The sequence below is a fragment of the Pan troglodytes genome, chromosome 11, assembly GCF_028858775.2.
Source record: "Pan troglodytes isolate AG18354 chromosome 11, NHGRI_mPanTro3-v2.0_pri, whole genome shotgun sequence".
Lineage (NCBI taxonomy): Eukaryota > Metazoa > Chordata > Mammalia > Primates > Hominidae > Pan > Pan troglodytes.
In genome coordinates, this window is record NC_072409.2 from 31,719,569 (window position 1) to 31,791,657 (window position 72,089).

The window sequence follows — 72,089 nt, forward strand, 5'->3', positions numbered from 1 at the left end:
AGAATGTGCAAAGTTCTCTAAGAGGGCATCATGGAATGTTTCGAGGAGGATCTTTTGTTCTGGGCTTTAACTATTGAATGGGGTATTGATGTTAGAAATGGGCCAACAGTATTCCATGCAGAGTGTACACTGTAAATGTGACAGGAATAAGACAAACTAAAATAATTTATGTTTTCAATTTTTTTTCCCTTACCCTATGTCCTAGCCTGGAAGAATTTTTTTTGTTTATTGAGTTAGCTCCAGGGCTCTTACAGGAAAGTTCTAAGAAGTCAGGGAGGCTGAAATGATATAGATATGAAGAGCTTAGGAAGGGAGACAAAAGAACCTGAATGTGGGCTTGAAGAATGTCTTGGAGTGGGAGCTTAGAGTTGGGGAGAAGAGAGACTTTAGGTGAGCCTAGGCATATCGGGGGAAAGGAAGGAAAGAAATGGGAGAAGAGAGGTTTTAGGAAGTTTTTCTATGTTCTCACTTTGGGTATGTTTATGAAAGACTGCAGTAAAGATTAAATTATTTGTATGTCTATTTGGGTCAGGTTTGATATACCTATGACACACACTGAATCAAGATGGTGCCATATGGCATGTGGGCTTTATGTGAGTTACATTTGCTAAGGCATGAAAGTGGTAGAGCACTAGCAGAACTGGGAAGCAAGAAATCACACCATATAACTAAAAACAGGGCTGTCTGAAGGGAAGTACTGGCACAGAGGTTAGGTTTATTCAAAGAAGTGGAAGGCTTAACAGTCAAGGTTAGGAAGGTGGTACGTGTTCGTGGGCAGAGCAGAGCCTCTGAAGTTTCTGAATAGGATAGCTCAGTATCAGAGTGTGTTTTAAGACCATTACATTGATAGCAACATCGGTGGGAAAGGCGATAACAGGGTAAGGGATAACAATTAAAGAGTTATTGCAAAACCTGATGCCAAATAACAGATTTGGAAGATTTTTCATGGATTTAATTTGTTTGTTTATGTGACTCAATCAAGGGTTTGATTCTATCTGGATTCAGCCTTAGCCAGAGCTACAGGATGACAATGTGTCCACCAACCTCATTACTGTTTTTTATTTCTATTATTTAGGAGTGATGGAGGACTTACAAAGTGCTCAGGGTGGATCTGGAGTACAATGCAATAGAGCAAGTTTTTATTGAGCCCCCACCAGGTGGCTGGCACAAGGGCCTTGAGCACTGGGCTTACCATATAATTAGAGTTACCAGATCAACACACAAGCCAGCCCCCAGTGCAGAGGGAGACAGAGGGCTGTAACTTAATGAGAGGCAGATGTCAACGGGGAGCAGATGTTTGCAGCTCTTCAGTTATATCAAATTAATCATCTCCTGACTTCAAGGTGCTTCTTGGAGTCCAGGAAATTTCCCTGTAATAAATTGCTCCTGGGATTGATTTTTAAAGTGAGAATGTATTTGCCCTGTCTTGAATGCTTTAGAACAATTCTTTCTAGAAGCAGAAGAAGTTTTTTAATATGGAAAAATTTAGGTGAAGGTTAAACAAGACCAAATCTAAGTTCCCAGACTGGTTTATAAAAAACAGAGGGGCTGACCACTTTTTACTAATAAAATTAGCTGCTGGTTCTGCTCCACCAGTCTGCCCACTTTTGCATTTATTTAACAAATAATTTTCACAGACACAATATGTACTGAAGCTATAACACTGAAGGAAAATGTAGAAGCCAACCTCATGGAGGCTGCAGCATTGTAGTAAATAATCACACAGATACGTCTATAATTACAAATGGGGAAAGTGCTATGCCAGAGAGTTATGTGGTTCTTGAAGATAGTTAATGCAGGGATTCGATTCAAGTCAGAGAGAGCAGAATAAATCTTTTGTTAAGCAAGAGATATTAGCAGAGTTCTTCCTTCTCTCTTTTTGATCTCTTTCCTTCTCCCTTCCTTCTTCCTTCTTTGTCTTTCCCTCTCTTCCCATCTCACCTTTCCTCCTTTCTCTTTCCTCCTTCCCAGTCTACTTGCTTCCCTCCTGCCTTTTCTTTCCTTTTCTCACTTCCCACTTTCTTCCTTCCATCATCATTCCTTTCTTGTCTTCTGTTTCCCTCCTCACCCTGTCCTCCTCCCCACCCTGTACTTTTCTTCTATTCTTTCCCAGATAGTAGTTGAAAGCTTGTTAGGGACTCAAGCCCTGCACCATACCCGGAGGGTTGATGTACATACAGAGATGAACAGGAAACCATTTCTCTTCAAAGTGCCTAGAGATGATGCATAATTAGTTGAAATTCAGGACAGTAGGTATTATACTGGAAGCAGATACAGGTTTTTCTGGGAAGGGCACCAGACTTAGGCCAGGGTATTGGGAAGGAGCAGGGGCCAGGTGAGAAAATAGTTTTAGAAGTGGTGGACATTTGAGATCATTCTTAGCAGACAGCTAGGAGTTAGTTGGAAAATAGGGTGGAGGACCTTGTGGGCAGGGGAACACTCCCATGTTTAAAAACAAGAAAAGTGTGATGGGACAGTTGCATCTTGGGGAAGACAAGATATCCAGTATAACTGGGGTAAATGATGTGAGCTGGGAAGATCCAGAAGATGAGATGGTTGGAGATATGGTAGGAGCCAGATGGAGAAGAACAGTGCAATATATTGTCCTGTGGGCAGTCATTGAAAGCTTCAAGAAGAGAGCCACATAATCCAATCTACTATTTAGAAAGATCTTTCTCAACAGTATTGTGGTCCCACCCACTCCCAGCAGATTAAAAAATCATGTATCTTTATATTTGGCTTTTCCAAAACATTATTTCAGGCTGTGAGGTCTGGCGAGGGCTGATGGCCTCAGATGTGGGAACAAAGTGAAATCTCAAGGTATTTGACTCTGACAGTATTGCAGAAGTCCCTTCACCTCTTGTCTAAGGTCTCTGTTTATAAGACTCCCCCCGCTGCCCCGCAAAAAAAAAAAAAGGAGTAAACACCATTGGAGCATCTTAATCGTTGGGACTTTTCTATTACTGTAGTGATGATAGGTAAGCCAATTCCTTTGTTTTCAAGGTATAAAAGTAAAAGAATCCTGAAAATGATGGCAGTTCAGAAAATATTCATTATTCTTAACTATGACTTCTCAACCTCGGCACTGTTGGCATTTTGGCTGAATAATTCTTTTTTGTGAAGGGCTGTCTTACAATAAATAGTTTAATAGCTTCCCTGGCCTCTACTCACTGGATGCCAGTAGAAAATCTCTTCCAACTGAGGACTATCAAAAATGTCCCCAGACATTGTCAAATGTCCCCTGGGGGACAAAACTGCCCCCTGTGGAGAACCAGTTTTAAACCGTATGGTTGGAAGTATTGTTGACATGAAGAAACTCAGATAAGATTTAGCCAAGGTGTACTCAGCAAATTCTTCATGTGTTTAGAGTCACATAGGGAGGGACTGATGGCATCTGATGCCAAGTGAATTCCAGTGTTGACTCCAGAAACATCCCCTCTCTGCACTCTCAGGCTCCTGCTAATTATGAGACCACCCCTTCCTTTCTCTCATCTCCAAATGACTCTAATGTGTTATCGTGGCACAGATCCTACTTTCTCTCCAATTACAAGATCAGATGGACATTTTTCAGTTTGGCTTTCAAAGCTGGTTGCTCCTCAGAGACAGCTTTGCTAAAAGCATTTAATGATCCTTGAGGTAGCCAAGCTTTAGAGGTGCCTATCTGCGGCACTGGGCAGGATGGGGAAGCTATCCGGGGTTCTGTTAACCTTCCAGGGTTACTGCATCTTCCATTTCTCTGTCCTCCCAGAGTGAGGCCTGCTGGTTTTATTTCGGTTTTGCATTTCAGATTCCTGTTTTATAGGATGCCAGCAGCAATGTTTCAGACATTTCTAGGCATTGCATGAGGCTGCTTTTCCCCAGTTAGGTCTTGGGCACTGTAGCACAGCTTCACATATTAAAATTAGGATATCTTGGAGTCACCATTAGGCTGGAGACTAGACTTCACACCCCGTGAGAACAAGGACTCAGTCCTATTTCTTTCATTTCCCAGTGCTTATACTTCTCTCAGCCGCCCTGCTGGTTGCTGAAAATGCGTATCTTCCAGGACACACAGGAGTCTTGGCCTTGCCACATTTGTCAGCAATGTGGGTTGTCTCGTCATCTGGAACCTACATTATGGTTGTGAACCCACGTTTTACCTGGAACCTTCAGCAGGGAAAGTGTATGCTATTTTTAACAGTGTCCCTTTTTTTCCTAACATGGTTCTTTAACAAGGTCGTATCATTATCAGTTATTTAATATTTCTAAAATTAGAAATCATCTCACTGCTGTGGTAGCTCAAGCTTCAGGCCAGACTCTTTGAGCCTTCTCACACTGGGGCTATTGATACAGCCTCGTGGTGAGTCTTCCCGCTCCTTCTTTTTCTAGTTTATGGTTGGATTCAAAATTCAGCCAGGCTAAACTTTTTGCTCTCTTTTGGTCAGGATTTATACTTATTTAAGGCACCACAATAGCCACTTTTAAGCTAAAAAACTGGGATATAGCAGCCTGGTTGGAAGTCAACATTCTTACTCAGTGGTCTTATACTTAACTAGCTCAAATAGCTCTCTGACTAGCCTAGGGAAAAGGCCATGCAGTGAAAGGGAGTGGAGTAATGATCCTCTCCAAAGTGGCCCTCCCTGCTGCTCCCTCATAAATTCAACATGTATTTGGGGATAATTAAGAGGGGGCAAAGTGGAAAGCAAGTAGAAGGAAGACAAGGGAAGGGAAGATGCATGCAATCCTTCACAAAGACCTTTCATCACCTGCAGTGTGCCAGTCCCTGTGCTAAGGCCTAAAGACAGTATTATATATGGCATGGCCCTGCCCTCACCAAAGTCATAGTTCACATGAAAAGGACAGAATGAGAGCAAAAGCATCATTAAGACTATATGAAAGCACTTCCTGGAACAGAAAGAACTTTGACTATCTCAACTAATCTCTACATTGTATAGGTACTATCAGTATGCTTATTTTACAGAGGCGAAAACTGTTGCTTGGACAGATTAAGTAATGTGTCCAAGGTTACTTTTCTGATAAAGGATAGAGCCAGCTCTGGAGCCCAGATCTTCTGACTGCAAGTCCAGTGATCTCAGCAGTCAAAAGAAGAAATCTCACCTTCCCGCCTGTGACCAGCCTCCCTCCTCCACCAACAAGCCCTCTGTGATGTCTCGGTATTGATGTCTTGGCAGTGTCTTTGGTCCTTGTGCCATGTCTAAAGACAATATTTACTTCTCCTCCCATAGGGCTCCTTGCTGGCAAAAGGATTGCTCTTCAGACGTGCGGGAAAAAGATCCACAGCACACCTTCAAGGACAGCCTTAAAGCAGGAGTCTCAGGGTGGTTATTGATTACCCTGTTTCCATTTCCCATTGTGGAGCACCATTCTCAAACACCTGCAAGGGCTCTGTGGCCATAAATCAGCTCCTTGTAATAGTAATTAATATGGTGACCCACACAGGGTGAATTCTCCTTTTCCAAAGAACCTAAATAAGTGGGTCATAGAGATGAACATAACTGAAAAATGAGGGGGAACCTCCTTAATGCAAATACATTGTTTTTTTTTCTCCTGAGGAGAAATGAGGAAGGTTTACTAGCCTAAAAATGACTATCACACTAGAAAATAAGTACAAAAAGAAGTGTATAACATTTTCAATTTGCATGAATTACTTAACCTAAGTCACAGGGAGAAAACTGAAAATTTTAGCATTATGTGTAAAACATAGTAGGCATTCAGTAAATATTTGTTTCATAGTGAATGAACACATGGCCAAGTAATCCACTCAAGGTGGGAAAACTTTACTGGCTCAACTGGGCATTTTGACTATATTATGAGAAAAACAACTACTATGATGGTTAATACTGGGTGTCAGCTTGATCGGATTGAAGGATACAAAGTATTGACCCTGGGTGTGTCTGTGAGGGTTTTACCAAGGGAGGTTAACATTTGAATTAGTGGGCTGGGTAAGGCAGACCCATCCTTAATCTGGGTGGGCACCATCTAATCAGCTGCCAGCACAGCTAGAATATAAGCAGGCAGGGAAATGTGAAATGAGAGACTAGCGTAGCTTCCCAGCCTACATCTTTCTCCCATGCTGGATGCTTCCTGCCCTCGAACATCGGACTCTAAGTTCTTCAGTTTTGGAATTCGTGCTAGCTCTCCTTGCTCCTCAGCCTGCAGATGGCCTATTGTGGGACCTTGTGATTTTGTGAGTTAATACTTAACAAACTCCTCTGTCTCTCTCTCTCTCTCTCTGTGTATAGATATATATTATCTATATCTATCTATATATATATATAGAGAGAGAGATGGAATATATATATATATATGTTCCATTAGTTCTGTCCCTCGAGAGAACCCTAATACAACAACCACAAAAAATCCACCAGACTCACTGATTTTTTTCCCCCCAATAGAACTAGCCCAGTGGTGAGTGTGTGTTTGGAACAATTAGAAATTAAATGAGATTTTCGACTTGGTGCACACACTAATTGATATACATGCCCTATAATTACTCTGTGGTGCAGTGAGAAAAAAATGCAAGGGATTCAGAGTTAGAAGAGTGGGGTTGAAGCCCCAGTTCTGCCTCTTAGCAACCGTGAAACTTTGGGACAATCATTTAACCTCTCTGAGACTGGGTCTTCTCCTCTGAAGATGGAGATAACATAAACAGAGAATTGAGTTGACAAATGGGGTTGACAACGTCTGTGGAAGTGAGCTGTCCACCATAAACTGGGATGCAAATATAGATTGGGATTCATGTTATGAATCACCAGTGTCATTAATATCATATTAATAGAACAAACGACCAACTTTTTAATTATGGTGTTAATAACTATGAACATTAATTAATTTGAAGTCGCTCCAGTCATTGCTTAGATAAGTTACCTATTGAAGTTGGAGGAAAACTTTCCTAAATGTCACTGGAAAACCAAGGGAAGTGTGGGTTCCATTCACCCTCTGGGACCATCATGGTTATTTTGGGATCAGTCTTGGCTGACAACATCTGAGTGAAGAGCACTGATGGTTTCCCTACAATGTGTTGCAATCAGAGGATATGGGACAACTGACTTCAGTTGGAACCAAACCAGAGCTGTGTGCTGGAGTTGCAGTTTGCCTATGTGTGCAGATTCTTTCCTACAGCCAACTCCAAATAGGAGATAGAGTGCATGCTTCTGTCCCTAGCAGAACCCTATTTGCTGAAGGGCAGCCAGAAAGTGAGGAGACGCTCTCAGGCTTCCTCAATTTGTTCTAACACGCTTTTCTCCCAGTGGATGTATGGATTAAGAAGTCTGGGTGAAAGATTAACACAGGGCCAGGCTAGATAGAAAACGGAGACTGGGGGTTTTACCAAATCCTCCCTATTTCTGATCTTCAGGAATTGGATACTGGAATGGAGTAAGAACATAAACAGATATATTTCAAGTTGTAAGCCCCCTCCTTCCTTCTCTTAAAAAAGCTAGTTGTTAATCTCCTTTGCATCTTAAATTTTATTTTACATAGAAGCTTTATCTTTGCCACCATTTCAATAATTTGTATCCCTGCTAGCTCTGCTTCACTTGATCAAACTAACCTGGAAAATTTGTGAGCTATTAAGAGAACATACCATTTCCTTAGGGAGCCATTTATTCTCATCCTCACTGATAATAGAAAGTCCTTTTCTGGGTTTGATACTAGCCTTCTCAATCCATACTGGGTGTGTTTTCTTCCATTGCCGGTTGTTCTCAAGCTATCACTTGCAGTCTTGTACAAGCAGAGGTGGGATATGCTTCATGGACTCATTTTGGGCTCTGTTTTTATGATTGTCAGCAATGTGGATAAGGCAATGGAAGTAAATGGTGTTGGATCATCAGTTTAATTGGTGACTAGAAAAAGAAAACACGAAGTGCGTCTATTTTCCTTCTTGTTTGGAATTCAGAATGGGTTTATAAACAAACTTTCTTATAGAAGTTATCCCCAGACTTTCTTATTTCCCACTTCAAGTCTAAGTTTGAAAATGGAGATGTCTCATAGGCACATATAGAAATATTGTCTAATTCCCTACGTGTTTAAAATTAAGACTATTAACATCCCTCACTTACTAGTTGTCCCTCAATGGATCATCTACATTGTTCCTGTCATCCCATTTAAAATTCCAGAGTCTTCTATAACTCCTCTCTCATTCTACATATATGGTGTTTGATTGGCCTATGTCTGTTCTTGTAGCTATTATTTTTTTTTTGCCTTCCAGTATTTATCCACCTAGATGATGCCATTATTACCTGCACTGAGTCAACCGAAAGGGCCTCTTCACTGGTCACTATGGTGCTATGCTTTCTTGCTCCAATCAGTCCTTCACCTTGCCTTGAGATCAGTCTTCCTTCTGAAAGCAACACTCTGCTCATGCTCTTCCCTGCTCTAAATATCACTAATTTCTCATTTCTAGTAAAAAAGGCCAGACTCGTCAGTGTAAGATTTAAAGTCATTCATATCTCGTCCCAGCCTGCTTATACTTTTTCAAGACTTTCCCCCTCCATTCCTCTAACACCCAAACACAGTGATTCAGTCATTCCTTAAAATAGCCTGGTACTTTTTGCCTCCACATTTTTGCTCATGCTTTTCTCTCTTCCTGGGATTCCATTCTCTTACATCCTAATGTGTATTTAAAAATGCCTCTTCTATAATTAATTGCCAATGCAGACTGATGTATTGTAGTCATATGCATATCTATTATATCTCCTCATTAGACAGTTAGATGTCAAAAGATAGAGCTATGCCCCATATACCTTTAAACTTTCTACGATGGTTAATATAATGCCCTGGATAGAATACACTTGCAGTAAGTATGTTTACTGATTGAATGAGTGTGTAAATAGAGATATAATGAACATATTGTTTAAACTTTGGATTACATCAAACTCTGGAGTATAATGAATGGAAACTTTTGGAAAGCTAACTGGTGCTTTCAGAGCAGAATGGAATTGAGAGTTCTAAAATATTTTCAGTCCCATCAAGGCCAGAGTTCCCTACTGTTCTCTTCCTTTATTCTCTCTTCATTTTTATTTCCTCAGACCCCTACCCCTTCATTGTCTCATAAATATAGCATGTTATATAGAAAAAAATGTTAAAAGCTGTTAGCATTTAAAGATATGTGGCAGTTAAATCTCTTATCCATAACTCTGCCAAACTGTCTCCACTATTCAAACACAGTACATAAATAAAGACAACTGTCTGTGATCAGATCATGGGCAAAACTATGCAGTGGGTCACTCTAGCCAAAGCCATCACTGGAACAGCTTAGAAGCCTCCTGGAAACCTCATTAATGTAGCTCATTTTAAATTGACATCCTCACATTCTACAAAATTGGCCTTCCATTGATGTTTTGGAAGGGTGGATGAACCTATGATGAAGTTTCTAGTTACTGGCACATGTATAAGCCTATGTACAGGTGTACATTCTGTGTGAAAGGATGTCTATTTGCATTTATGGGTTGGTTTTACCCAAAAGTTTGAAGATCTTTGGAGACAGGAAGAAAGTGCAAGTCTTTATTTCAGCTTAAAAGAAGGGCCCAAGTCCAAGAACTTAGAGGTTTGGTTTGGACAGGCATCCAAAATTTAGGGTGACTATCTCAAGCTCCTGCATCTGCAAATGTGGACTGGATCAGTTGAGGACAGGCAATGTTATGACATTTTGCAGTAGTCTTTACTGTCATTAATACTAGGAAAGAGTGCCTCCTTCACCATAATACATTAAGATTTGGGGAACTGGAAAAACAAACAGGAAAAACAGAGAGAAAAAAATTGGTTTGATTACTTTAAGAACTGCTATTCTTTCATTGCCTCCAAAGTTGCGATTACATCTCTATACTGCTAATATTTGGATCAGGCTATCACATGAATGTTATTAATCAATAATAACTTTAAAATAGATCCATAGATCCAAAGAACTTGAAAGTTAATGGGGACCTTGGGAACCTTCTGGTCAAACCATATTTTTAGACAGATTGAAAAACTGAGGCTTGAAGAGAAGACATGGTTTGCCATGGACTCAGAGAGTACAACTAAGATTAATTCCAGAGATCTGATCTTTAGTTAACATGGCTTTTCTTTTTTTTTCTTTTTCCTCAATAAACTTTTATTTTTTGTTGTTATTTTTATTCAAAAGAATTTGTTTCTCTACCACAAAAATTAGATAACCACACCACCCACAGCAGCAATGTCCATGGAGTTACATTGATGATGGAGAATTGGCTGGGTATTCCCAAGGTCCCAAAGGTCATAAAGGAGGGAAAAGAGAAAAAGAAAAAATATTCAAAACAAACCCAAAACCCTGATGACTTTAGGGAGAGACATTACATGACATTTTCTGTTTCTTCTCTCATTGTCAGCTGCAGATGTATTTCAGCAGGATCAAGTACAATTTGACTTGAGTTAACCGTTCATACCAATTCTAGCACCTTAATTGTACCGTGTTAGCAGCAATCAGCACATTGGAATCTCCATCTGATAGTGCCCTCCAGCACACAGCACTAACGTATTCATTTGTATCATCTCCTTTTTGGTCTTTGTCCAGAATACTTTTGACTGTATCAAACTTAAAAGTTAGCAAGGTCTTAGAAAGTCCTTTATAGCACAGGTAGAGAGAGTTATTCTCATTTCCACAAGCTATATAAGCCAGATCTACAAAGTTTTTTTCATTGATATGACCCTTGAAGGAACATAGGGAGTATGATTTCCCTACATTCCACAGTTTTAGCTGACTGTCCGTTGAGGCAGAGATCATCTCCTCACCACTCACAAACGTTGCGTAAGAGACTGCTGTTTGGTGTCTTTTGAACACCGTGATTGGCTGTTTAGTGTTATGAAGATCATAGTAGTGGACACAGTGATCTGCATAGTCGAAAGCCAAATAGTATGTGGAAGAGGGGCTGAATTTAACACAGCACACATTAGCCTTTGCCTCAGTGCTTGCCACTGAGCTGTCTAGATTGGTATACCACAGCTTCACTAAGGGCAAAGGACAATAGAAACAAAAAGAGAAACAAAACTTGGCTCTTCCAAATCATCACACAGTTAGTCCTATTGTAGTGCATCTAGATGGATTGAATGGGCTGAGATTAGACAAGCTGAATTTTACTGTAATTCTCATTTTTATGTAAAATGACTTGGTTTTTGCCAATTCATTTGTAGAATAAAGGCTTAAAATGTGAGATGGACTAATAAGTATGAGAGCCATCAGCAGGGAGAGTAGGACAGCCATTGACATTCATTTTCTGGGAGGGAGCATTATTGATTGTTCTGAGCCAGGAGAGGAAATGTTTTTCTTCCTGGTGGAAGATCACTACCAAAGTTTGGAGGAGAAAAGTTAATTTGACCAGAATCCAATTTAGGGAAGTCTGCATCGTGAGCCAGAAAATAATCAACTAGGAAATCAAGGAAATAGACCAGGGTGATGAGAACGTTTAACCAAGCAAGAACAGGAAGAATAGGGAGTCTTGAAATCAATCCCAAAACAGGAAGAGAATTGTAGTCAAGAGACATGGCCAAAGGGTCCCAAAGGGCAAGTTGTTTCTGCACATAAACTTGTGGTTACAGTCATATTTTGAAGCTCCTTCTTGTTCTGCATTTTTGGTTTCTAACAGTTTTAGAAACCTCCTGATGAAAGCAATTTTGTGTGTTTGTGAAATCCAGTTTTCTAATTTGTTGATGCAGCATATCTTTCAAATCTTACTATCCTGAAAAATCAGATTTACACATGTGAATATTGGTGAGGTTTAAGTCTATCATGGTAGGATTACAGAGTAGGGAAGACTTAAAATGGTCTCCGACAAGTGTTTTAATGAAGGCTCCTGAGCTATACAGACCTTGTACAAAAAGAAAATCAAGATTATTTCCTTCGGTCCTTTGCCTTTAGGTAAAAGAGGCTTTTTAATTTTCCCTCCCCATTTTTTTTTTCCGATCTGGTAGTGATAACAAATGTATTACATGGTTGAGTTAATATCCAAGAAATCTCAAAACTAAAATCATGGGCAGATAAATTAATTCACCCAAAGATATGAAGAAGTAATATTCTTTGATCAATAATGAAGCTTTAATAAACTGTATGATTTAACTTTGGGAAGACAAATGATGAATTAATCCACTTATGACTTGATTAGGCATTACATAGATATTTATAGGAAAGAGGGCAAATTCTACTAATTATAGGCTTAAAAGTTTGTTCCTAGACAAAAATCTCAAAAATATCATTAAAGAAATAGATTATGAACCTTAGGGGCTAGAGTGGGTCCACTGAGAACTGGTCATGCCAGACTAACTTCTTTTTCAGTAAGGTTGCAAAACTAGTCAACAAGGGAAATGCTAAAGACATAGTATGTCCACATTTCAGTGTTTCTAATGTGTCTGTACTTGACTAAAGATTATAAAATCCTACAAATAGGAGAACGTATGACAAAATTTTATTCCAGATCTTTAAGACTTTATGAATATGATGGCAACTGGTGCTACAATTAGATAGATAATAACTAATGAATGACCACCTCAGTAACAACTGATTAATGGATGGATGGAAACCAAGCATTCTTTCTATATGATAGTCTTCTTGGTAGTTCCCAGTTTCATATTTTGTATTAGAAGAAGACTCATTGAGCCATATTATATGTGGAAATTCCACAATGCTACCCAATATGATGATAAGGGAACTAGTATCTGAGATCCCCAAAACATGAATCTCTAGGGAAAATATTTTTAAAAATCTAATAGGGGTAGATGTAAAATGCATATGCATGTAACAGTACATGAATATACTTGTAACAGTAGTAGATCGGTAAAAATATTTAAGGTAGAAGGTAGGAAAGATATAGCTGACACAGCACACAGCACCCTGTGATGGTTTATTTTGTGTCAACTTGAGTGGGCCATGGACTGACCACATATTTGGTTAAACATTTCTGGGTTTTTCTAGATGAGATTAACATTTGAATTGGTAAGTCATGTAAAGCAGATTTGTGCTCTTCTCAATGTGGGAGGACCTTATCTGCTTTGTTGGAAGCCTGAATAAAATAAAAGGCTGAGTTAAAAAAAAAAAAAAAAAAAAAAAAAAAAAAAGGCCGGGCATGGTAGCTCACGCCTGTAATCCCAGCACTTTGGGAGGCTGAGGCCGGTGGATCATGAGGTCAGGAAATCGAGACCATCCTGGCTAACACCGTGAAACCCCGTCTCTGCTAAAAATACAAAAAAATTAGCCGGGAGTGAATGGCGGGCGCCTGTAGTTCCAGCTACTTGGGAGGTTGAGGCAGGAGAATGACGTGAACCCAGGAGGCGGAGCTTGCAGTGAGCGGAGATCGTGCCACTGCACTCCAGCCTGGGCGACAGAGCGAGACTCCAACTCAAAAAAAAAAAAAAAAAAAAAAAAAAAATCTCTCTTTGCCTGACTGTCTTTAAGCTGGGGCATCATTCTTCTCCTGCCTTCAGACTCAGACTTACATTGGGACTTACACCAATGGCTCTCCTAGTTTTCTGACGGAGACTCGGATGGGACTTGCACCCAGTTTTCTGGCTTTTCAAGCCTTCAGACCCAGATGGAACTGTACAATCAGCAATTCCCGGTCCAGACTTCTCAACCTCCGTAGTTGTGTAAGCCAATTCCTGTGAATTACTATGTCTCTCAATCTTTCTTTCTGTACACACACACACACACACACACACACACACACACGCACACCCTATTGATTTTATTTCTCTGGAGAACCCTGACTAATACATACCCCTTACCCCTACAAAAAAGAGGGGGTGGTACTGCTAACCTTGGTATAAGTCAAGAGAGTCATATGACTACCAAAATATCAAGATCAATCTTGGGTCCAGAACAAGCAAGGCTTTAATCAGAATATGCCCAGAGTTTCACGTTCAGTTCTGGTAACCCCAATATAGGAGGAAAAGAGTCAAACAAGAGAGAGTCCAGAAGGAAAGGACCAAGGTACCAAGGTAGATGATGCGTCTAAAGTCATGCCAATGAAAAATAGTCAAAAAAAAATGAGGCTGTTACACTTGGAGAAGATTTCAGGGAAGCATACAACAGCTGTCTTCAAATTCTTGAACAGTTATCAAAACAAAGAGGAATGATTCATTCAGTGGAACTCCACAAAACAATGACAGAGAGTGGACATTTTAAGAAGAGTTCAGCCTAATCTAAGGAAGCACTTTCTAAAGAGGGACTGGACTGAAATGGAAGTGTAAGTTTTCTTCACTGAATCCATGTGACACCAAGTCCTGGGTGGTATGAGGGTTTCCTAAGAGGGAGATTAGCATCAATTATCCTAAAGATGCTTTTTTACTTTATGAAATTGCTTGCTGTAGAGGAAATGATTGTTCTGGAGCCAAGCAAATAGTGTGATGTGATGGAATACTTACCCTACTTAATAGAAGACACTTTTCAAAGGACGTGTTCATTTATAAGCAAACTGTTAACTTACCCATTTTTTGAAGTATGCCCCTTATGAAACTTTTAGCATTAATACTTTTTAGTTACTTTAGTTTAAATATCTGTATCTTTTTGAAAGTAACATGATGGATTTTTAAAAAAAGGATTTTATAATCTACATTTTTCATTAATTCAAGCAGATTTTTCCTTAATCATTCTGAATGAATCATACTTCTCTGAACATCTGAATGACATGTACTAAAGAAGTATAATAATAATAACTTACTTTGGTTAAAAGTACTATGTGCTGGGCATGGTTTTAAGCAAGAATTCATTCATTTACAAAGTTTTACTCCCTCAGTCTTCACAGCAACTGTATGAAGTAATTACAATTTTGATAATGTTTTACTGATGAAGAAGCTAAATCACAGAGAGGCTAAGTGATTTGTACTAGGACATATTGTTAGTAAGAAGCAAAGCAGGATTCTGGCTCCAGAATCTGCATTCTTTTTACCATATTATTTCTGTTTAACAAGTTTCTGATTTTACAGCATTCCAGTTAGAAGAAGAAGTAAACTTTGAAATCCCTGCACATGGTTCTCAACATCCTGCTTTAGGGTAGCTTCATAAAAAGTATCTAACTATGCTATGCTATGCTGTGGGAGAAAAGTAATTTTATTGCCTAGGTTCACACTTCCACAGAGACAGGTAGGCAGATTGAACACCTTTTTGCGTGTGAAGATTAAAAGAGATATTATATATAATCTCTCCTTTAAAAACCTGACAGGTAAAATAAATATCCCTCAGAAGTGGGAGATTTTCTCCCCCCTCTCATTTGACAAATGCCATATGGTCTACTTAAAATTTTTTGATACTGTTCCTTGAGGGAAAAGTTACTCCTTGTAATCTGAGTTTCTGTTTGAAGATAAAGAATAATCACACTGAGAATGGCTTCCAAGTAGTTTCTCAAGTTTAAGTAGCCTCCTTGTGCCTGCAGTGGGGAGTTGCATTCCAATGCAATGTGTAACTGGGTATTTTTCATGTTGTGCAAAAGCATTCCATTGTATCTTTAATTTCTACATTATTGATATTAATGATATGACTATGTTTTAGACACGGCCACCATGTCAAATGCACTTTCCACGAAGTGTCCAGTATTTCCACAAACACAGTGAGCATCTATTATGTTCTTGCCTCAGAATAACAAGACACAGGACTTATTGTCTAGGCAGAAAGCTCTGGAACACAACATAAACACAGAGAATAAATAAAGGCAGGGGAAGAGAAGTCCTTCTACCTAACCACAAATTCAAGCATTCAAGAAAAGACCTGCACAATGAACAGTTTTGTGAATTATGAATGAACCTTACCATATAACTTCTTGCTTCTTCAGTCTACCACAACAGATTTTTTTTTCCACCTCTGGGCAACTGGGTTCATGATTAATCCTTTGCATCTCTTGGCCTTTTTGGATAGAAGAGAGTATTTTAATCCGGTAGTCTACTGACATTTCTTTTTCCTGTAGTTAGAAAAACAAATTTATATTGTCTTAAAGTAATACATGATGCTGCAAGTTAGAAAAATGCAAGAAAAAAAGTGAAAATTATTTGTAACCTAGTATTCAGAGATTATTTCTATTAACACTTGAAAAGATTTGTCTATCCTTTTGCATATCTATCTATCTATCTATCTATATATATAAGTACATAATAAGGTTAACAAGGTTATACTATACATGTGGTTGTTTATACTGCTTTTAAAAATAATTTAATAATATTTGCACATTTTCCTGTGTTGTTAAAAAAGGGAAAATGAGTACAACAACTTTGGAAAAAGATCTGGCAGTTATTTATTAAACTACACATGCACATACCCTGTGACTCAACAATTCCATCCTATGTATAAAGTCCAAGAGGAAATAAAACATTTATTCACAAAATACTTGTACAAGAATGTTATGTCAGCTTTATTTGTTATAGTAAAAAATTGGAAGTAGCTCAGATATCCATCAACAGGTGAATGGATGAACAAATTGGTGTATTCATACAATGGAATATTACTCGGCCACAACCACTCATGTCATTGCATAGGTTTGGTGCAAAAGTAATTTCAGTTTTTGCCATTACTTTTAATATCCCATACCATTGACAGATACAACAGCATGAATAAATCTCCAAGGCATGATGCTGGGTGAAAGAAACCAGAATAAAAAAAAAGTACATGTTGTATGATTCCATTTATATGAAGTTCTAAACCAGGACAATGGTTTCCTCTCAAGGTTGGGATAGGGCAAAGGCAACATTGATTAGAAAAGCATGCAAAAGAATTTTTCAGAGTGATACAATATTCTACATTTTAATAAAAACTTGTGTGACACAGGTGCGTACATTTGTCAGAATTCATGAAATGGTACATGTAAGATTTACGCATTTGACTGTATAAAAAGTTTTACCTAAAAAAGAGGAAACACATACACATTTTAAGCCTCTGTTTCCTTATCAGTGAGACAAATAAAAAGTGTCATCTTTGTAAAGCATAATGCCTTTATATAGCATTGTTCCAAAAGTGACAATAGTCCTTCAAAACCTGGACATTTTTTCAAAACAAAGGACTGGTATACCTAATATATAAAAAGCTCACTGAGAGAAACCACTAAACTTCAAATAGGGAAATGAGAAAAATAAATAAATTTAAAATTCTAAGAAGAAATGTACATAGCCAGAAACCATGAAATCATGTTCGAACTCATTATTAAAAAATAATCTTGCTTTATTGAGCATCTACTAGGTTTATATGCATCATTTTAATTAATACTGTTGATTAATAAACTTATAAACTATATTTAACCTCACTAGTAATCCAAAAATGAAAGTTAAATGAAAAACTTACATTTTTTCCTAATAAAGATTTTAAAAGTATAGTAATGCTGGGGAAAGTGTGATTGGATAAGCATTCCCAAATATACTCCATGGAATATAATTTGTCACTACTTTTTGGGAAGTGTTTTTGCCATATGGATTAAGAGTTTAAAAAAAGAATATACCCTTTGAATTTGTAATTCCATTCTGGGATCTTTTCTAGGAAATGGTCAAAAGGTGTACAAAAATGCAAGTATAAAAATATCCAATCTAGCATCTTTTATAATTGCAGAAAACTAAAGACAACCTGAAAGTTCAATGTAAAAGGCTGAGCAAATAATTTACATGATTTATCGGGAGTGCATCCACATATTGGAGTAGCAGGGACTCGTCCATTTTCTTTCCTAGGATCCCTAATTTTCATCATATTACCTCTCAGGATAACTGAGGGGCACGAAGCGGGGAGAACGTTTCTCTTTCTTGTGCTACCATGGAGAAGAGTAGGGAAACAATTAGGACCAGAGTTACTCATTTTCTTCTAAGCATGTATGCATTTCTGAGGTATAGGAATGCCTCACAAAGACAAAACACTATGGTTGGGCAAGCAACGTTTTTATGTGCCTCCTTTCTCAAGATTTTTCTCCCTCTTTTCCTTGATCGTTCCTCTTGTCTCTCCCTCTCCCATCTTTTTCCTTTACCAAGATCTCTGGGCACTGAATGAATCCTGGACATAGGAGAAGAGTCTGGGCTATGCCCACATAAGGATAGTAGATGGGTTATTGCAAACGCTGTCAGGACCTCTTCTCTGTGTGCCTGCACCTCCCTGCACACCCGTCCTATCATCCCACTTACCTTTACTCTTACATCCCACTTAACAATTACTCTGTATTGTTCTACCTGTTTATTTGCCTGCTTTTTTCATTAACTCCTTGAGGATAAGAATGATGCCTTTTTCATCCTGGTGACCCCAGAGTCAGCGCCCAATATATTAAATAGAGAGACTGTATAAAATAATTGTTCAAGCATTCTGTGTTCAGACAGCCTGGGCTTTAATCCTAGCTTTGCCATTTCTTAGCTGTCTGACCTTGGGTATCACATTTCTCTGTATTTCAGTTTCCTTATTTTTAAAGTGGGATTAATAAAAATCACCAAATGTATGGAGTTACAGTAAGTATTAAATGAGTTACATGTAAAACTCTTAGAACAATGCCTAGAAGATAAGTAAGTCCTTAATAAATGTTGGCTATTAATATTCACATAGTCATAGCAATTTTAATAGAAAATTACTCAGATAAAATTAACTATACCTGATAATGAGTTCTAATCATTAGATATCAATGAGCTTGCCTTGGGGACACAGAAACCCATATTTATCTTTTCGGGTTCACTCCAAATGCTTGCTACAATGTCTGGTTAATAGTGGGTGCTCATTGAATGTTGAATGAATAGATACATGTATGGCTAGATAGTCATACATAGATAAGAAAGATAATAAAGAAGATAGAAAAGGAAGAAAATCTGTGACTGCCACAGCAAAAACAAATCCTCCATTTTTGGTGTTTTAATGACTATAAAAGGTCTCTCATTTGAAATTGGATGGGTACACATCTTTTAGGTGGAGGTCATGTGGCTTAATAACATGACATATGCACGTATCTTAATGAGAAGAGCTGAGGGAATGGAGTCTAATCTGGGCCTTAGCATTTAGTAGCTCTGTGACCTGATATAAATTACCTAAGTTCCCTGGCCCTCAGTTTTCTTCTTCATAGGTAGGGTTAAAAATTCCTACCTCTTGAAACATTTATGAGAGTTAAATATGATAAGGTATGTAGAGCCATTTCTACAATGTTGTAGTTATTGGTTTTATTTCAGTTTACATTGATGGTGAGACTCCTGGAATTCATTTTTCTGTCCAGTAAACAGTAATGGAAGCTAGTGGACATGAAGTTCTCACACAGAAGCAATGTGTAATTGACAACAGGGAGGTCATTCAGATCAGGTCAGTTATTGAATATCAACATGGAAAGAAAATTTGTTACATATGGACTTAATGGAAACGACACCCTAATTTTATGTCAAGTTGATCCAAGAAGCCTGCCTGAGATCCTCTGCATGATGTTTTCTATAGGAACATCTATTTTTATTGTATTTCATTAATTCAATCAAAAGGGTTCCCTTGAGTTGACTTATAGTAGGCTGTGATATCAAATTATCTGAAGTTAATACACAGGATACAAGTGGATGTTTTATCTTTTGGCTAGGAGTCCAAAGCTACATTTTATTGAGAATACCAACAACTGGGTTGTTGCCTAGAATTGACTGGGTATTTGGAATGTTCAAGGTTGCAGAGAAGGGATCTCAGGATCAGACGTGCAGTTTTTGCATTCATCAAACATTTCTGTGAGTACTGTGTCCCAAGCTCCACATGAGTTGCAAAAGATAGTGCCAAAAATGAACAAAATAAAGACAGATCTGGCCTGAAGGAATTCACTGTAGTGAGGAAGACAGATAAAATTTTCATATGTAGTTTTACACATATATACATACATCTCTGTTCTAGCGGAGATATGTGGAAAGTTCTGTGAGGACATAGAAATGCAAACAATTCATCCTGGGAGCATCACAGAGGAGATGAGATTTTTAGTGGCTTTGAAGGACAAGTAGGCGTTCACCACAGAAACCAGAGACGGGTGGTCATTCCTGGATGAGAAAAGAGGACTAGTCAAAGTAGTACGGAGGAAACATCTGTCACATGGGTTGTCTGAGGTCCCAAATGTGTGGAGGAGCAGCGAGAGGCAGATGAGTTTACATTGTTAAAGAGTTGGACTGGTAATTTTTTTGAAAATTAAAAAAAATCGACTCTAACGTGACATAAGTAATAAAAGTAATGCTTACTGCAAAATCTGAAAAACAGTACTAAATTGCCTAAAGTGAGACATTCAAGGCCTAGGTCTCCTCCTTTTTCCAGGCTCCAAATTCCACTGCCAGAGAGAACCATGAATGATGACTTTTTTTTTCAGGGATTCTTCCATATATTTTCTCCGCATATATAATACATATGAATGCATGTATATGTGCATTCATGCACACATTTTAAAAATAAAAATGTAATTATCAGTATTGTTTAATTACAACTTGTTTTTTAACCATGTAAAATTATATTTTAGACATCATTTCATATATTTCTATCTTATTTTGAATGGCTATATGGTATTCTATTATATAGCTAGACCATAACTTAACTAAAATGATGTTTAAAGTTCTTCTCAACTTATTACTCTGAAAATTTTCACTGGCTTTCTTAGCTTTCAGGTAAAGATGATAGTACGATAATGTTGATTACCATTTAAAATGCGCTTTTGGATTAAAACATCATTTTAGAAGTGGGGGGATCTGTTCTTCCGGGCATCATCTCCTTAGAAATATCATGTTATTTGGTATGACAAGGAATTATCAGAACTTTTCTGTTAGTGGGGCTGTTGCAGAGGACGTAGCATTTTGAGCCAGATCTTGAAGCATCAGCAGAGGTTCATCAGGCAGGAAAGCTTAACTCTGTTCTGAAGAGAATGCTGCTGAACCAGATTCAGCAGTGGCCATATTCTCATTTTAATCGGTCAATCAACAAACAAGTTTTGAATACCATCAGAGTGCACAGTAGGAAGCAGCACTGGGAACATGATTCTGGCCTTTGAATACCTTATAATCTGATGGAGAAACAAGATTCATGAAGCAGTTAGTGAGATCTATTAAGCAGTAGGTAAATATTGTTGAATTATGTCCTACATAAAAGTACCATAGGGGCTGCTCAGAAGAATGAGATGAGCCTGGGCTGGGATACTCGGGGCAGTGTCTCTGGGTAGCGTGAGATGTGAGATGGACCTAGGAGGATGAGTAGGACTCCCATAAACAGGGTAGTTATGGGGGACTTTCCAGCCAAAACCAGTGTACAAACAACCATGTGGTCCACTGATAGGACTATTCAACCTAGTTGTTTTGTTAAATAACCAGAAAGATCTAAATTTTCTGTCTGTGTTTTCAGACACAGAAGCATCCTATAGTTCTCTTTTGCTCATGAGTCACAGATTCCTCCTGGCAAATAAAGAAAATAATGATTACTTACTATTAATACCATGAAAATAAGTTGCAGGGCTCTGATATTGTTGATCTTTATGCCTCACCCTTCTTATTTTCAGACATATCATCACCCTTATTTCTGAGGTTGCTGGAGGGCTTTGATTCATGAATGCTTCCCAGACCAGAGTAAGACATTATAATGTCTTGACTTTCAGATGTTTTGACCATAATCAGAAACCAGCCCAAGATTAATTAAAGAACTGCCCAAACTTGATATGATGCTGACATGAACTCTTGTCCATTGAAAAACTGGTGTTGGGGACTTAGCATATCCCTTTTAACCTAACTTTACTCCAAGTGTTTTCTCAGTGTTGCATTCCCAGGAGATACCTCAGTCCTCCATGGGATTTGCCTAAGTGTGTTATAGAGATCCTCCTTTCTACCAGGATTGTGGGAAACTGAGGAGGTTTTAAAACCTAAGTGAACAAAGGATGTGGGAGAAGGAAGGTTGTCCTGGGAATTAGAAGACCTGATTTTTATCCTGGATCTGCCATTTAATTTGCTTTATAATCTTGGATGAGTTACTTCACTCATGTGACGGAACTAATTTTGCAAAAGTAAGAAATACTGTTCAATTAGGTAGAATAATGTATCTTGCTCTAAGGTTTTCTCAGGAAAACAAGGTTAAACTAATTCAGGTGTTCCTATCCTAGGGAATTACAGATGAACATGAGGGAATTCTTAAACTTCTTCAATTTTGGCACATGTATGTATATTTCTGGGGCAAGACTCCACAGTTTTTGAGAGTTCAATCTACAAAGTGTTCATGGCTTTCCAAAAGTTAATTGCCTGTGGATGACAGAAACTCTAAAACTTCTCAAGTTTGAAAATGTTATCATTCATTGATTTTCTATCTTTGTAGTAAGTCTTGTAGAGGAAATATTACAGAGAGAAGAATTGGCACAAATCCCTTTAAATTATGCTTTCTTCACTTTAATCTGAGGCTAACTCTATATTATGGAGAAACACTTTTTACTACAGTAGAGAATTCTGAGAGGCCCAAGGTCCTGTAACTTTTATCCTATTTAACTTGGAGTTGTTTGTATGCCTACAGTATTGTTTATTGAATTAACACAGTTCACTCTAAATGACTTTGAAGATATAAAACATTGGACATTTGACCCAAGAGTGTTCCTCAGGGGCCTCTAAGCTCTAACCCTGGATTAAGAGGTTAGGTACTCCACGGGAAAAAATTTGCTTACTACTTTACCTTACTTCCCTGTAAAAATGTCTTTTCTGGGTTATTATTTACTCTTACTTCCTTAGCGTTTACTCTTTTTAGTGGGTCACTATGAGGCTTGTACATTTAAACAAAGTTTCTGTGTCTTTCATAGGGACAAAGTGAAGACATTGTCCAATATGTTACCTGAGGTCCCTTACAGTCAATACGATTCACTTTTAATTTAACATCAGGGAAAAAGTGTTTTTGAAAGAGAAATTTGTATTCTTTCTATTAAAAATGACAATATGTACTTTATTTCTCCTTTGCTTCCTCTGCCAGGACTTTCAGAACTGAAGTCCGTGCTCAAATGTAATTTGCAAGAGCTTATTCATTATAGATGTCTGGGCACATTTATGTTTTCCTATATTTACTCCAATATTACTTAAATTTTTTTGATTATAAGAGAATACATTTTCATTGAAGAGGAAGTTTCAGAAAAAGTGAGAATCATGAGTTGTCTGATCATCAGGAATAATACTTGGTTACACTCCAGTATTCCAGTGTTTCTTTTATGCATAGATATACTTTTCATAATGTTGGAATCAAATTGTCCATACCTTTATACAAACCCCTCTTTCATCTAATAACATCATGGAAATCTTGCATTTATATTAATTTTTTAAGGGCATGCATTTTGATGATGGTTTGGTATTCTACAATAAAGATGTACCATTATTTTAAATAATGCTGAGGTTGATAGCTTTATAGCTGAATGTTTGTTTTCACTCTTGACTATTTACTTAATATAAATATCTACAAGAGAAATTACTAAACTTATTTTAAAGACTTTATATACTGAGAATTTTCTTTCCATAAATGTTGCAACAATCTATACTCCACACTAACGGTGTTTAAGAGGGGCTGTTCCTCACACCATTGTCAAAACTGAGCAGCATTTTTTTCTTCTAATCTAATTCGCCTAGTAGAAAACAAGCAGATATCATTGTTTGCATTTATATTTCATTAATTTTAATGTAGTTTCATAATTTAAAAGTTTATTAACCATTTTTGCACTTTCTATGTATGAATTGCCTATTATCTTTTGCCCATTTTTCTACTGAGGCATCTGACTTTTCTTCATATTGTTTTGCAAAAGTTCTTTATACGTAAATAATATTACTTCTTTGCCTTCTAGCTTGCATATATTTCTCCCATTTTTGGTTGCCTTTCCATTGCTATAAGCAGCATATAGTACAGTGATCATAAATAAAGACACTAGTGACTCTCTGGGATCACAGAACAATAGCTGTGTATCCTTAGGTAGATTACTTAATATCTTTGTTCATGTCTTTCCTTATCTATAGTTCTATCTTCCCAATATGTACTCTGCTTGGAATAATGCCCGGCGTATCATGTGCACTCAATTAATATTAACAAATTTTATTAATCAGAATTTTATTTTCAAATATCCTGTGTTATATTGTGTCAAGATTTTAATAGTTGTTATATTTTTAGGGAATGTTAGGGGTGGGAGAATTGAAAGAACTTAAAGAATACCTGTGTCAATGTCATTAGCACTTCATGATAGCTTTGTAAAGAACAAAGAATGCTTCTATTCCAGGTTTGATTTACACCCAAAATAAATGTGGGTGCATAGAAAGTGAGGTAACAATATACTTGGAATGTGCTGGTCATCAAACACATAGGTTGTTGCACTTATTTAATTGTTCCATTTTAAATGACAGATAATGTTCCAATGACTTTTTTCTATAAGGATCTCAGGATGTCCCACAGGTCTTTAAGCCTCATCTTTTCCATCCAGGAACTAATCCAAGTTGGTCTCTCACTTAAAGGGGAAGAAACTGAGAAGCTGCCAGTCAGCCATCAACCATGAAAAAGCTCAGGATAATTTCACTTGAGATCGGAGACCCCGCTAGCTGAAAATAAAGCAAATTATGTTCCAAATCTGGTTTTGAAATGAAGAGTGAAGAACCTACAATTTGAAAATAATCACATCCACTGTATCTTCATCCTCCAGATGAGGACTCTCTTACATTTTAGTTAGTCAGTGTGTAATGTTTCTTTTATTTCTGTTCTCAAAGTCTTGACATCACTAAAAATAAATGACTCAATTACACTTGTGCATAAGCAGCTGGAAAACTACCAACATGTTCCCGATGTCTAAACCGTGTAAACAGAGACACCAGAGGCAGGGTGGGGGGTGGGGAGGAAAGAAAAAAAGGAAAAGAAAGTAAAGAAAGCAAAATAATTTTGAAAATAGAATTATGCAAAAGCAGCTTCCAGGGAAGATAGTATGATGTTTATACCTTTTCTTTGCTCCCAGTGGCAACACTGCAGTCCATACACCAACTGGGTCCCGGAAGCAAACCAGGTGGAAAAAAGGATCAAGAAACTTTATAAACACCTTGCAAATCAACGTGCTCTGCCAATACACATTCCATTGCTCATCATGGGAAAATGTTGGCAGCTGTCTCTGGTCAGATGTCCCAGGGTTTTGGGGGCCTCAATCTAGAACTTAAGGACTAATAGGGAAAATTGAAACAGAATCCTGGCTGGTCTGCAACCCCAAAATACAACCACAAACCCCCTCAATTTCCAAAGACCAATCTTTTGTGGTGGCTCTTAGCTCAGAATGCACAATTACAAAAATGAAATGTTCCAAATGTCCTGTACACCCACAACATTCTTTCTTTTATTTACTGTCTCGGGTAGAAGAATATACTTTATCTCCTCGTGTCCTTTTGCCAGGAAAGCGAAGCAGGTTTGGCCAGCAGAAAACTTGATCATCTTTATTCCTTCCTTCATGTTACCAGGAGATGAAGGAAAAGGTCACAGCAGCTGTGCAGCTCAGCTGATTCACCCTGGGTCGGGCTACATGTTATCTACACTTTTCAAGGGGAGAACCTTGCTTGTGATAAAAGTAGGTCATCAGACAGTGAAAAGAGAATGTGACTTAGCCAAAGAAATGAGAAGGGAGAGCGGGGTCAAACCCAGGGCCTTGGTGCTTCTGAAACGTTGACCAGAGAGGGCGAGACGAGCATTGCTGTGTGACCTCTCTCTCTCCATCTCTTGATCTCCCAGTCTCCATTTTGTTCTCATTTTAACTAATACATGAAGTGCCTGGAGAAGCGAAAGAATCTATGAAGGGACCCTGCAAGGACAGTGGCAAAGAGCTTTCTCTTTTTTCCACACAAAGTCAGGCCAAAGGGGGATGGTTTAAATTGCTTCCAGCAGGACATAGGTTCAGCATGAAGAAAATATCTCGGAGTGAGATGAGCCTCTGGAATGCATTACTAAGGGAGTTGATGGAATCCACTTCAGAGATCTCTGAGGACACCATGGAATGCTAATCTTTTCTTAATGGCTAATATTATGGTGTAGAGGAGGAGACATGGATGAACTTTCAAGTTCCTTTCACTCCTGAGATTTGAACATACACTGGCAGAAGAATGAGATATCAGTTGTCCTGTGACATCTGCAACATCCAAACCCTGCTTCTTCTAGGTCACCTGAGGCCCTTGGGGTACCTTCCCCACCCTCCAATTGCCCCCACCTCCACCTCTGACACTGGTGATTAGGTTTAGTTCCTGAGGGTATAGATCTGGTGGGGTGTGTGGGTGGGCGGGTGGAGGTTATTGGATGGAGAAGAATCATATATATATTTAAAAAAAAAAAACAAGAATAACAAGTACCAGAAAGTGAGTTCAGGCCAAGATTTTTGGGAAGTGCTGAAATTTAAGTGGGGGAAATGACAATAATCTATGAAATATTCCGAGAGGTAGGAACTATACCAGAAGTGAAAAACAGAGCCAAGGCCCCCAAGCTAGGTAGGAGGAAGATAAAAACAGAGTATATGAGGGAACAGGATTTTTTACTTACGGGACTCTTGACACTCACAGTGTCAAGACAGGTAAGAGTCACAAGTCAAAAGAGTTGTGAAGGGAGGCCAGGTGTGGTGGCTCACACCTGTAATCCTAGTACTTTGGGAAGCTGAGGTGGGAGGATCACCTGAGGTCAGGAGTTCGAGACCAGCCTGGCTAACATGGGGAAACCTGTTTCTACTAAAAATACAAAAAATTAGCAGGGCGTGGTGGCGTGCCTATAATCTCACCTACTTGGGAGGCTGAGGCAGGAGGATCACTTGAACCCAGGAGATGGAGGTTGCAGTGAGGCAAGATTGAGCCATTGCACTCCAGTTTGGACAACAAGAGCAAAATTCCATCTCAAAAAAAAAAAAAAAGTTGTGAAAGGAGTAAATGAATGAATAAAAAATTCATAAGATTTGTTATTATAATTTAACATTCTGGAATTTATAAATGAACATAAGATTGACTTCAAGGGTGTCTTTTTATGAATTATATCACTCTTAGACCCATGCGCTTTCTCTAGTGAAAGCTAGTGGGTGGAGAATTGGGATAAACTTACATTTGCTCTTGAAGGTGTTTCATACAGGTGAACGGGGTCACATGTTTGAGAGTCATGGGGTGGTACTCATCTGCAGATGAATATGACTGTGAAGATCATCCTCTGGAGAGTAGACGATTGGATGAGTTGGTCAGGCCACTTGAAGGTCCATACCTTAGGGTGAAGACATCCTCACTGGTGCATCTTCATTGTGACAATATTTTCCTATGCAGAGGGTCAACACTTGCTTCCTTTACTTTTTTTCTCCAGAGCAACTTTATTACATAAGCGTGCTCCTTTCTATTGACTCATTTTGTAGAAACAACTCATATATTTATATGCCAGGACATGGGTTACAGATTTTACCTCCATAGAGACTCATCGACACATTTTTTTCAGTTTGTGAGTTTTGAGCTAACAAGCAAAGAGGAGCTCACAAGCAAAGGTAAACCTTTCTTTCATGCTTCACAGTGACATTCATTCCATGCTGTCTTTTGTACCATGAACTAGGATGTGGAATATGGAGTCAAAGATGGATAAGACAAGGTTCTTGACCTCAGAGCAATCCATTCAGGATACCCATTAGTCTGCATCAGGCTTCTGTGTCATGGAACCCACACAGAGAGGAGGAAAGGGATGAAGCCACCAATGATGAGCACCATGACTTCTGGCATCACATTTTGTTTGACTGAGAACCCTAATTTAATGAGAGAATGTAATCAAGGAAGGTTAGCAGAAGTCATAGCCTTTGGAGAAGATTGCTTAACGTACAGTCCATTGGTTCTTCCCACAGGAGAGAATGGTAAAGACAGCTGAGTTAGAAAATTTTAACAGGATGCTGCTATAAAGACACATGCACATGTATGTTTATTGCGGCACTATTCACAATAGCAAAGACTTGGAACCAACCCAAATGTCCAACAATGATAGACTGGATTAAGAAAATGTGGCACATATACACCATGGAATACTATGCAGCCATAAAAAAGGATGAGTTCATATCCCTTGTAGGGACATGGATGAAGCTGGAAACCATCATTCTCAGCAAATTATCACAAGGACAAAAAACCAAACACTGCATGTTCTCACTCATAGGTGGGAATTGAACAATGAGAACACTTGGACACAGGAAGGGGAACATCACACACTGGGGCCTGTTGTGAGGTGGGGGGAGGGGGCGATAGAATTAGGAGATATACCTAATGTAAATGACGAGTTAATGGGTGCAGCACACCAACATGGCACATGTATACATATGTAACAAACTTGCACATTGTTCACACGTACCCTAGAACTTAAAGTATAATAAATATATATATATATATGAAAATTTTAACAGGTATACCTGAAACTCTTTTATTCTCTAAGATGAGGAACAAGGAGAATTAAATTAGTTAGAAACCACAGCAACCAAGGTGCTCCAATCCTCTAGACAAATATTTAACACTTTGGTTTTCTTCCTTGATGCCTCTCATCAGAATATTTTTAAAGCAAGAGGTCCTGAGATTTCTCTGCTCCCTGGGGGTGGGTGGAGTGACTCTTATTGTTCAATGTCAGGGATAATGCTAATCACCCAGGTCTGGGAGTTGTTGGACTGGTGGGAATTGTCTGAATCTTGCCACTGACTTTTCTAGGAAGGAATTTTGGCCTTGATGATTTTGGCTGTAAAAAGTCCGTAAGATAACCTTCCCCTCCCTCCTCCCATTTTCATCTCCTCTGGGGCAGAGGAAAACCCCAGACACCAGCTTTCTGGTAACATAAGAAGCTTCCCATAACAATGGACTATAAATTATAATAAGCAAGGCTCTTCTCTTTCTCTTCCCCTTTGTTTCGCTCCCCGAGCAATATTGTAAGAGTCTACACAATCTCATAAGGGACTTGGCTGGCAATCAGTTGAAGATACTATTCCTTTGGCAGCAGTTCCAAGTGACTAAACTAATGTATTCCTTCTTGCTTAGTTTCTGCAAAATTGCATTATGGTTCTTTGCAGCTAGGGGCTGGAAGAAGAAACCAAAGCATAGAGAAAGCTGGGGCACAAACTGACAAAGCCACTCAACCAAGCAGTGTGATTTCACCAGCTTTAAGTCACAGGGCTGTACACGTGTAGCAGAATTGCTGTTTTTTGGGGGGTGTGGCTTCCTGAGGTCCAGAGTCTCTGGTTGACCAAGAAGCAGTTGGGGCTGTGATGAGTCTCTACGGAGGTAAAATCTCTAGGCTGACTTCGTTTTCTTTGTGTGGCATGTCCTCCTTTAACTTTGTCTTTGATCTTGCTGAATCTGGCTGCGTTTGAGACTGGATGATATGCTTTGCCCAAATGTTTCTGGAAACAAAGACCATTGACTAGCTTGCCCAAGTAAACCAGAGAAACAATACTAATTGGGAAAGCCTTTTCCTGCTTACTTCGAGCCATGTGAAATGAACTTTCTTAACTCCAACACTAGCTACCTGTGTGACCTAGGGCAAATTGTTAGCTTTTCTGCCTTATTCTCCGTATTCCTCATTTGTAAGGGGACTGGGGAGGCAAATACTCTCTGTACTATTTTGTTTCTCACTTAGAATGAGCCTATGAAACAAAGCCTTAGTTTCTCTAGATTACATTATTGGTAGATGAAAACTTTTTTTTACCCCATCTCCTGAAATACAAATAAATATGTACGGTATTATCAAACCCTAATTGGGGTTTCTAATGATTATCTTAAATTTTGTTTCATAAAAAGTGAAACAAATTCAAACCAAATACATTATCAGTATGAAATAAGTAAAATTTTAGCCTGGCTTAGCAATGAAATAGAACAGCCTGGATGAAATGGAGGCCATATCTACAGATGCTCTAAGAAAGTTCAGTCTCACATAAAAAAAAAGCAAGTCCCGAAGAGTATGCAGGTCCAATTCTCATGTTTTTAAATTTTTTCGTTAATTTTTAATTTTTGTGCGTACATACTAGGTATATATATTTTTGGGGTACATGAGATGTTCTGATTCAAGCGTGCAATGTGTAATAACCACATCATGGAAGATGGAGTATCTATTTCAGCAAGCATTTATCCTTTGTGTTACAAACATCATGGTCTTTTTTAAAGCTTCCCTGCCTGTCCCATGTACTATATGGTTCACAAGGGGACATCTTTCACTTAGGTCTACAGTTTTAGTTCTCACCACTTACTCTGAATTATTCATTGATGTGTGCTCTGTTTTGCTGCGGATCCATCCTGCTACTAACCTCAGTGTTTATTCACTCGTTCCTGTATTTGCCCTGCCCTTTGGATTTGATGGTGGGTACCGTGGTCCCAGCAGGATTTCCGTAAGATTTCATTTCATGCAGATACACTACTTTAGGTGTGCCTGCTTGAAACTGGCCTTGGACTCTATCCATGTGAGCTCTGCTACTCTGGGCATGATGCTTAACCAGTTTTAGCTGGCTTCCTTGAGTAGCTCTTGAACATGATAATCAATACTAGGTAAAATAGGAGCAGTTAGAATCAGAGGTCTAAGAAGATTTTAATGGAGTTTCTGATGGATGAGCAGGGAACACAGGCGTAGGTGATATTCCAAAATCTAGGTGTGCAGTATGAATCAATGATGTCAAATAGCTACTGGCAAGGGTTCAAGGTTTGGTTCTCATTCCTGATGGGGATGAGGGTTCTGTATTAGTCTGTTCTCACACTGCTCATAAAGACATACCGGAGACTGGGTAATTTATAAAGGAAAGAGGTTTAATTAACTCACAGTTCAGCATGGCTGGGGAGGCCTCAGGAAACTTACAATCATGGTGGAAGGGGAAGCAAACACCTCCTTTATCATATGGCGGCAATAGGGAGAGGTGCCGAGCAAAGAGGGAAATGCCACCTGTAAAACCATCAGATCTCGTGAGAACTCACTCACTATCACAAGAACAGCATGAAAGTAACCACCCCCATGATTCGGTTACCTCCCACCGGGTGCCTCCCACAACATATGGGAATTATGGGAACTACAATTCAAGATGAGATTTGGGTGGGGACACAGCCAAACTATGTCAGGTCTAACAAGGTTAAGGTTCTAATGGCTCCAGGGATCCTGTTAGCCCATAATAGTAACACCTATTAGAAAACATTAACATGTCAGCATCTGTACTTACAGGACCGTAATAGTCGCATTTCAGATAACGAATCCTTGCCACTGTGAGACATTCTTTGGGCAGTTTGTAATCTCTGAAGAAATGCAATCATGATCCTTAGTCTGTGGCTTAGTGCCTACTGGGGCTGGACTCTTTCTACCTGGCCTTTTCCTGCAGGTGGCAAGCCCAACTCACTTGGCCCAAAGAAATCATATTAACAAGGTCTTGGACATTTCAATGTTTTCAAACTTGGTGGGCCAGGTCATCTACATGCAGTGAAGGTTTCTGGGTGAAGCAGCCAACAGAAGGTTTATTGTTGAGAAGAGTGGAGTTGAGTAATAGGTGAGTGTGCAAGGACAGCATGGGGGCATGGGAAAGTAAGTGGGAAGGAGTCCAGTGCAAGTCAGGAATGAGTTAGGGGTGATGGCACTTCCTGGAAACTCAGTAAGTACTTGGGGATACATGCATGAATAAACCACTCTTTCCAATTTTCCCCAGACTCAGGATGAAGGATTAAGGCTGAAGATCAGTTATTCACACTGAATTCCAGGTTATGGTTGGACTATCAATGGAGATGACTCAATGTTTAGTCCTAAGGTGAGAGGCTACTGCTGCTTTGTACCTCTAACCTCAGTTCAAGTTGGTCTTTGGGTGTTGAGTTGTGGGAAGAAAAAGATGTGAGTGGCGGGCTGGAGAGGGCTTTTCAGGGCAATGGTTTTCAGCGCCAGCCCATTTCTGGCAAATGTATTACTCTCTAGGCAAGTGTCTATTTGCTGTGTTGATCCAACACAACATTAACTTCTGAAACAGTTGCATTCGTTTTGCCAGTTTTCCAAGTTTAAAACAGGAATGGAGTTAATAAAGTAACAGAGGCATTTTGGATGGTGAAACTCTAATTTTAAAATGCCCACATGTGTATAATTTTCCACTTTCTTTCTAAATTCCTAATGCTGGAAGGAGTCTTAGAAACCCAAACCTCTTGTTTATAGATGAGAAAACTTAGGTCATGAGAAGTAGACGATTTGCTCAAGGCCACACAGCTAGCTAGGGAAAAGCCAGAGTCAGAATCCAAGATCTGAAGCTTCTAGAAAGTGCCTTTTCAACCCTATCCCAATCTTCTAATTTATGAATGGAGACCATTGAGGGGATTTGAGATGCTGCTTCAGCATCAAGGGCAACTGTATCCATGTAGAATCATGGTCATCTTTTCAGGGAAGTTTCCAAAAGGTTTGATAAAGCAGTTGGGAGGATTTATCATCAGCTGATATTTTACTTTATATCAGCTGTTTTATGCTGTGATATTATTTGTCGTCATAAGCTGATTCATTCATGTGTTTGTTCTACAAATACTTGTGAGAGTTGGCCATGGACCAGCACCATTGTAGAGATGAGAGAGAAGGTAATAGTGGTGAATGAGGCATCCTAAAACCTTGCCCTTGTGGACACTTCAGCTTAGTAAAGGATTTGGGAGACTATTTTTTAAGTCCTGCTTCATTTTACCTCTCCAAGGATCTCTGTTGGACTGTATCTTTACCCAGCTTCCTGCCATGACACTCTATTTGATAAAGACAAACTTTAAAAGAGTGAAACAAATGCTGGTTCCAGATTTAACCCTTAGTCAAATATTTCATGGTGAAACTACTGTACTATCTCTGAAAACAAAGCGAGAGGAGCTTGAAAAGCCTTAAATGTCAGGAAAGTACAGGAGCTACCCAAAGCAGGAGACTGATTTATTCAAGGCCTCATATGTTGGTAAAGTCAGGAAGAGAAGTGGGTTCCTAAACTCTTATTTTTTTTTGCTCTGTTACAAGAACGCATTCCTCTAACATTTAAACAATATTCTCAAAATTCAATAACACTTCCAAAAACCTAGATTATTCCTAACACAGTAGGAAAGCCTACTGAAAGGACCACCATGTAACTTGCTCACATGGAGTACATTTGTTCCCTGTTATCACCCAAGTCCCTGACAAACTGTCCTGTACAAATAGGCACTCAATATATGAGTTTAATGAACCAATGGATGGATGTTATGAGCATTGATATAAGATGTTAATTTACATTGTTCACTCATAGACATCTATGGAGCACAGTTTGGAAATTTCCTGCAGAATCATTATACTCCTAGCAGAGCTTTGTGTAGGGTTTTTGGAAATTCTGTTCAATTCCACAGGAAAGGGAAATAAAAGCTATTTCTATGTCCTCCTCTCCTCTCAGGTGAAACTCAAAATGGGTTTTTGATGTAAAGTGCTAGGCTGGTCTCTAGAATATTATGAGTCCTTTTAAATGGACTTTTACCTTCTGAAGGGAGCATGGGAAGAGGGAGATAAAATATCTCCTCTTAAACTCTCATCAATCTGGGAGAAACAGAAGATTATTTGAAGGAAATGGAGGAATACTGAAAAAGAAACTACATTAGTATTTTACTATACGTAAAACACCTTCCTATCTGCTATCTCATTTAATACCTAAAACAATTGTGTAGGTGCCATTATTATTACAATATTACAGATGAAGACACTGAGGCATAACAGTATAAGCCTGGAAATGGTAGCAGCTGCACTCAAAGAGCATTCTTCTGACTTTAGAACTGGTGCTTTTCAAGTACCTCACCCTTTTTTTGTAAACATGGTAATATCACAACCACCTGCATGCATATAGGCTTTCATCTGTGAATCACGAAGCAGGAGGGTTTGTGGCAAACCTGTCTTGAAAATGGTGGATGCCGTACATTGGTGCACATTCCCTATTTTAGTTGACAGCATCACCTTGTGGATGAAAATACATCTGGTATATGTTTTTATTTGTAAATACATGTTTACTCTGTTGATTAGGGATAATGAGCCGAGCTACCATGCTGTCAATCAGAATTGTTTGGGGATTGAAACTTCTTTTGCAGAGTTTAATTTTTTTAGTAATCAACTATTAAAATGATCAAATAGTAACACTTAACTGGCAAACAAACAGGATGAGAGCTGGTTTGTTGCTGGCCGTATTAGTTAAAACTTACTGCAATTTTGCTTGCTTAATTAATATTTTTTGAATAGTGGGAATTAGCATTTATAGCATTTGTGGCTTTGTAGCGAGAACTAAAAGGGCAAAGTGAAATAGTAGCAGCTTAGCAGAATCTCATTGTCTAAAACAAAAGGGTAGGGCCTCAAGTCCGAAGATCCTGAGGTTCTGCCATTTTAACTTCGAGTAATTTTAAACTCTCTTAGCCTTAGTTTCTCCGTCTCTAACATAGAGCAATGCCAAGCTTGTGAGAGGATCATCAAATGCCTGGTAGTCTGGGTCCTTATATTTAAGATTTTAAGGGAAAGAGTCTCTGCATTTAATGACAAGGAATGAAAACCACAAGACAATCATCCATCCAAGTGCATGCAGACAGTCTGTGCCACTCACACAAAAGATCTAGACACAGTTTAGCAGGAATCTTAGCCGATTTAGGTTCTTTTGCTGCTGTAGATTTTTGGTAGACAATTAGGTTTTAAAAAATATTTTTTGTTATAGTGAAAAAACGTTGAAAAATAACAAATACCCTGATTTTTCCCCAACGATTCCTTAAATGACAACATAAAGCTGACAACTAATTTAACAATAAGGTAAGGGTAATTTATCCTAATTGCTCTGGAGGTGATTATTTGATAGGAAAATTAGCAACCTGTATTATATTACACGCGGTGTCCTGATTAAATGTTTCCTTCAGAAGTTCTATTGGAAAAAGTTTTGCACTTTTTTTTTTAGTTCCTTTTTTTTTTTTCTTGTAAGGGAAAGCCTTCTTGGGCAATCTATGAACAGTCAGAATGGATTTTAAGTAATGTCTCATATTATTCATAGAGTCTGGAAAAAGCCGGCCTACTTAACTCTATCTCACCAGCTTTTTTGCAGACTGCTCCCTGCCAACCTCCCTCACCGTACACCCTTCCCTCCTCCCCAGCCCAACCCTCACAGCTGAAAGTCTTGAGGGCAAACTTTCAGTTTAAATTTCCCAGCTTTTTGTCAGTTTATGTCAAAGCCCTAGCCACCTCTCCCACTGACTGCAGTGGCTTTGTTTTTTCTTCCCCTCCATTTGCTACTTGTTAGCCTCCGTGTACTGTGTCGGCACACTTACAGTAGGCAGAGCGCTGATGACAGATGGCGGGGGGGCTGGGAGCTGGGCTGCAGTGGCACCATGCCAAGGGATATGCCTCGCCGCGGGAATGAGCCGCCCAGAAGCTCTCCTTGAAGCCTTGTCCGCTTGGTTTGGTTCTGTGGGCGTGTTTGTATATGCCAGTGCACACGTGGCATGTTTTGTTGTTGTTGTTGTTGTTGCGGTTGTTTTTGTTGTTGTTTGGGCCAGTGACAACAGAGGCCTCGCTGGCTGGCTGCAGCTTTCCACTCTTGGCAGTTTCCAGACTCCCAGACAGGAAATTCTCCCAACGATTGCAGCTGTGAATTGGCCCATTTTTCTGGAAAGAGGATAAAGAAAAGAGTTTTGTGGGATTCTTTGCTTTTCTCGCACAAGCAGGGACGCGTTGAATACAAACAGGAAAATGCGAGGGAGATCAAGGGATGGGAGGGAAGAAGGAGGGATGGGAGTCATCAGAAATCAGATGAAATTCTGTACCAGTTTCAGGCAAGTGTTTGAGACACGCAAATGCAATTGCCTGGGAGCATATGCAGCGCTGTTCTCTGGAACCAGGTGCAGGTCTGCCCTAATGGTGAAACTGCCCTGGGCCTTTGTGGGGTTTTAGCAATTTGAACTCCTTTGACAGCCAAGAGGCACTCACTTTCATTCATTCCTTCAATAAATGTTTGAGAGCCGGCTCTGTGACTGGCAGTTTGCTGCGAGGCTAGGCGAGGGTACACCGGGGGAAAGAGAAACAAGATCTATCCCTTAGGGAACTAATAATCAGATAGACAAAAAGAAAGGAAGTAAACACACATCACAGTCACACACTCCTGTTAGTGTTCTCCATGCAATTTAATAGGCTACTGTGGCAGAGAAGGAGGATGATATGATGATGATAATTATCACAACTTTTAATGAGCAGTTCTTATGTGCCAAGCACTGTTCTAAAGGCATTTCTCATTTAAACCTCATAAGAACTATGCAGTAAATACTACGAAAACAAGCATTTGGGGGCCGTCAGGAAGGACGTCACTAAGGAAGTGAAATCTGAGCTGAGGTATGAAAGACGTAAAGGAGTCAGCAGCCATTCAAAGAGCCAGGGGAAAGGAACAGCAAGTACAAAGGTCCTGAGGTAGGGAAGAGCTTAAGGGTATTCACATCACTGAGAAAACAGCTATGGGACAGGGGTGTAGAAAGTAATATAGCAGGGAGGGGAAGTTGGGGAGATTGGAATGGTGTGGGATAAACTTGAAGAAATGGGCAGGGTTCCAATCATGCAAAGCCTTGTAAGGAACATGTTCTGGTCAGGGATATGAGAATTGGAGGACTTTGAGCTGGAAGGGGACATGAGTAAAATTACATTTTTTAAAAATTCTCCCTTTCTATTGGGGAGGATGGAATGGATTTGACTGGACAAGTATGGAAGTTGGAGTATAGGAGGCTATTACTGACAAATGATGATGGCATGAATTACGATAATGGCTGAGGACATGGAGAAGTAGAGGGATTAGGTCTGTACGTTGAGGGTGGACCCAAAAGGAAGTGCCCATCAACTGGATGCAGGCACTCTGGCTCCGACCCCTGGATAGCAAATGGTGCCATTCTCTGAGAAGCAAAGTGCTGATGACGGACCAGGGGTTCCTGCCTTAGCACACACATCAAGTGCATACCGCTATGTACACTAGAAACAGCAGTGTCCAGAGAGGAAAACTAAGGCCTGCAGATGAAGAGGAAATACCATTCACTGAGATGAATAAAGATCATATCATATGAGGAAAGAAAATAATTTCCTAATGTTTGTGAAGTGAGGTTTTACACTTTAGCTTCTCTCCTTTGTCTTACTTGATCTTTCCTATAGTACTGCAATGTAATTATGAGGATCTCAATTTTATAGATGGAGGAAATAAGACCTACAGGAGTGAACTGACTTCTTGTGGACACACAGCTAGTAATCCTGGTTATTGCTATTATTTTTTTTTCCCGAGATGGAGTCTTGCTCTGTAGCCCAGGCTGGAGTGCAGTGGTGTGAGCTCAGCTCACTGCAACCTCTGCCTCCTGGGTTCAAGCAATTCTCCTGCCTTAGCCTCCCCAGTAGCTGGGATTACAGGCACATGCCACCACACCCAGCTAATTTTTGTATTTTTAGTAAAGATGGGGTTTCACCATGTTGGCTAGGCTGTTCTTGAACTCCTGACCTCGTGATCCATCCACCTCGACCTCCCAAAGTGCTAGGATTACAGGCGTGAGCCACCAAACCTGGCGTTATTGCTAATATTAATTGAAAGCTTACTTTGCACCAAACCCCGTTCTATGCGCTTAACACATACTGAGTCTTCATAATCATGTAAGGTAGGTTCTACTCTTATTCCATTTTGCAGAGGGAAAATTGAGACATATAAAGTTTAAATAACTTGTTCAAGGTTATAAGAACAGAACTGCGTTTCAAACCTGGGAGTTTAGCTCCCTGATCTGAGTTCTTAACCACCATACTACACTAAGCATGCTTAAATGAGCACTCTGAATTTTACAACCTCTTCATACTCTAAAATACCTCATTAATGCTACTTTTGATTATTACTCTTCCCCTGCAGTGGATTTGTGTATTTGGGGCATTTTCAGCATTGCCTTAGGCAGCTGGATACCCATTTCTCAAATATTTGCCTCCAAAGGCTATACAGCAACCATGACATGACAACTAAAGAAAGACTATACTCTGAAGTGATGTAACTTTTAGGTAGCTCTGTGGAGCAATGGATAGTGCATTGGAGTTCTAGTGGTGAAGTGATATAACTTTCAATCCCGTTTTATAATAAGAAAAAAAATAGAACCTATATAATAGTTTGGTCTATATATAATATTTATTGGATTTTTTTTCTTTTCTGAGTTGATACATATGTCATGGAACGTCACTTTTATTTTCTTGAAAGTCCTAGAGCCAAGTAGGTAGGCAGAAAGTCACTATATCAGTTATCTCATCAATTAACTGATATCATTATATGAGTTTCATTTTCATATCTCTTAAAAGATGACCTATATCTACAACAAAGACAAAATAATTAGACCGAAAACAATCCGCATGTGTACCCCAACAAGGTCCTATAGATGATCATCTGGACAACATCTTGAATGTACTTCATGTCACATTTATTCATAGAGGGAGGGATAGGAGAGAGATTATTTTAACTTTAATTTGTTCATATGTATCTTATCAAGGTTTTTTTTGGCTCAAGTTACACCAGCAGTCAGAAAGCAAAGATGAACTCGCATTCTGGCATCGCACAAACTTTCAGTGAGCTGCTCAATTCCTGAGTAGGTTTCAAACAAGCACGGGCTTTTGTTTGTTGTTTTGTTTTGTTTTAGCTAATGATTAAATAGCTAAATAACCACAGGGCTGGGTCTTCATTCTGAAGTGCTCTAAATTGATATCTCATACTCAAATGGTGGTGAACAGCTGCCTCACTAGGTTAGTTGTTCCGAAGATGAAGTGAGATAATTTCTCAATTTTGGCCACCATCCAATCAGGTAGCAAAGATAAGACAGGCAAAATGGTTATCCCATATTTCTCAAAAGTACTGTGCAACGTTGGTGCTACGCTATGTCTAAAATGCACTACTTGGTTAGGTTTAGGGAATGTTGCAGTCTATTTCTGCCATGTATTGGCATATTAGAAGCTCTAATAAGCCCCGTAATAAAGAAACCTGTTTAATATTGCCTAATGTAGTATTTTCCAAACTGTCTGTTGTCATCAGTGCTAATGGTCAGCGGTGAGACTGATATTCCAGCCAGATTATTCTTTAGCCCATGTAAGGTATACTGAAACTAAATCCCTCTTAGGTAAAGCTCTAAGAGAAAAAAAATAGTGTCTAGAATAAGGTGTCTCCAGTCAAATGACTAGGAGCCCATGTCCTGGCTTAGTCTATTGGCAATTCTATAATTTGAGGCAACCACTGTTAAATTCTTTGAGTTTTTTTTTTTTTATCTGCAAATGAGAAATACATCTTTCTTCAAAGGGTAGTTGTGATTTTTTTAATCCATTAGTGAATTCATACATTTAACAATATTTATTAAATATCTTCCCAGTGCTAAGTATTATACTGTTGACTGGGAATTCAGGAGTTAACCAGCTCACTTGGAATTGAATTCTTTACCCATTGGAAATCCCTGATCCACTCTTGCACCTATATCATCCTGGAACATCAGTTACTTATCCTATTTTTGCTATTACATAGGAAGAAAGATTCACCAGCAAGCCGGGTCTGTGCCAGACCAGGCCAGATGTTTTTCAGAAACTCCAAGCAGAAAAGAATGTCACTCACAGCCTGGATGGGAAACGTAAAATGTGCTAAGAAAAGACAAGCTATTTGTCAAGGCTTCTCCTACAGGAATTTTAAAAATGCTATTTTGACTTCTACCCTTTGTTCTGCTTTAGAAAAAATTCCTGGCATTTTCAACCTTTGTTCTTTCTATTTGAGTAATTCATTTTTAAGAGTCAACACCTGGCTGGGCATGGTGGCTCATGCCTGTAATCCCAGAACTTTGGGAGGCCGAGGCAGGTGGATCACCTGAGGTCAGGAGTTCGAGATCAGCCTGGCCAACATGGTGAAACTCTGTCTTTACTAAAAATACAAAAATTAGCCGGGGATGGTGGGCGCCTGTAATCCAAGCTACTTGGGAGGTTGAGGCAGGAGAATCGCTTGAACCCAGGAGGCAGAGGTTGCAGGGAACCAAGATCATGCCATTGCACTCAAGCCTGGATGACAAGAATAAAGCTTCATCTGGAAAAAAAAAAAAAAAGAGTGAACACATGAAAGACTTTCCTTTGAAGATGAATATATTACTAAGAGGAAAGAAGGAAGAAGAAGATGGTTCATATGTACCTTGTGTTGCTATTACTGGTCCCCAGGTGGAGAAAATGTTTTTATCCCCTCAACTCCTCCTCCTTTCCTGCTGCTCTTTTAGCCTTGAAAAGGAGTTCTACATTTTAAGTGAGGTCACCCTAAGGGAAACCACTGAAATAGCCATGCAGTCCATGCAAGGCCTGGCTAGCTAAGCAAAGGGCTCATGGACCATCTTGCTTTGGCCTATGGGACAGATTTCTCACTTACATTTCCAAGATGTTAGCCCAATAAATTCAGCAGCACTCGTAACTCTGCCTTGCACAGAGCTTCTGGCTCCCTGATCCAGGGGAACTTGTAATACTTGCTCAAATTGGGGTAGGTGCAATAATTATAAACAAAAACATATAAAACCACTTCACTTGTGTGAATACTCATAGGGAGATCAAGCGGATCAAAAAAGATGAACGTACTTGGAAATTAGGTGAGAATACAAAGTCTAGCAACTTTTTGGCCTTTTGCTATATACTGCTCCAAAACAGGGTTTCTGAAGCTCAGTATGATTGACATTTGGGGTACGATAATTCTTTGTTACGAAGGAGCTGTCCTGTGCATTGTCAAAAGTTTAGCAGTATCCCTGGTTGCTACATGCCAGTAGCAACTCTTCCTAGACATGGTGAAATATCCCCAGGGGCCAGAAGCAAAACTGTTTCCAGTTCAAAACCACTTCTCAAAGGCAATAATTTCTTACAAATTTTGGTGCAATGGACTCCTTTGGCAATGTGGAGAAGATAGTTAACTCTTTCTCAAATTAATGTTTTTAAATGGATAAAAATAAAATACATAGGATAACAAGGAAAAGCATTTATCTTAAAGTTATCAAAATTATGTCTAAAAAATACAAAATTGTGCAATAGTCATTTATATAGTGATTGGACTGAAATCAGAGTAGGCATCCTAGTGTAGCTTAGGGTATCAACAGAACTGCTGGGCTCTGGTGATGGCAGTGACTGTGGTAGTGTTGGGAATTGGCTCAGTCAACAACTTGCTGCCCACCTGAGCTAGCAATCTGATTCCTCTGGACCTCATAGGCTTATCTGTAAAGTGATGGGCTCTGCTTGGATCAGATTTTATTAAATCTCTGCAGTTGATATATTTTAAGCCACTGTAACCTATACAAACCTCATTTAGGCTAACAGAATCTCTCGAAGTGAGTATTATTATGCCCTTTATAAAAGTAAAGGAATTGAGAAAAAAAGAGAGGTTAAGTTGTTTAACTGGACAGGTGGTTAATGGTACGGTCAAGTAAGATTGTTGGGACCAAGAACTGGGCTTGTTTTTTTTATCCAGGAATCTTAGCAAATGCCAGGAATGTAACCACCCAGTTAATGTTGAATGCATGAAGAAGAAAATGAATGCATTCATAAATCACCGACTTTCATTTTCAGTGTTGAGTCAACCCATTTACCTCTTAACATCATACTTCTCAGGCAAAAGAGTTGTCCAGATATGGTTTAATTTGCTTACTTATTGTGTAATTCTCATTCATAAATCACACACACACACACACGCACACGCACACACGCACACACACACACGAGTTCCTTTGCTTGTGGGTCTGTTGGCTCCCATGGGATAGAGAAGAATTTCATCTAGAAGTATCTTGAAGCTCACTCAGAGCCTGAACCAGTTTTTTGTTGTTTCTTTAAAAATTTTAAGTTCTGGGGTGCATGGGCAGGATGCATAGGTTTGTTACATAAGTAAATGTGTGCTATGGTGGTTTGCTGCACCTATCAACCCATCACCTAGGTATTAAGCCCAGCATGCATTAGCTAATTTTCCTGATGTGCTCCCTCCCTCCCACACTCCCCTGCCCCGACAGGTCCCAGTATGTGTTGTTCCCCTCCCTGTGTCCATGTGTTCTCATTGTCCAGCTCCCGCTTATAAGTGAGAACATGCAGTGTTTGGTTTTCTGTTCCTGCATTAGTTGCTGAGGATAATGGCTTCCAGCTCTATCCATGTCCCTGCAAAGGATATGATCTCATTCATTTTTATGGCTGCATAGTATTTCATAGTGTATTTGTACCACATTTTCTTTATCCAGTCTATCATTGATGGGCATTTGGGTTGATTCCATGTCTTTGCTATTGTGAATAGTGCTGCAGTGAGCATACGCATGCATGTATCTTTGTAACAGAATGATTTATATTCCTTTGGGTATATACCCAGTAATCCTATTGGTCAATGTTCAAATGCTATTTCTGCTGAACCAGTTTTAATACTGTTAGCAGGATAAATTCTGCCAGACCGTTTCCCCTGTGGTGTTCACATCCTGCTGAAGTGAAGTTTCTTATAAAGTGACTAGGCCTGTGAGCACACAGTCACGGAAACTGTAGCAGAGGAACTGCCTAACAGACACTGGGGTGGGCAAGAGTGGCCAAAAAGGGAAATCAAGACAGGGTTTTAATTGAGGATTATTCTCATTTGAAATCTAGCTTTTCAAGAGGGAGCTAGTAAGAGGGAGCCCAGATCAAGCTACAGGACAAACAGAGGATCTTCTCTCTTGTTTTGTAGAAAATAAATGAGCTTGATTGTGGGCTCAGAGCTTCAAAGTTGTGGTGTGTGAGGCACACGTGAATTAAAGAGTAAGTGGCCATAAAGATTCTTCTGGTGGGTTTCAGTGCTTGCTGGGTGAGGGTGACCAAGACCCTACTTTCCTGGTCTGCAGTGATTTCTTTTGCAAACTATGGTGACAAACTAACTGCAGGGTTGCAATTCAAAGGCCTACAGACAGGAAGTGTAAATGAGTGAAGCATAAGACAAAAGGGAGTAGTGATGACTTGTGGCCAAGTGGAGGGTAAACATCCCGTCTAAAAGAGGCTCCACCACTCAATTCTAGTCTATTATTGCCGTGCTAGAATGTGGGCAGTATGTTGTCAGATCTTCCAGACTTTTTAAAACCCTGAAATTTGAGTTTGAAATGTTGATAATTCAAAGCTTTAAAGACATGGTGCAGGCCAGATTTGATCCCAGGATGGCCACAGATGATCTATAAAGTCTGGCAGAATGAACAATCCCATTGTTAATATGTAGATATGTTAATATGTTAACAAGTAGATATGTTAATTGTGAAATTTTTAAAATATACATGTTATAGTGCTTTACAGTTTGCAAGTCACTTTCATGATTTTATCAGAGTCTCATGAAAACCCTGTGAGGTGCTGTTATCCCTATTTTGCAAAGGAGAAACCTTAAGTTCAGGAATGTTAAGTGACTTGTTCACAAGTCACAGAGCAAGAAAATGCAGAACCTAGGTTCATCCTCTAGTCTTGGACACCCCAGCATTCCTGCCAACAATATTGTCCTGTCTCCAAACACAGACCTTTTTCATCCTATTTAGCAGCTCTGGAGGTCAATAAGGAAACATCACTCCTCCAACCAATGGTCTGTGAAAGTCTGTTCTTACAACAAGAAAGGGTTTTGAGAGGATCCTCATAAGGAAGGAATACTGAATCTCCATTCTTGTACCAGTTCAATTTCAAACTGATGAACATTTAATATGTGTTTATTCTTTTGCTATCTCAAAATGTTTCAATGTAATTTATCATAATAAAATAAATTTATACTATTGCTTTATTATAGGTTTTGAACATTTGCTTTTAATGAAGTTGAACATCTTTTTCAAAATCTTATAAGCCATTTGTATATTCTAAGAAGAAGCCTGCTTGTGATCTTTATCCATTTTTCTATTGGATGGTTAATCTGCTTTTTCTTGTTGAATTATAAGAGCTTTTTATATATTAAGGAAACCAGATCACTTGTAGGTCATATGTGTTACAATTTATTTTTCCAGCTTGTCATTTGTTAAATCTTCCATGTTTTCTAAAGACCTATTTTTCAATGTTTTAAAAATCAAGATGGCTCTTCAAGATCATCTGATTATGTGGCTGATGCTGCTGAAAGTTGAGTTTGTACAACTTCACTAAAGAGCTTCTGCTTATCATCACAAGGGGATGGTGTAATGCTTCTCAACAGGACCTGGTTTATACCACTGTGAGTCATTTAAATTACTGGAAAAACTGACTGACCACTGGAAATTATTGGCTTATTTCCTATAACCCTCAAAGGAATTGGGGGCATCGTAGAGGGAATGTTTCTCATTCTCTGTGTATTCAGACATTGTCCTGACCGACTTCAAGGCTTTGAGAGAAAAACGAAAGACAATTCCAAAGCAAAAAAGTTTCCTAAGTTATTTTAAGTTTATGAAAAATAAAGTTAAACAGCTGCAAGTTGTGATCCTACTTATTCATTACAAGAATTCCTCCTCCTAAATGTAAGCCCATATTTTCTGATATAGGTAATGTAAGCCCATTTTGTCTGATATGTGCAAATTTATCAGAGAGCTCATACCTTCAGCCATCATTATTTGGTTCACAAGCCACTCAGTAATGTGCTTTTGCCATCCTAGCCAAAGAAGAGAGGACTGCCGTTAACCAGACAGACAAATACATTGACAAGAGAACTCAACTTTGGCCTAAATCAGTGGAGACAAAATTCACATACAGTCACTGAAGTAAAAAAGGTGCCATGTTTTTGTTCTGATCCAGGTTGCATAAGACAAGACACAAAAACAAGCCTTTCACTATAGATACTGTTCATTCAAAAATCACTTCACATCGAGTTGTGAGATTCTGAGATAGCATCAGATATATAGCTACAACGGGAAGGCCACATTTCTTCTATGGTGACTATAACTACCAAGCCAGAGAGTCCTGGCAATGTAAAGGCCAGGTTTAATTAAGGGAGAAAGGTGGCAGTGCATACACTGGTCCACCTGGGGCATTTGCTTCTAGTTTTCTTACCACTCCTAGTTGTCAGTATTTGTATACGGTAAGAAATAGAATGTACTGAGGTTGTACAGTTTTTGGCTTTTCTAGCTTAACCAGAGGTCAAAACATGGCACCACTAACTGAGGTACAGTGACCAACTGTCTGTTTCCCCAGGACTGTCCTCATTTTAGCATGGAAAATGCAGTGTCCTGGGAAACTCCTTGGTTCCAGGCAAACCAGAACATTTGGTCATTTTAGATCTTGGTCTTATCCAGATTTTTTCTCTAGTCCTGTTATTCTACAGAGGAATAAAATAAGACAAAATGATCTTACATTTAGGAGGAGGAATTCTTGTAATGAATAAGTCGGATCACAACTTTTGGAGTAAGAAATGCTAGAACAAGATGTGAAAGACCATAGTCTCAGAAAGAGAAAATACAATTTTTGAGGTCATTCTAGTTCTATGATTCCTTGATTCTGCAACGCTACCTCTATCATCTTGAGATAGTTGAGCTGTAAGTAAAACAATCTTTATTGCCATTTATCAAATAATAACTATGAACCGGGCACTGTGCTAACTCTAATTTTATTCTCATGACAACCTTAGGAAAGAGATACTATTAGATATAATTTATAAGTGAGGAAACAGGCCCAGTTATTCAGGTAACAAATGGTGAACACAGGATTTGAATTCAAGTCTGTGTAGTTTAAAGGCTTGTGCTCACACTCATTCTGCCCTTGTCTTCCATCACCCATGAACAGTTATGAAGCATTACTCTTGCTGTTTCCCTGTTAGGAGATTGTCCCTACTGCCTATGCTGTAAGTGATCCCTGGAGAGCAGAGGAATGGTAATGCTAACAACATACACTTACGTAACATATTTTACATTGCAAATAATTTTACAGGTGGTCCCTGACTTACGATACTTCAACTTATGATTTTTTGACTTTTCAATGAGTTTATTGGTGTATTAAATACATTTTCAACAGGACATTTTTGATTTATGATGATGGGTTTATTGGGATGCAATCCCCTCACATGTCAAGAAGCATCTGCAATTCTATTTTCTACTATTATCATCCAAAAGGAACTGGGAAGTAGCTGATATTGGTTTTATCTCTATTTGTAAGAGTTAGGAAAGAGTGGTGTGTATGAGCATGGCCAGCTGTTGATGAGTATACAGGGGATTAATGGTAAAATTGGACTCTTCTCTATGGTTCATGATCCTAACTCCTGAATAGCATGTCTAGTTGGTAAAGATTGAGCAATACTGTGATTTTTTCCTAGTTGTCATCAAAGACTCCCAAAGGGATTTTGTTCAACTTTGTTACCTCCACTTTTGTGTCTTCCTCACTAGGCTATGAGCTCCAGAGAAGGCAGGTTCAAGTATCTGTCTATTGTTTCTTGAGGTCCAGAGCCTGGCACTTAGATTCTCAATACGCATTGGATAAATAAATGAGTACTCTCCACATACCCTTCTCTTAATTTGATAGTGGTTATCACTACCAATTCCCATGCCACTGTACCTTCTTTCAAACTGTTCTTCTTTTAAACTCCCCTCATTCTCACATCCTCAAATATCACCTTTACCAGGCAGCTCTCCCAGCCCTTCCAGTTGCTAGTGTTCTCTTGAATATGCAGAAGTCCCATCTCCCTGCCAGTTCCCCTTCTTTTGTTGCACTTACCCTGTCTCTCTTTTATTATAGTGATTTTTAACTTACATAAGCCAAAAGGGAATAGTGGAGACTGTGGCTAACTAAAAGATAACTCTTCCATATAAAAGTAGCATTTCTACTCAATTTTAGCCCATTATTGTTATTAATAATGTGTGTCCAATGCTGTAAGATTTTTCAGATTTTTATTTAATGGAATCTAAATTTGAGTTTTAAGTGTTGAGACTCTTTCAAAGTTTTAAAAACACACAATGCAAGCCAGGTTTAACCCCAGGATGGCCAGAATTCCAGTTTCAACCATTCAGTGAATATAGTAGATATGTTGATTGTCTGTGAAATTATATTTTAGTTAACATTTAATAGTACTTTATAGATTGCACGTCACTTTCATGATTTTATATGAGTTTTGTGAAAACCTTCAAGTACCGTTATCCCTGTTTTACGGAAGATAAAACTAAAGCTCAGGAATGTTAAGCTACTTATCTGAGGTCACACAGCAAGAAAGTGGCAAAATATGGACACATTCTTCAGTCTTGACACTCCCACCTCTTCTGCCAACCATATTGTCTTATTCTTCTCTTCCTGAACATGTTAAGGGCAGACACCTATCTGACCCTTTACTGTCTTTCTTACAGTAGTGTTTTATATAGGTGCTCAATGTGTGTTTGTTTGCTTGAAATAAAGAAAACATATAGACACACTTAGAAGTAGGAAAACAGCCAGCACAGATTATGTTTCTCTTTTTATACCAATGAAACAGTTGTGCTATAATTTTTTTATGAGTATTTTCTATGGTGTAGGAATCCACAATCAGAATTCAACCATTTCATTTCTTGGTGCAGCTCTTACAAATTCTCATAACTTCCATGCACATTGTACATACTCAAAAGTGTTTCAGTAAATATGTATTGATTAGCTAGCTCTTCCTAGACTTCCTTATGAAGTATTTGAATGTGTTGTGTGTGTGTGTGTGTGTGAGAGAGAGAGAGAGAGACAGATAACTAGGTGAATGTTATGGAATTAGGTAACCAAAAGAGACAAGTAAGTGGTCTCTATTTTCCAGGAGTTTATAGTTAATGGGAGTTTCTAATATGTAGACAGGGGGAAAATAGTGCCATTTTAAAGGAAAGAAAGACTGGGAGAGGAGTAGATCAAAATTTATCATTAGAAATTTATTTGATTTCAATTCAGCCCAAATATCATAGTCTCTGTCTTCAAATGATTTTCAGTCTAGGCAGAAGACAGATTTATACATGTACACACACACACACACACACACACACGCGTGCACACGCACACTCTTACTCACACTCACTGTTACACTCAGCCAGAACTATTTTTACTTATTTTTAACCCTAAGGTGATTTAGGGCCATTTCATTACCTTTTGTTTTCTATCAATTTTTAGACACAATTAAATATTTCTCAAAAAGAAAGTTCATTTTTGAAGCCCAAATAGTTTCTCTTCTTTCTAGGCAACCATTCTGTGATGTAATTTATATTTTTTGTTGCTTAGCTACTTGAAAAAAAAAGGGCAACTTGCCCCGTTTTCATGGAAGAAAGACTCCTTGGTGCTTTCATTTGCATGATGCCAGGAGCTGTTACAGTCTGAATCTGAATCAAAATCACTCTGCCCCTAGGAGATGCTCCGTATCCTAATGAGTGCCTTCCTGTTCCCCAGACACACTTTCTTACCTTTTCTCTGTGGGCCAGGAGAGCTTCACTTTTTATATTTTCTAGACCCTCCAAACCAGCCCCAGGTGAACTGGGCCTCTCTCCCTGTTGCATGAACCAGTGAGTAAACCCTTGGATCATGAGTTCACTGTGGCTTGGATTCCAGGACCTCCACCAAGCCCAGGGACTCTGGGAAGAAACCAGAGACTCTGCATCTTAGGACTTCAGTCAACACCTCAGAAAGAGCCCAAGAACAGCCTCTGCAGGCACTGTTAGTTATAAGGAGTGAGATGTCGATTGGTTGGTTCACATGTAACTCCTACATTTGGACTAAGATGAAGACAGTTTGAGATTCATCAGAAGGGCTTGTTCTTTCTTTATGAGATAGGATGGCTGTACCCTACCTATATCTCCCTGTGGGGTCAGCTTCATGGGGTCTCTTCTTAATGAGATCTTAAGGGGACTTTTGTAATGATTTTATCCCACTGAAGAGTTGAAGGAAAAATACTAAAAACTGTGGATCTAAGACAATATCAGGCCTTGGAGATTTGCCTCTACTACTGTTATTTTGATATTTAAATACAAATCTGAAAAACCATTTTCTTCTATTCAAAAATACAGATAATCAGGAGAATCACTGAACGACCTGAGGTTGTGTCATTCAGGCCAGGTGTCTGCTTTCAATACATATTGTTTGACCTCAGATTTTTGTTTTAAAATTTCCATTATGAACACTAGGTGATATTCAAGATAAGGCTCATTGAACTAGGTCAAGATAATAGCATTGTCATGACACTTACTAGAGAAGCCTCAAAAATTTAGTAATTTATATACTTAGGCAGAATAAAAATGATTTGCTACTTTAATGCACTTTGTAATGGCAATGGTTTGGTGTGGTGAGTTTTCTTATAACAAGGAATAGCTATGTCATTTTGATAAAATATGTGGTAGATTTAGTTTTCATGCCAAAAACAAAAACACAGAACAACCCCCACTTCCCCACAAAACCCTAATGATGATGCCCATAGAATATAAATGATTCTTCTCCAAATGTCTGCTTTTTCATTTGTTGGTGAGGGGTACAAATGACCCCTCACTTCTCCTTGTCCTCACCCCAATTTCACCATTATTGTAGAGGCAGAGGCAGAGAGGTGAGATGGAAAGAGTTCAGACACACTTGCCCTGCCCCTTGTTAGTGGTGCGACATTAGGCAATTTATCTGAGAATAATAATACTTCCATCACAGGTGAGAATTGTGAGAAGGTAAAATTCCTTACCTCATGCCCAGTGTAGGGTGGACCCCATTATCCAATTTCAGGTTGCCTTCACTTTCCCAGGAGGCCACCTGCATCATCTCTTCTGCTTTTTTCCCACAAAGATCCTTCATGTTGTCTCAGGATGTACCTCTGAATGGCCTCTCTTGGCTGACAGTGACCATAATGACCATAGAGGTGGGAGGGAGGGAAATCCTCCCTTCCAGAAATTCTTAAGTGGGCTGTCTGGATGAACTTTTACTTGGAGAGTATCTCTGCTTCTTGCTATTCTAGACATAAAGCAGAATGTGGAAGGTGAAGAGTCCAGAAATCAGTAGACAGCCCCATGAAAGGAGGTGTGAGATACTGAGTGAGAACATAGGCTCTGATCTGTTGCTGTGGTTTGCGATCCAGCTCTGTTACTTAATATCTGTGATGTCTTGGGCAAGACCTTTCTCTTAGGGGTCTCAGTTTGCCTATCTGTAAAACAGGAACAGTAATATGCTTATCTCATAAGATAATTGTGAGGATTAAATAAATTGATTTGTGTGAAGCACTTATACCATTGCCTGGGACAGAGTGATGCCCTGATGTCACTCATTACTGTTACCTGAAAGCGGTCCCCATCCAGACCCCAAGAGAGGGTTCTTGCATCTCGCGCAAGAAAGAATTCAGGGTGAGTCCACAGTACAAAGCGAAAGCAAGTTTATTAAGATGGTAAAGGAATAGAGAATGGCTACTCCATAGGCAGAGTAGCAGCCTGGGCTGCTGGTTGCCTATTTTTATGGTTATTTCTTGATTACTTGCTAAACAAGAAGTGGATTATTTATGAGTTTCCCAGGAAGGGCGTGGGCAGTTCCCAGAGCTGAGGGTTCCTCCCCTTTTTAGACCATCTAGGGTAACTTCCAGACTTTGCCATGGCATTTGTAAACTGTCATGGTGCTGGTGGAAATGTAGCAGTGGGGATGAACATAAGTCACTCTCATCACCATCTTGGTTTTACTGGGTTTTGGCTGGCTTCTTTATTGCAACCTGTTTTATCAGCAAGGTCTTTATGACCTATATCTTGTGCCGACCTCCTATCTCATCCTGTGATTTAGAATGCCTAATTGTCTGGGAATGCAGCCCAGTAGGTCTCAGCCTTATTATACCCAGCCCCTATTCAAGATGGAGGCACTCTGATTCAAACACCTCTGACATTACTCATGCTGTTGTTATTGTTGTTATCTTTGTTGCTACAATGGTTTAGCAACCAAAGTTGACCAGCCCTTCAACAAGTATCTGTTAAGTGCCTACTACTTGACTTGAGTTCTGCTAGAGTTTATGGATGCAGGATGAATAAAACATAGTGTTAGGATGGAGGTCAACTTTGTTGTCTGGCATTGGACATGCCTGGTGAATGTCTAGTAAGTGTTTAATAGATACATTAAAACAAAAACAGGTGTACAATAAAGAGTCAGGCACTTAGAAAGAGTCAGCACACTTAGAAAGTGTGAAGCCTTAGAAAGCCCAAGCAAGGCCATTCAAAAGCTTTTGTTCTGGTTTCCTTGACTTTGGTTCTTAGCCAATGAAATTCTTCCATACATGACTCTAAGATCCATCTTTGTGAGATGCTGCTCAGATTAGCTCAGGCCTCCCCATATTTCCAGTGGCTGTTACCTAATGAAAACAGCTCAAATAGCTTTATGTGACACTCAAGGCCCCTTGCCATCTGGCTTCAATTTGTCTGGCCTGCCTTGCTTCCCTCAGGGCTCTAACCAAACAATTCTAGTTGCAGTTCTTGCCTTTCCCTGCCCTTGACCTTTGCCTGTACATTTTTATCTCTTAGAAAGGCTTCCTTTTCCTGTGTGTACACAGTTTTAAAGATATAGCCCAATATCATCCCTTTGTGAAGTCTCCCTTGATTTATTATTGTCTAAGTGCTTATTGTTACTTGTTCCATGAAGATGGTACTCAATACCTGCCATCTTGTATTATGTTATGTATGTGAACCTTCATCCCTCCCTTGAGATTGTAAGATGCCTTTGGCAAGAGGCATCAGAAAGGTAGATTGTCAGAGGTTGGCTGGAAAGAGTAACCACCAGAGAAAAGAATAAATGACTGTCCCACGTGAAGGGAGAAGTGAGACCGCAATGTTATTTGGAAGGAAAGAAGAAAGCAATGAGAAGAGGCTCACTAAGCTTATTAAATGTTCTTCTTCTCATAACCTTCACAGTTCATTCTAAGGAGCCATGAGCCTAAAACAGCCAAGCAGCACCCTTTGTATGGTGGGCAGACTTGTAGTAGATGGTAGAAGAGGAGATTTCAGCATGAGAACCTGTGAGATGTGCCAGCCATGGCAGAGAGTAGAAGTGGGAGGGGCTTCCTACCCAGCCCTGCAATTAGGCATGCATGTAACTGTAGGAAGGCTGGCTCTAGAGAAAGATGAGATAGAAGTTGTATTGTGCCTGGGAGAGTCTAGTATATGCCTATTGTTGAGCTCCCTTGTTCACTGAGTCTATCACTACCAGGCAGTTTCCTCACTGGTTTCCCTGCATCCCCTTATCCAGCCAAAACCAGTTCAATAGATTCACGTTATGCTTGGTACAGAGATAGAGGCCTTAACGTGGCTTTATAAGACCTGACATGGTATGACCCAGGCCATCCCTACACTGCCCCCATGATCTTAGCATTCTAGCCTCTCTGCCCCCTTTTAGTTCTCATTCTGCCAACTGTCTCAGGACTTCTCCTACAATTTGCCTCTATAGGGAATGTTCTCACCTGGTTAACATCCATCAGATCAGACCCAAATATTCCTTCTTCAGGAAACTTCCATGAGACACTCAGATTAATCCAGATCTCAATCGACTCTATAACCTTCATTCATAACAATCACCATTATCGCAATATTATTTTTATTGGTATAATTATTTGATTGATATCTAGCTTCACGAGACTGTAGCTCCATGAGGACAAGGAATTGTTTTAGTTTTTACCTCACTTATCACCTAGTTCAGTGCTTAACATCATCTAGCTCAGTGTTCAATAAATAATTGTTGAATGAAATGTCTTTGCCATCTAATGGCCACATATGACTATTTCAATTAATATTAATTAAAATTAATTAAAATTTAGTTTCTCAGTCACACAAGCCACATGTCATGTACTGGACAGCCACAGGTGGCTACCTCTAGATAGTACAATGCAGTTCTAGAACGTTTCCTTAGTCACAGAAAGCTCTGTTGGACAATGCTGCTCAAGCTGTTGGCATCTTCTTCATGTCCAATATGGTCAATGTTTAGATTTTTCTCTTTAAAAAAATCTCAGCTGGGCATGGTGGCTCATGCCTATAATCCCAGCACTTTGGGAGGCCGAGGCACATGGATCACCTGAGGACAGGAGTTCGAGACAAGCCTGGCCAACATGGCAAAACCCTGTCTCTACTAAAAATACCAAAAAAATTACCTGGGCATTGTGGCGGTTGCCTGTAATCCCAGCTACTTGGGAGGCTGAGGCAGGAGAATTGCTTGAACCCAGGAGGCGGAGTTTGCAGTGAGCCCAGATTGTGCCATTGCACTCCAGCCTGGGTGACAAGAGTGAAACTCCATAAAAAAAAAAAAATCTCAAGAGATACTGTCTGACTTGGCCTGAGGACTCCTGGGAAGTCTGTTCTGTAAATGGAAGAAATCTGAAAATAAACCAGCAGAAGATTCTAGATAAATTTTTCACTCACTCATTTTCATTTAAGAGATAGTTAAGGAATGTTTACTATATATGGCCCTGGCCACCCATAAGGAGCAGTCTTCCTGAATTTTTCAATTTTCTCTTTAGAGAGGCAATATCACTTGATGATGAAGAATGTAGATTTTGAGAGCTTGTTTGGAGGTTCTAGCAGTGGAGCACAGCTACTCGTATACCCTTCACTGAAGACTGGCCCTCCTCTATTGGGGATGGTCATCCTCTTCAACCAAGCATGCAGCTTTGGGAAGGACAGACATGGATCGGTGAGGGAGGAAGGGGACATCTGCCCAGACAGCCAGATCAGCTGAATCAACCCTGGTGATCAGTGGGTGGCAGATGTCACAGCCAGATCACCCTCACATTCAAGAATGTAGACTTTGAAATCAGGCAAACTGGTGTTCAAATGTTGACTATGCTGTTCACTAGTGTGTGTGAGGTTCTGGGCAAGTTATGGAACTTCTCTGAGCTTTAATTTCTTCCTACAACAAACAGGAATAAAAAGATAATTGTGAGAAATAAATGAGATAAATATGAGATATTTTGATTCTTAGTAACTTTATTATGATTCTTTACCATTGTTTGGAATTGGTGTTAGCCTTCTACTTTGTTGTGTCTTTTCTCTTCAAATTCTCATCAACCGTACTGACTTTTTCATTTCCAAAATAAAGCAGGCTCCCTGGCTCCTGTGTTGCCATTAAGTTTCACTGGATAACATCAAGATGGACTTTCTCAAGGCTATGAGGGTATTTTTGGCCACCTGTTCCCTTGCCTCAATGTTCTCATCTGCAAAATGAAAGCAGAGCTACTGTGAACTTCCAGAAAGGTGTGGAAGGTTTGCTTGGCTTTTAACTGTAAGTGCTGGCCATTTAATTGTGTGCCCACTTCAGGATGCAGGGAAAACCCACGAGGACCCAGGAAGTCACTCTTCACTAGGTCCTTGAGGCCTTCTGGGTAATATGTTGGGCTGAGAGCTGCATTTAGACTGTCAGTCATACACTGAGATGGAAATTCTCACTCAACCTTTGAGTTTTTATGAAGCACCATGTGGGAGGCCCTCTGCTAGAAATCGACTTTCAGAAGTGAAGAAGACATGGGCCCTATCTTTAAGGAGGTCACAGTTTAATAAGGGAGGAGGGTGATGAGAGAATTCTTCCTGGAGGATGCTCCACTAGCTAACTTATGGGTAAAAGGAAAGAAATAGGCAGAGAAGAGAAGGAGTGCTGTTTAAGAAGCAAGGGCTCCATACGTCTATGCAGGGAAGTGAGAGAGAGAAAGGAGGCTGGGGAGGCGGGTAGAGAGACTGGGGGAGAGTTGGAGGGTAGAAGTAGGCAGATGGCAGTAGAAAACAGGGCTATATAGGTAGGAAAGGGTTAAGGTATGGAAAACTTTTAAGCCAAACAAAGGAGCTTGGACTGAGGGCCACGGAGAGCCACTGAAAGATTTTAGTAGTGAGTGACATAGTCAAATAAGCATTTCAGAAAGATCACTCTTACTTGCATAGAATCTATTGAAATTGGACAAGAATAGAGGTGCGGAGAAATGATGGGAGGCTGATGCAGTGATCCCAGTAAGAAATGAGGTTGGCTTGAGCGACAGTGACAACAGGAAAAGGCACAGAATTCAGGGATGTTAACAGGCAGAGCGGGCAAGTTTTACTAATCAATTTGTATAAGATTGGTGAGGGAGCTGGGTCAATAGTTATACCTAGTATTCTGGCTTAGGCAAAATGTGCTGATAGCTTTCCATCAATTAGAAATTCAGAAGAAGGAGGAGGAAAGAGAATGAGTTAAGCTTTACATTTAAGTGTGAGGAATGCAGAGTTTGGGACTATGTAGGGTGTGCAGAAGTGTTCATGAGGCAGCCAGGTGGAAATGTGCATGCAGCAGACAGTAGTACTCACTTGTGGATGACAAGAGGGAGCAGGCTGCCATCAGCATCAGGTGGTGGCTAAAACCACATGCATATTGGAATGAATTCATTTGTTAAAATGAAGTTTAAACCAATTGAATGACTAAATAAAGGAAAGAAGGAAGTCACCCAGGGAGCAAGCAGAGGGAAGAGGGAACAGGGCTTAAGGTGGGAATTGTTTTCTGTCTTAGCAACCATAAACATCACCTTGTCAAGACTATTCAGTTTGGTTGTATCAGACTGAAGATGGAAAAACACTTGGTAAGCTACAGACATTATGCAATTCAACTCTCTAAAGACTGGCAGATTTTTTAAAATGCTATGTTTTGCTATCTTTGCAGCCAAGTTGAGTTGTAGCATGTTGAGTCTCAGCGATTGTATAATCTGATGGTCAAACAACCAAAACTGGTAAAACAAAACAAAACAGAACAGGCGGGTTTCCTGACTCAGTCATGACATGGATACAAACATGGCCATGAAAACTGAAAGCAACTGCCTCAGAAGTGCTGACCTACTCCACGGCTGGGCCTATTCTGCTCAGATTTGGAGACCCTTAATCCTAAAATATTTGCTGTCTTTCGAATAGCTCTTGGCAAGATGCTCAGAAGCAGTGCAAAATTTCAGTGTAAAATGTGATCTATTTCTCAGTTTCGTATTTGAGAAGCGACACTTGCATATAGGCTGCTACATGTCTCTGCTCACCCTACATAGTCCTAATCTTTATCTCCCTTCCACTTCCCAAATGCCAGGCTGGTGTCAGAATGGATAGAGGATTAGCAGGAAAATTCTCTCTCGTCAGCCCTGTTCCAACAACACCACAGAACTATTGCATATTCTACCTTTGCTGCAGGCTGAGTGGCTACTCTTCCTTTGAATAGGACTTAAGTGCATGGCGGGAGTCATGCAGTGGGAGTTATGCAGTGGGAACCATCACTGTGTCTCAGAGAGAAGAATTCAGCCTTAAATGATGGGGCCAGAAGTCACACTTGGAGTTTCCAATTGTTCTGTTTTTCAGCCCCCCAAAAGCCTGCAGCTTTTATAAGGAGCTCTTTCCAAAAGCAAACTATACTAGTATTTTTTTTTTTTTTTTTACTTTAAACAAGAATGTTCTTTGGTTACTCAAAAACACATGAAAAGCAAGAGGGGAAAAATGGATTGGTGCTTCAGTGGGTTTTCCATGCTTGTTTTCTGACATCGTGAATTTAATGCATGTCCAGGTGTCTGCACAAATCAGAGTAGCTAGTATAGTCGGAGCTCTGGGTTTTGTTTTGTTTTGTGCAGTTTTAAGGAACTCCAAAAAAGGAACTCAGCTGTGTTATCTCCTATAAATTCAGGCACTACTGAGAAGAGTTTTACTTATATGAGGGTCTGGGGATCCTCTTTGGAGGGATCAGTAACTCAGTAATTAAGAAATCAGTAACTCAACAAACCAGCTGATGGGTGTGTCTCATTTTTGTCCCAACCATGGAGAATAAAAATCACATCTTAGTGTCACAGGAAGTGGGAAGGAACTCTTCTTAAAAGAAGAAAGTTAGGGCCGGGTGTAGTGGCTCATACCTGTAATCCCAGCACTTTGGGAGGCTGAAGTGGGTGGATCATCTGAGGTCAGGAGTTCGAGACCAGCCTGGCCAACATGGGGAAACCCCGCCTCTACTAAAAATACAGAAATTAGCCAGGCGTGGTGGTGGGTGCCTGTAATTCCAGCTACTTGGGAGGCTGAGGCAGGAGAATCACTTGAACCCTGGAGGCTGAGGTTGCAGTAAGCCGAGATTGTGTCACTGCACTCCATCTCAAAAAAAAAAAAAGAAAAAAGAAAAAAAAAAGTAGACGGTCAAGGTGCATATCTTGGTCCAAAAGTAACAACAATGAAGAAAAACTGTTGTGTCTTTTTATATGATAGGTCCTGTACTGGTGTTTTATAAGCTATGATGCAGTTATTATTACTCTCCCTATTTTACAGAAGAGGAAGATGAGGCACAGGGAGATTATTTCCCTTGCTCAGGTTCACTCAATCAGTGGAAAATGGGCTTGAACCCAGGTCCATCTGACCCCACGTCTGGGCTCCTATCCACTAAGTATACTAGAAAAGAGAAGAGTTATATGGAATAGAGCATGATTCCATACATTTTAAATGTCTTGAACTCCCAAATTAGTAAAAGCGTTCTAGGATGCCACTTCCAGGGTAGTCTGAATGAACTGAAGACAAGATTGTATAAATAGATTCTACTCAATTAGGGCTGGCAAGAGAACTAATCACAAGTCTGCTCTGTGATCTAAGTCTTGAGTGCAATACACATAAGGAGAAATATTCTGTTCCCCAAACACGCATCTCTGTCCTTGTCCTAGTGTGGTGATTATGAAGGAGAACAGGGCAGTGGCTAGAACTCTGTCAACACTGGCGATATCAAATGGCATAGCAGGAGCTGCAGGAACAAAAAGCCCAGGCCCCACATTCAGTGTGACTCTGGAGAGTCACCACGAGGGAGCCAGGAGTTGAGTCATGATTGTTCCTGAGTCAGTGCAGGAATCCTGAAATAAATAGGAGCTAATGACTTCAGTGGAGCGGGAGCACCTGCGTTTTTGCTCAAAGAGATTTCCCCATTGCTTGCCATGGACTGTCCAGATTGCCTTTGATATTCCTTGAACATACCAGTCTGTTTCCACCTAATGACCTTGTTGCAACTCTTCCCAGAACTTCACCTGAAAGGATCCTTTGTGGCCTCCACGTCATAGTTTTGATGTCATTCCTTTAGAGAGGCACTGTCTAATCAAATCAACAGCCTTTTCCCAGTGCTCTTGTCCCAGTCACTCTTGGTCACATAACCCTGATTTATATTTCCACAGCACTTAAATTATCTTGTTCCATTTATTTGTTTCCATATGTTTAGTATCTCTCCCCTTCCATTGGCATGTAGGCTCCATTGTTTCAGACACCTCATTTGTTTTGCTCAGTGCCATATACCCCAGTGCTCGTAATAGTCCCTCCTTTAATAAATGCTCAATAAACACCTCTTGAATGAATGGATGGATAAATGAATCAATGAATGAAATAGAACTGTGTTGTTATTATTATGATGATCATATTGTGCTACCAAGCCCTCAATGACTGGGGGAAACATGTGGTCCTAGATGTCTAAGATCCAGACAATCCACTCAGTAACTGATTGAGAGGAGAAAAATAATAATCAGGGAGAGAGCACACCTTCGGTAGGCTGAGGCCATTGCACATGCTAAATCATGTAACTACTGCAGATGAGGAAATGTAGGCATAGCTACATAGCTGAGAAGTATAGAGAGCAGAGATGTGCACTGGAATCTCTGGCTCCAACTCTTTTTCATTGCAAACGGAAGCCTGGGGATGAGGGCCAAGTATAGTTTTACATATTTCAGTATTTTCCCTATTGTACAAATTGTTCATAGAAAAGTTTGGTAACTTGTGTAAAGTTACTTAGCTAAGAAGTAACAGGGGAACTTCAAGATCTATGTCCCTAATGACTAGGATATAGAATCATCTTCCAGAAAAGATGACAAGGAAAGTTTTCAGAGGAGGCAGCAGAGAATCTGGGACTATCAGGATGGGGATTCTGGGAAGGACACTCCAACATTCCAAGCTAAGGATACTGCCTGAGCTAAAGCCTGCTGTGTTCTTTTCCTGCTGCCTGACATTCTTACTGATCTGAAATCCATATATTCTTGGAAACGTTGCTGCCTCTGATTTCTGTATAAATGACACAGCCGAGACTGGAGTAAACAGGATTCATGAAGGCCATTGGTTCTCCTTGAGCCATTTTATCTGTGCTGTCTGTGAACCAGACTCAGAGAGTCCTGAGTGCATGGCCAGGTGTGGTCCAGCCTGGAGGTTCTGCCCTGTGAAGTGTGCAGGTATGTCTTCTGAGTGGGAAGTGGTTATAAGCACCCATTTTCATTTCATCTGTAACAATTAAATAGCCTCACAGCAGCCCCTGAGTTGCTGATGGGCTCACACCCCATTGCCATGTAATCACATCTAATCTCATTGAGCTCTGCTCAAAATAGCCATAATTGGTGGTTTTATCCAAATCAATAAAGAGAGCTTCTACATATTGATTATCATCCAGGGTATAAAATCATCATCAGTTACCTGGAAAAGAGAAGCAGGCTGCCAAGGGAAAAGGTCAGATATTCCATCTGAACAGAGGAGGGAAGGGGGAGGCGGAACCAGTGAGTTTTAAGGTAATAGTATCAAATTACCTGAAAATGCACACAGTATATTCTTGTAATTTGCAACAACAGAGAGCCCAGAAATAGGTCAATCATTTAAGCGAGTCTTCAAGTTTTCTCTCAGCGATGTGCTGAGCTAGCTTGCATGAGCAGTCTTAAAGGGGCTGGAGCCAAGCTACAGAGAGCGAGAGAGCCATGGGGCTCACAAAAGTGGTACAATTTCAGTCAAAGAGATGGCTCAAGCCTATTTCTTTGATCCAATTAATGATCAACAGAGATTCTCAGCCACTGTCATGAGTGATTATGGGAAAAGACAAAGGAGGAGGGTGAATAGACCTTTCCATTTGAGCACCCAGGACATGGAGAGTGGGAGGAACTCACCTCCAAAATGATTGTGAGGCATTTTCCACAATAGCAATGGAATACGGAGCCTGCCCAGTTCTAAAATTTATACTTCTAATTGCAGAATTAAAAATGAACACGCTGTTTACTTATTACAAGATAGAACTCATTGTCCCAGTCTTTCTAGCAAATATTGAAACAAAAGTTGCATAAAATCATCCAATATCATTAATGGAAGACACAATGACAAGAAGAAAATCCACTCACAATACTGCCACTTCAACATATTAAAACTGGTCTTGGGCAATTCCTGAGTCCAGTTTCCTCTTCCGTTAAATGGAAATAGGAGGGATGACCACAAGATTATTAGAATTTGACTTTTAAAAATTCATTTATGAATGTCCTCTTAAAGTCCTTGCCTAAATGACTAAATCATTTTCATATAGCTGTGATATTATAGAAATATAAGTGGCTATCACCTTTATCCTTTCCCCTCTTAGTTCTTTCTTCATAAATATGCCATTTTAAGAGCTGCATACAATTCTGTTAAGTGAATATTTACTTAATTAATCTCCTGTTGTGAGATATCATCTTTCTACGATAGATAATATTTCAAAGAATGTCTATGGCACAAAATTTACTCTTTCTTTTGGATTATTTTCTCAATATAATGTGGAGAAGTGGGGTTTTTATGTCAAGGGTATTGTGATACCACAACCAAGGAATTAGAAAGGCTTAACCTGCCAGAAAAAATCCTATGAATGATTTTACTAGAGGGAAAACAGTCAAACCCAAAGGTAGTTTGTAATGCAAGAGTATTAGGTAGAAAAATCAGTACAATTTCCATTTTACAGATGAAGAAAATTGAGAATTTGGAGAGACTGTTTAAGAATAGACAAATATTAATATAATAGTCAAGAAGTAGACACAGCCTTCGCTTACCACAGGTGTTTGTTGAGGAAAAGAGGGCTCATCAACTCTATTCTTGTTGTGTTCTGGGCTGGATGGCTGCACTGGGACAGTGGAAAGAAAACAAGATGTTGAGGGGAGGGAACATGGTTATGTAGCTTGACAGAATAGAATCTGCAAATGGCTGACTCTACTAGTAAAGATCAATTGTGACATGCCCATTATTGATAGCTAGGTTTTCATCCGTCAAAGTGGAGGATTCCAGCCCTCCCATTTTGTGTGATGATTGAATAGGGTTCCTGCCAGGTAAAGATTTTTTTTACTTCCGTGTACTTCTATGTTTTCTTTCATGGAGGTGAAAAGAGAGGTTAGATAACCTTTACCTGTTTTATCTAACTTAATTATTGCAATTATAACTTTGAATGAGTTCCTTGGGGAGATTTGGTTTATGAATAATGACTATATTTTTAATACATTGCATTACTCCAAATAAAAAAAATCAGCAAAATAAATGAACAAAATAAAATGAGATCACCAGAGGCTTTTTTTTTTTTTTTTGGTTGTCACTCTTCAAAGTCATGGATTTGATTGTATTTGTTTTCATAAACTAATGTATTCCTAGATGACAGTATTCAATATGAACCTAGAAAGTCTGTAGTCTTCCAAATATGTGGGTTACCAACAAATAGGACAAAGCCAAAGCTGGTGGATTACTGCTACTAAGCCTAGAGTTTTATCATTAATCCTGACTTCCTCTCACTATATCCATTTTCTCTGAAATATGGATCTATTACCATGACTTCAGTTATATTTTCTATGTAGATGACTACAGTATCCACATCTCCAGCCAGAACCTCTCTCAAGTTTCAGACTGGTAGAGATGGCCATCTATCTGCTATCTCTCATGGGATATTTCTTGGGTACTTGCAACTCAACTCAACTTTTATCTTCCTCTGTATTTTATCCCCTACTCCATCCCACCTCTAAATGCATTCCAACTGGATTCTTTTCTATCTTTGAAGTTTCTAGGAATGGCTCTATCATCCAACCAATCACCCAGCCAAACATGGGATTTATCTTTTCCTCCTTAACTTCCCTTATGTCTCTTGTTTAATCAGCCATCAAATTTATTTGCTTTTATTTTCTAAGTATTACTGTGATTCCCCCAACCACCCCACCCCAATCTCTGTAATATCTGTGCTGGTTTATTTATCATCTCAGGCCTGGGCCAGGGCAACAACTTCTTCAATGGCCCCCCTGTTTCCAGTCTTGACTCTCTTCAATCTGTCTTTACTTTGCTACCAAAACTAATAATATTCTAATAAACAAATGTGGCCATGTCATTTCCTTTCTTGAGACTTTTCAATGATTTAACATGATGTGCTAGGAAGTCAGTAAATGTGTGTGTGTGTGTGTGTGTGTGTGTGTGTATAAAATGAATGAATGAGTATAAGATACTGACCACACTCCTTGGCTCACAAGGCCCTTTATAATATGTCTCTGCCTACATTTCTAGTCACACTTTCTATAATTTCTAACTCACTAATTCTTATACTAATAGTTCCATAAACACATCACATTGTGTCACTTATCTGCACAGGCCTGGAAAGTTCTTCCTTGTTTTCTTCATTTGGATAACTTTTTTAAGCTTTTTGGGGGGCTCACTTTATGTGTCAATTTCTGTGTCTCATCCCTTCTAATTTATTTATTCTAACACATCTAATTATCCACACTATGCCAAAAACTGTTAGGCACTAGGAACAAAAATGGCAAAATGGCAAATTAGAGAGACAGACATGGAAACCAATAGATATTATTCATTGAAAGAAAGGTTATAATAGAAGAGGAATACAAGAAAATGATGAACAAGATGAAGAGAAAATAGAAGATTTTAATTATTCAAATATACCTGTGGCACTTAGGAGCTGGGAGGAAAAGAATCTCAAGCAAATGAACCAATGTGTGTAAAAACAAGGAGGTATGAAAGGGGCTGGATGGATGATGTTATGAGTTAAACCGTGCCCCTCCAACATTCATATGGTGGACTCCTAATCCCCAGCACCTCAGAATGTGACCTTATTTGAAGACAGGGTCCTAAAAGAGGCAATCAATTTAAAATGAAGTTATTAGGGTAGACCCTCATCCAATGCGAACAGTGTTATTCTTAGAGAAACCAGTTCTTTTTGTTGAAGACTAATAGAAGACAAAGACAATTAAGCAATTGAGAGCTGAGTTTTAGTAAACTCACTCTGGTGGTTGGATAGAGGATAGATCAGAGGTAGGGAAGTGGAGAGGCTGGTTGAACACCATGAGGCTGTGGCAATCCTTCAGAAGAGAGAGGTGGAAAGCTTGGCCCAACGCAGTGGCAGGGTGTTTAGAGAAGATGAAGCAGATATGGAAAATATTTATGAAGGAAAATTGGCAGCAGTTGCTGACATGACTGGATGTTCAAGTGAATGGCACTGGCAAATTGCTTTCATTGCATTTATCCTTATATTATGAGCAACTAACTGAGCCTATGCCCGAAAGTACAAAGAGAGAAGACACAAACCAAAGAAAAAACTGAGGTAGATAATGACAGATTTCCTCCCAATGTATCTTGAGCCTTGATCCAGACCTTGTGGCACAGTCCAGACAATTGTAAGTCCTAATCCTAATGGTTCAATATTAAAAAAGAGTGGGGACTTATTAAAAATTGGTTATGTATAAAGCCCACAAACAAATAAAAGGAAACTGTTAAAAGAAGTCACCAAAAGAATAATAATAGAATAAACAAACAAAACACCAGTGGGCTTCCTTTCTTCTGCAGACTGCACAGAAACTGTGATAGGTTAATTTATGTGTCAACTTGACTGGACCATGGGATGCACAGATGTCTGCCCGAGCAATATTTCTGAGTGTATCTATCTGTGAGGGAGTTTCTACCAGAGTTTAGCATTTGAATTGGTGGACTGAGTGAAGTGGATTGCCCTCTCCAGTGTGACTAGGAATCATCCCATTCATTAAGGATCTGAATAGAACAAAAATGTAAAGGAAGGGAGGATTCACCCTCTCTGCCTGTCTGCTTGAACTGGAGCATTGATCTTCTCCCTGCCTTGGTGATCCTGTCTCAGGCCTTCAAACCCAGATGGGAATTTATACCATCATCTCTCCAGCTCTTAGGCCTTCAAATTACACCACCAACTTTCCTGGTTTTTCAGGTCACAGTGGGTAGATCATGGGACTACCTGGCCTATGTCATCAGTGCATGTTTGCCAATACTTCGTAATCTTTCTCTCTCTCTCGCTACACACACACACACACACACACACACACACACAGAGAGAGAGAGAGAGAGAGAGAGAGAGATTCTCTTGGTTTTCTCTGAAGAACTCTAATACAAATACTCTTTCTTCATTCCTGCCTCCCTCCTTTCATTCCTCCTTTTCCTCTTTTCTCCCTTCAGCAAATAGTTACTGAGCTCGAACTTTATGCTAGGTGCTACATTAAATGCCGGAGATATGTAGACATAAAATAAACAGATAAAAACGCAAAAATTTTTATAAGGACCTTATGATTTAGTGGACAAAGGATGTGTAAACGAAGAATCATAATCTTATGTAGTAAGAGTTGTAGGCACTCAGAGCTGATTGACAATGCCTTGCTCTGCTTGAGAGAACTAGGAGAGATTTCTCAGAAGCTGTGATTCTTGAGCTGGATCTTGGAAAAGGTAAGGACAGGCTCAAAGGCTTGGGAGGATGTGGTATCTTCAGGGAAATGCAAACAGTTGTCTGACTACTGAATTAGGCCATCTCAGGGCAGACAGAAACCAAGTGAGAAGGTTGGAAGGGTGGTCTAGAGGCCTGATCTTGTAAGCCTGACATCTTTTCATTGAAATATTACCAGTTTGGTCCATGAAAGAAAAAAAACTTTTGACTTCAGAGAGCAGAAAGTATTTTCCAGACTCTCTTTTCTCAAACATGTAGGCTTCAAAAAATAATAAAAATAATAAGTTAAAGAAAAGAATCTAAACTCAGAGAGCTTCACTAGGGCAATAAATGCTTCACTTGGGTCCCACTGTGGTAAACTAAATAAACTTCTCCAAGGCTCTGGGCTTCAGCTTCTTTGTGAGACAGTGTTACATAGTGGAAAGGCTGTAGAATTTGGATAAAAGTCAGCACTCAATGACTTACTGGCCAAACCACCCAGGATTAGTTGCTTTGTTTCCCTGAGTCTCCTTTTGCTTCCTGGGCAGTACTTACACTCCAGCCCTCAGTTTAACTTCCTTCAGGAAAGCTACAGTCACCACTGCTCCTGCTGGGCCTAGGAGGTTAGCAGTAAAATGCACATGTATAATGAGTGAAAGAGGGAAAGCGACTCTCTCTAGTCCTTTTGGGTTGGGCACAAGAGCCACCAGCCAGAACTGGCACAAAAGGTTTGGGGAATCAGAGCATGGCTACATCACCACCTTGAGTGAAGTAAGTAATTCAGCTAAATGAAAGTACTCCAGTTGGTAGTTTTTGGCTGCAGCAGAGCCATCTAGTCAAAAAGCATAGTCCCAGGGTATGAAAAATCACAAACAATCACAGGACATTGGTACAAGGAGGAGGCTTATAGGCTGTTGATTCAAACTCCTTCATTGTACAGAGGAGAAAACCAAAAGTCTGGGAAAGCTCAGTTAACCAAGTATTATTAGGCATCCCATTACTCTTTTATTAGGAGAAATCTGGTATTAGGAAAAACTCAACTTCACCTGATAAGGTTTGATCGTTATCTTTTGGGTATGGAAAACCTGATTATAGATTGTGTTGCCAGATAAAATACAGGACATCCAGATAAAGCTAAATTTTTGATAGACACTAAATAATTTTTTTAGTATAAATGTATCCTTAATACAGCATAAATATAGAATACTAAAATTATTCATTTTAATCAGAAATTCAAATTAAACTTGGCTGTTATTATTTTTCTATATCTGGCAACCCTAATTATAGAGTGTCTTTTCATCTCCCATCTTTGCTCTGACTGTTAGGAAGCTTAAAGGCAAATGTATCATCATTGTTTTCTAACAGTACTTTATGGTATGCACTTGGCTTTATCTTGTTTGTTTATTTTCCATTCACCCTTTTCTTCATTAAAAAAAATCTAGTTGTTACAAGTATCTCAGTAAGCAACATCAAAAACTTTGCTTGGATATTAACTTAAAAAACACCCACATCATGGGGTACTAATTAAGGGCTATACTTTGTACTCAGTTCTGCAGATGTAAATGTAAGTAATACCTTCTGTCCAATCTCAAAGAGCCCTACTCAAGGCGGGGTGAGGGGGAAGACAGTTGTTTATATAAGCAATCAAAATGCAGAGAGATGAATGATGAGGTCCAAGGTCACACAGCTAGTTGGTGTCAGAACCAAGCTGTGTTTCCTTACATTGCATTCCATGTAGTGGGCTAGTTCACAAGAACTTTATTACCCATATCTACCTAAATACCTATGGGACAGTTCAGTAGGCACTGATCATTTGGCCTTCTCAGCACCCATCATTTTTCTAGAAGTAGCATCCCTTTATAGAGGCAATTGCTCCTTCTCTTCCTCAAACTTTTTAATATTAGTAGGATCTTCTAATCAGTGTACTTCTCCATGACCTCAGATGTTTGATTCAGGGTGTGGACATGTGACCCAAGCCAGAGTAGTCCTTCCCCAGGAATTCCCAAATTGGAACAAGACAAAAGGCAGTCCCTCTCTGGTGGCAAAGATGGAGATAAAAATATAAGCAACAGCCATATCCCTTGCAGTGTGGAGGAAGCCCGGCTGAGCACATAAAGTTAATACACAAAGAGTAGCAGAGACACTTGCAGCATTCATGTCTTTAATTTCAGCTGTTCTCAAAGCTATGCTGCAAGTCTCCTCGATCCTTCTAGCCGAAAATAATTTCGGTCATGTTTTTGTCTCTTGCAACCAAAAGGGTTATGGCTAATAGAGATTATTTGAGCTGAATTACTATTGGCATCTTCCCAATGGGCTTTCAGAATAACGTGGCTACAGCACAGTTTACACAAAGCTCATTCTGTCTCTATGCAATGCAGAAAAGCTCCTGTTGCTTTAAAGGTACTGCTAAAAGCGGTATTTTTCCAGTCAGCTTCCAAAACACCGTCAAGATGCTTTCACTTATGACAGATTTGTATCTAGCAAGATCAACCAGCACCATGGTGGGTTAATGCTAAATAGCCAATCCAACTTCAAAATCTCCAAACTAGCTGCATGCTGCTGTTGTCATTGCTCCCATTTTAAAGATGGGGAAATTAAAACCTGGAGAGGCAAAGGAGATTTTTCAAGTTCATACATATTTGGCTAAGTTTATTCTAGAATCTATGTCTCTTGTCACTTAGAATATTGCTTGTTCCACTATAGTCCCTCTTAAAAGCTGCTATCATTTTTTTAGGATCTTCAATCTGGAAAAAAAGAACCCATTGATTATGACAACATAAAAAGAGCAAAAAATTCTCGGACTTTATGGTTACATATTAAAATTAGTCATTTGGGGGAGGAAACCTTAAGAAAGTTGTTAGACATAATATACACTTGAGCATCCTCATTTGTCTATACATCACAATCCCTTGTGAAGCCTTTTAAAAATAAAGATTTTTGAGTCACCTCTATTCCCAAAAAAACCTACTGAATGAGAATGTTTGGGAGATGGGTACCAGGTTTTCACATATTTAAAGAACTCCAAAGATGATTTGGATTGAACTGGTCTAAGGACTAGCATTTAGGATCAGTAATGTAGATTTCTTTTTTGAGCGGGGAGGGGGGGTTCTATATCCTCAGCTTTTAATTAACAACATTTAGAAAAAAATGTCTCTTGGTTGGATTGATATAACCATTTATACAACAAATGTAGACATACTATTTTAGCAATGTTATACCTCATTCATTTAACCAATATTTACTAATTCCCTACAAGTTGCTGGGTTCTGCACCAGCCACTTGAACTCAAAGATGAGTCAGATGGAAACCCTGCCATCAAGAAGCCTTGAGGGACAGATAATAGATGAGTATACATGATATTTAAATGAGATGGTGATGTCAGTGTACCATGGGTGGGTATTCCAGGGAAGAAGCTGGTGAGAATCAGGGAGGGTTTCTTGGGAGAGTATTTGAACTGGGCCCTGAAGGGCAGGTAGGATTTGGACGTGCAGATGAGAGGAAGATCAACTCAGGCAGAGGAAACCGCACGAGCCAAGAATAGGAGCATGGAAAGAATAGTAGTAATAATAATAATGATAACTATAATAATAATAATAGCAGCAAGCAATTATTGAGCACTTGCCATATATGCCAATTGCTGTTGTAAGTGCTTTGTGTGGGCATCTCATTCAATCCTCACAACAAAACAATGAAGTAGGTACTTCTATTATTCCTCATTATATAGATGAGAAAACTGAGTTACAGATAGGTTTAGTAATTTGCCCAAGGTCCGGTGCCAAATAAAGTAGGTGGGGGGAAGGATTTCTATTTTGTTCAATACGTTTTTGGGGAATGAGTGGATATTTTAATCCAATACTATCATTTCAAAGATGTGGAAACTAAGGTTCAGAAAGGTTAGGATCACTCAACTGGTTGGTGGCAGTGTTAGAATAAGAGTCATTTTAATGCATTTTCCATTATGCCAAGCATGCAGTTTGAGACTGAGAGCAAAATCTTAGTTTATCATTTTCTCTTAATCAAAAATTATTTTGAGGAACTGTGATATCTTGAAAAGTAGCTAAACCCAGAGCTAACCTCTAACCAAGATACAGCTTTTAAATCAGGAGGACAAATCACAAGGGAGAGGGAAGTAAAGCATGGTAGAGTGGAACTTGTTTTGGACAAGTCTTATCTATAAAATGTTCTCATCTATAAAGAGATGCAATTAGACAAGAAGTTTCCTAAAGGTCCCTCTCTGTTGGCTATTCTGTCTGATCCTAGGCAGGGCTTGAAACTGAGATTATGTCTGTATAAGTCTCTAAGTTTAATGGACTGAAATATAGCCTGCAATAAATAATCATGCTCTAAGAGAACCACATCTGGAGGCCAGAAAGCAGCTGTTAGGTAAATGGAGAGGGTAGCATTCTTTGAGTTTTTGTTCTTCACTTACTGTTTCAGATGATGCTGAGAAAGTCACTTGATGCATTTATGACAACCTCCAGGACCTAATCAATTTCCTCCTCCCAAAAAATGGGACTTGGCAGGAGAGAGCATCATTTTCTATGATGCGGCAAACTGAAGAAAAGACAGAGTTATCTTTGGTTGAGGCCACCTGGACACTTCTAGCTTATTGTCTATTGCTTCACCCTAGAGAGCACGCCCCATCTGGCCTGAGTTGAAAGCATTCCCTACTTTAAGTAGCAAGATAGGTTCATGTGTATTCCCTATGTTGTGCTGCATTTTTTTAGTAAAATAAATTTTAAAAATATGAGAGTTGAGTGTTGCTTATAATTCATTTTGACTGATGCCATCGCATCTAATGCAATATTTAGCTGTTTTACCTGTTTAGAAGCCTGAGAAGAGCAGTGATCCTGGAGAACATTCTCCATCTATTGTAGAACAAGATGGATGGAGAACATTTTTTCCACACAGCAACAATGATTACACTTTAAATTTATACAGCATTTGTCTCTGGAGAGTCTCAGAGAGACTTTGAGAATATTTTTTTCATGTCTCATTTTAAGAAGCCCGTAATGTCAGTTAAAGAGATCGCTTGTCACACGCAGACAGTGAGGCACAGAACTAGCCTCCGGATTTCTTGAAAATTCTCCAGTCTGTAGTTTCGTTGCTAAAGTCAAGGTTGCCCCTGGCCCAGGCACTAAAGAACAGCACTGATTTATCGAGTCCCTGAATTTTGAACACATTGGCAGCTCTCTGGTGAATGCAAAGGCAAGAAAAGATCGTTGCTCTTAAGTTTGTTAAAATATCAGAGTCAATATTGAGCATAATTGGAGAAGAGATTTATAAATATGGAAAGGAGAAGTCTAGAGAGAAACCTGAAGTGTTAGATTGGAACTGGAGATATAGGAGTAAACTCATAGCTTTGTTTTAAAATATGTATATATATATACACACATAGATGTAGAAATAGACATAGATGTGTATATATATGTATGTATGTATATGCATGTGTGTTAATGTATGTATATACATATGCATGTATTTCTTACTGCTGAAAGGACCTAAAAACAATGCCATTCCAGTAGCAATGTGCACACCCGGCTCCCATATCTTGCTTTCCAAATATAATTTTTTGCTAAAAGGAAACAAGGTCCCATGGAAAAACGGTTGATTCCAAGGCTGAGGCAGGAAAAGTGTAAGATGAGCTCAATACATTTTTGGCACCAGAAAGTAGGAAAATAGAAAAATGCTCAAAGATTATGGTAACAAGTCAAAGGAAATAAGAGTCAGGTTGAAGGGCTCCTGCTGGCCAAATCTAGGACAATTTAACCATCAAAATAAATAAAGATTGTAACATTTTATGCAACCACTCGTTGCATAAAATAGGAATCCTTGAGTTCATATTGATGAGAGAGAAGAGAGAGAGAGAGAAAGAGAGAGAAAGCTCTTCCTTATAGTTCCAATACAACTTTATTTACAAAAATAGGCATTGAGCTGGATTTGGCCTATGGGCTGTAGTTTGCTGACCCTCGACTAAAGGAAGCTATTGAAGACTTTGACCCTAAAAATGGCATCATCAGAATTATTCCTTGGGAAGATACATCCAGCTACTGGATAGAAAATGGATTTGAGGGAAGAGCATAAAAGTGGAAAGAAAAACTAGGAGGCTGTTGCAATGGTCCACATGTTTGCACCATGGAGAAACCAACACAGTTTTATAAGCCAAATATACCTGGGAATTTGGCCTCACAAACCTTAGCTGGCACACAGCTGGGTCTGTCTGTCCTTAGCTGACCTTGATTCTCACCATCTTGCCAGTTTAGCCACTCTGAAATCTTAGCCATCTCTGAAATCCTATGTCAGAGTTTGTAAATCATCTTGGGAGCCCAATTATTCTGTTTCTTTGCTCTACAGTGTTTTTGATTTCGAGAGCTAAGTCTGTACTATTTGTATGAGAGGAAAAAATCAATAGAAAGAGAAAGTTTAATAAAAAAAATACATTCTCCATTGACTTTAATTAACTTGGCCTTAGGTTTACAACTTTGGCAAGTATGGAAAATGAAAAAGAAGAGAGAAAAAACAATCTCATATCTCACCCTATAACACAAAGCTTTTTAAGAAAAAAATCTCAAATTGAAATCTGAATGTATCAGCAATTTATTTGCCAGCAACAAGTTGAAGAAAAAGGATAAAAAAGAAAAGAAAAGAAATTATCTTATAGGATGTAACAAAGAACAGGCTGGCACTTTTAACTACCGTGATAAATGGCCAAACACCAGAATGAGGCCAATGGTTTATCGATGTCATAGAACACTTGCATGTTCTTCCAGAATCAAATGGTCATGGCTTTGGTGTCTTCTCCAGTCTCATGACTTAAGATCCATAGTCTTTGAAACCTGTTGGTATTTGCTAGTTTTAGCACTGAAGCTTTCTGCCAGGGAACAAGGTTCTCTCTGGAGGAGTAATGGTCAGGAGGAATGATGTGAGTTTCTGTCTCCTGCCAGGTGTCTGCAGAGAGAAACCACGAATGCATGGATATTTCACAAAATTTCACACCCATGAGACTTTTCTGTCATTTGAAATGGCGCAGGCTATTAGTAGACAGGTACAGTAATATAGTATATAAGTACACATGCACACACGCATACAGGATGCTACACATATTCCATAAATTCACATGTGCACTCAATTACACAATAGATACATGAGTGAACATCTGTTAGCATAGATAAAGCATATATCTGCATAATCAAATAGATGGTGTCATGCAAATATAACATACTATATTTCTCTATACATTTACAGTAGGCATTTATATGAAAATACATGTAAGTCTAAAAATACATTTAAGAGTAAGAATACAAACACATCCAGGTATGTGTGCCATACATATACACACAGCATCTATATATTATATCCATGTGAGTTACATGATCTGGTCCCCATCATCCCTGACTATTTCCCCTATGACTGTAATATTTCTCCCTCCATCATTATATTCCAAACTATTCCCTGCTGTCCCACAAATGTCAAGTACATTCTCACCTTAGAGTTTTTTGTACTGGTTGCTCCCTGTAAATGAAATACCCATCCCAGATCCACCAGACTGTGGATCTTAGGTCATGAGACCAGAGAAGACACCAAAGCCATGAGATATCATGAGGACTATTTTATCACTTCTTTTAGGTCTCTGTTCAAATATTAGCTTCTCAATGAAATCTATATAACCACTCAATCATTCTATTTAAAATTGCAGCCCACTCATTCCAGCCCATGTGCTTATCTAAATTACTTTATTCTAGAACTTATTACCTTATAAGATATCATATAATTTACTTATGTATTACATTTACTTTTTATCATTACTCTCCTCCCCTTCCATCAACCCCTACTAGCTGAAATGTAAACTCTAGGAGGGACAGGGCTATTTTTCTGGTTTGTTCATGAAACAAAC

General features: G+C 39.3%; 1 long non-coding RNA gene and 1 pseudogene across 2 annotated transcripts in view; both read right to left on the reverse strand.

The window, feature by feature from the left end:
- Window positions 1-10,184: 10,184 nt before the first annotated feature.
- On the reverse strand, window positions 10,185-49,564 carry LOC104007983 (E3 ubiquitin-protein ligase COP1-like; annotated as a pseudogene).
- A 4,124-nt stretch (window positions 49,565-53,688) lies between these two features.
- LOC738655 (uncharacterized) overlaps window positions 53,689-72,089 on the reverse strand; it is a 63,759-nt gene continuing 45,358 nt past the window's right edge. Inside the window, exons 4-7 of one of the 2 annotated variants that reach the window (XR_682360.4) lie at window positions 68,625-68,749; window positions 65,771-66,939; window positions 60,543-60,613; window positions 53,689-53,933 (exon numbers count right to left, since the gene is read on the reverse strand). This is a non-coding gene — a long non-coding RNA (uncharacterized LOC738655). The remainder of the gene's footprint in view (window positions 53,934-60,542; window positions 60,614-65,770; window positions 66,940-68,624; window positions 68,750-72,089) is intronic. The other variant, XR_001720943.3, reaches the window with a different exon arrangement.